The 60,759-nt window shown below is 34.6% G+C and overlaps 6 protein-coding genes across 6 annotated transcripts; 2 read left to right on the forward strand and 4 right to left on the reverse strand.

Moving 5' to 3' along the window:
• Nucleotides 1–5,342: 5,342 nt before the first annotated feature.
• Nucleotides 5,343–17,835, forward strand: LOC133200783 (dnaJ homolog subfamily C member 21-like). The gene is made up of 16 exons (XM_061336579.1): nucleotides 5,343–5,435; nucleotides 7,575–7,683; nucleotides 7,880–8,008; nucleotides 8,104–8,198; nucleotides 8,429–8,554; nucleotides 10,060–10,233; nucleotides 10,378–10,428; nucleotides 10,610–10,689; nucleotides 11,303–11,400; nucleotides 11,914–12,010; nucleotides 12,127–12,294; nucleotides 12,855–12,906; nucleotides 15,863–15,927; nucleotides 16,284–16,344; nucleotides 16,424–16,603; nucleotides 17,304–17,835. Exons 2-16 carry the CDS (start codon nucleotides 7,575–7,577, stop codon nucleotides 17,442–17,444), a joined length of 1,626 nt encoding a protein of 541 aa, XP_061192563.1. The 5' UTR covers nucleotides 5,343–5,435; the 3' UTR covers nucleotides 17,445–17,835.
• A 3,994-nt stretch (nucleotides 17,836–21,829) lies between these two features.
• On the reverse strand, nucleotides 21,830–29,493 carry LOC133200849 (uncharacterized). Its single transcript, XM_061336665.1, has 3 exons — nucleotides 29,304–29,493; nucleotides 28,002–28,266; nucleotides 21,830–23,891 (listed from the first exon to the last, which is right to left on the reverse strand). Exons 1-3 carry the CDS (start codon nucleotides 29,491–29,493, stop codon nucleotides 21,830–21,832), a joined length of 2,517 nt encoding a protein of 838 aa, XP_061192649.1.
• Nucleotides 29,494–32,520: 3,027 nt separating this feature from the next.
• Nucleotides 32,521–34,680, forward strand: LOC133200850 (uncharacterized). Its single transcript, XM_061336666.1, has 3 exons — nucleotides 32,521–32,535; nucleotides 33,028–33,160; nucleotides 33,356–34,680. Exons 1-3 carry the CDS (start codon nucleotides 32,521–32,523, stop codon nucleotides 34,678–34,680), a joined length of 1,473 nt encoding a protein of 490 aa, XP_061192650.1.
• Nucleotides 34,681–34,953: 273 nt separating this feature from the next.
• Nucleotides 34,954–37,782, reverse strand: LOC133200939 (uncharacterized). Its single transcript, XM_061336755.1, has 2 exons — nucleotides 37,535–37,782; nucleotides 34,954–36,291 (listed from the first exon to the last, which is right to left on the reverse strand). Exons 1-2 carry the CDS (start codon nucleotides 37,758–37,760, stop codon nucleotides 36,065–36,067), a joined length of 453 nt encoding a protein of 150 aa, XP_061192739.1. The 5' UTR covers nucleotides 37,761–37,782; the 3' UTR covers nucleotides 34,954–36,064.
• A 5,544-nt stretch (nucleotides 37,783–43,326) lies between these two features.
• On the reverse strand, nucleotides 43,327–44,785 carry LOC133200851 (uncharacterized). The gene is made up of 3 exons (XM_061336667.1): nucleotides 44,719–44,785; nucleotides 44,537–44,633; nucleotides 43,327–44,113 (listed from the first exon to the last, which is right to left on the reverse strand). The coding sequence occupies exons 1-3, from the start codon at nucleotides 44,783–44,785 to the stop codon at nucleotides 43,540–43,542; spliced, it is 738 nt and encodes a 245-aa protein (XP_061192651.1). The 3' UTR covers nucleotides 43,327–43,539.
• A 9,084-nt stretch (nucleotides 44,786–53,869) lies between these two features.
• On the reverse strand, nucleotides 53,870–57,997 carry LOC133200940 (protein SLC31A2-like). Its single transcript, XM_061336756.1, has 5 exons — nucleotides 57,885–57,997; nucleotides 57,225–57,299; nucleotides 55,194–55,266; nucleotides 54,714–54,816; nucleotides 53,870–54,410 (listed from the first exon to the last, which is right to left on the reverse strand). The coding sequence occupies exons 2-5, from the start codon at nucleotides 57,252–57,254 to the stop codon at nucleotides 54,101–54,103; spliced, it is 516 nt and encodes a 171-aa protein (XP_061192740.1). The 5' UTR covers nucleotides 57,255–57,299; nucleotides 57,885–57,997; the 3' UTR covers nucleotides 53,870–54,100.
• Between the last annotated feature and the right edge of the window lie 2,762 nt (nucleotides 57,998–60,759).

Genomic DNA, 60,759 nt, shown 5'->3' on the forward strand with positions numbered 1-60,759 from the left:
GCATCAGATTCAAATCAAAAATAGTATGAGGTAGGAAGCACTGTTTATTTCTTCAGAAATGATTTTTATGTCAGAAATATATGAAGAAATTTTAACACAGAGAATAGAAAGAGTAATAATTTATTATCACAACATAAAATTAAAAATATGAGGTGTAATATGAAAATAATATTTAGTGTCATGAAGCGTTGCTTCCTGATTGAGTCAGAAGTCAGGCATGGATCCAGGAATTTTTTCCAGAGGGGGTCCATCCCAGTCAAAAAAAATTCCAACCCAAAAATTTCTTGACAAGCAAAAAAAAAAAAAAAAAAAAAAAAAAACACAACAAAAATACCAAAAAAACACAAACAAACAAAAAACAAAACAACAACACCAACAACAAAAACACACTTGGATGGAAAATGTAGGCGGGAATCGAGAGTAAGCGTGCGTAGTTCTTACAATAATAACAAAATTTGGCGGATTTAGGAATTTTCAAACTGTAAAGACAAGGAAGGAGTAAATGGGAAGAAGGAGTTTTTCCTCTTAAAAACAAAACATTTAATTTCTGCATTTCCTTGCAGGCAAATAATTTGGTAGCTTTTTTGACGCGGGAAAAGGGGTGGTGGGTTCACATACAACAAAAGAACAAACTTTTAGAAGGGTCTTGAGTAACATTTTTTGATATATGTATTTATACTAGAAATATATTACTGAAAATTATAATAACATAATTTTTGCATATAGTGTAAAATATCTAGCAATATCTTTCGGTGTTTCTTTTTACCCTAGGAAAAGTACCTCTATTTGTGAATTTTTATATGTGTCTTATGTAAATCGTTTTAATGGCTAATGTTAGATCTGTAAAAACATTCGTGGTAGTGACATGGGGGGGGGGGGGGGTCGTACATACTAAATTTCCAACAATTCATATCCTATACAGTAGTGCTCTCTCAATAAAGACGCCTGTGACTTTTTTTTTATTTTTTGTCAAGGGAATTATGTTGGGCTCCCCCCTCCCCTTCCCCCGCACTGAAATTGCTTTTCCTTGACTGAGATCAACTGTTTTTACATAGGGTAAAAGACCTTTATGATTTTTATTAGTATTTCTGATATAAATGCATATACCAACAAATATTACCCAAGATCCTACTAAAAGTCTCCCCCCATTTTTCTGGGTATATATAAGCCTTTAATCCCCCCCCCCCATCAGAAAATCTATTGAATTATTTGCCTGCAAGGAAATGTGGGAATTAGATGTTTTGTATTTAAGAGGGAATACTCTTTCCTCCTATTATTCCTTCCTTGCCTTCACTGTTTAAAAATTAAAAAATTTTGTAATTAAGGTTAATAAATCCTCTGCTCACTCATATAAAATGTTTCTTAAACTCTTATTTTTAAGACTTTATTATTTTTTAAGTAAAATACAAACAATTATAGCATAGCTTGCGGGGCAAAATTGGACAAAAAAGACCCTTCAACTTGACAAGATTATAAAGGAATAGACATATATATCATTAAGAATTGTCTCTCTTATCAGAGTATCGATGAAGCTTAATATTATTGTTATCTATCATAGGGTTTATTCAATTAAGCATGCGTATTAAAGATAACAAAACAGGCAATATCATCTACGAACAGTGTGCAGTTGGCAGTAAGCTGTGAGCAGTTGGCAGTAAGCAGTGAGCAGTTGACAGTAAGCAGTTGGCTGTCGTATATGGAATTCCATACAAATTCCTTTCTTTCCCTATCCCATGGAATTCCATATATACGACAACCAACTGCTTACTGCCAACTGCCGCGCATATTTGAATAAATTTTCATATTTATATAGATATTTATGTGAATTTTCATAAAACATTACTCATTGGGAAAACAAAGAGATGTAAGTCTTTAATTTGGTAAAACTTTGTTTTTCACTATAGAAATTAATGGAAAACAATTCAGTTGTTATGAATTGTTATTCCACAAAATCATACCATGTAAAGGTTTTGTTGTTTCACGGGGGGGGGGGGGGGGGGATGTGTTTAAAGACTAAAAACAGGAAAATAATCATGTGTTTAAAGACTAAAAACAGGAAAATAATCATTTTATTACCAATTTCAAATGAGATAACAAATAAAAAAATGTACTTTATCAATCTTATATGTTGAATTTTACATTAGTTAAACATACGGTGAGATTTAAGAGTCATTTCTCCATTTCCATGAGTATTTGAAGATCTGGTGATGTGTTCAGTCTGATTTAAATTGATAAAATTTTCTACCCTCTTATGAAAGGAGTGGTAAATAAGAGCAATTTAACTTTTTGACACTGGTTCTTAAAATTATCAATCCAAATACTAATGAACTTTTCTTTGCATTCAAACAAATTTTAATTCAATGGCCAAATTGCCATTTGTATTGAAATAAATGGATGTAAAATGGCGGAAATCGAGAGTTAGCGTGCGTAGTACTTAATAATAACAAAAAAATTGGCGGATCGAGGAATTTTAACAGTAGAGACGAGGAAGGAGTAAATCGGAAGAAGGAATATTTCCGCTAAAAACCAAAAGATTTAATTTCCACATTTCCTGCAGGCAATAATTTGGTAGCTTTTTTGACGCTGGGTGGGTGGGTGGTGGTGGTGGGGGTCACATAAATGTGCGACAAAGGAACCAACTTTTAGTAGGGTCTTGAGTAACATTTGTTGGTATATGTATTTATACTAGAAATATTACTGAAAATTATAATAACATAACTTTTGTCTTGTGTAAAATATCTAGCGATATTTGTCGGTGTTTCTTTTTACCCTACGAAAAGTACCTGTATTTGGGAATTTTTATATATGTCTTATGTAAATCGTTTTAATGGCTAATGTTAGATCTGTAAAAACATTCGTGGTGGTGGTGGTGGGGGGGGGGGGCGGCGTCCCCACTAAATTTCCAACATATACTATACAGTAGTGCTCCCTCAATAAAGACGCCTGTGACCTTTTTATCCCTTGTCAAGGGATTTATGTTGGGTTGTGCCCCCCCCCCCTTTTCCTGCACTGAAATTGCTTCCTTGCCTAAGATCAACTCTTTTAACATAGAGTAAAATGCCTTGTATTATGATATTTTATTAGTATTTCTGATATAAATGCACATACTAGCAAATATTACCCAAGATCCTATTAAAATGTTGTCCTCCCCCATATTTTCTGACGTATATAAGCTTTTAAACCCCCCACCCTCCCACCCCAAAAAGCCATTGAATTATTTGCCTGCAAGGAAATGTGGGAATTAGATGTTTAATTTGCATTTAAAAGGAAATACTCTTTCCTCCTTTTTATTCCTTTCTCGCCTTCACCGTTTAAAAATTCCTGAATCCGCCAATTTTCGTTATTACTGTAATCTATCATAGGGTTTATTTACATTAAGCATGCGTATTCAAGATATCAAAGATAACAAAACAGGCAATCTTTGAGCAGTGGCAATTGGCAGTAGGCACTGAGCTGTTGGCAGTAAGCAGTGAGCAGTTGGCAGTAAGCAGTGAACAGCTGGCGGTAAGCAGTGGCAATTGGCAGTAAGCAGTGGCAATTGGCAGTAAGCAGTGGCAATTGGCAGTAAGCAGTGAGCAGTTGGCAATAAGCAGTGAGCAGTTGGCAGTATAAGCAGTGAGCAGCTGGCAGTAAAAAAAAAACAAAAAACAAAAAAACCAAAAAAAAAACCCGTATAATTCATTTCCAAAACGTAAAAAACTCCTATTTAGTGGTGGTGATGGTGGGGTCCACGTTTTCTAGGGGGAATGGTGGTCCAAAGTCATTTTTTATTTGCTTCAGTATACTTTTACTAACTCTGCAAATTCCGGGGGGGGGGGGTTCCGGACCCCCCTCTAGATCCGCGCATGTATACAATGTTATATATGGTTGTAAGAAAAGAATACATCTGTTTGCAAGAGTTATCTTTCTTATAAATATTTCTTCATTGGAAAAAATATGTAATATTAATTAAAAAAAATTTATATTTGGTAGTTGATACATGAAACCAAAGGAAATACAAGGCAATGTTTCCATCATATATGTTATATTTGATCGATAACTACTCAGTGATCTCGATAATTAAACTCTGATCAAGTAAATTATGAGTTAATGTTACCACGAGGGGTATTCTCTTTAGAGAAGTGGACAGGCTTTCGCCTACATCTCTAAAGAGAATACAGGAGATGTTCAAAGTTTTACATTGGGATATACAATGTATAGACGATTTTTTTTTTTTTAAAAATCTGATGAAGAACAGCAGGATGACTATGTTTCATATAATCAAGTAAGTGAAGCCATGCATGGCGAATCTTCTTTCATGAACACGATTACGCCGGTAAAGTGTGGTGTCCCATGGGCCTTTTGTTTTAAATTTTAACAACCTGTTCTAGAGTATATACTAATTTGAATGTTAAGCTTAAAAATATTTTTCCTGCATGTGGTTCATATAGCTAATAACTTTGGGAGTAGACCATATTTTGGGGAATTCTAAAATTCTCTTTACATGCGCGGATCTAGAATGCAGGGGGGGGGGGGGTGTCTGGACCCCTGGATTTTGCGAGTTATTTAATGTACATGGTAAACAACTAAAAAATGACCCCCCCCCTTAGAAATGCGGACCCTGTTAAGTTGATAGGAAGAGTCATACATAGGAAGGTTAAGAACTGAAGGAAAGCGTCTCTCTCTCTCTCTCTTACGAAATATGTTTTTGACGTTTGGGAAAGGAGTTTTTTTTTTTTTTGGAATGGGGTGTATTCCCCCCATCCTCTGGAAACAAATCCTGGATTCGCGTCTGCTGTATTTTTTCTGCAAAGTAATAAAACTTGTAACTTTTAATTTATAAAATGAAATACACAAAAAGAGAGAATATTCGCGACGGTGTATCATATAGGCCTGGTTGTTAAAAGGTCCTCAACTGTTCAATAAAATTTGTTCTAAGAATATACATATTGAATAATTAAATTGGCCGATTATATAAGAATTAAAAAAAATTATTTCATTTTATTCTTTTTTCTTTCTTTCTTTTTTAATTTTACTTTTTTCCCGCATCGCCCAGTATGCTGCGACTTTGAACAGTGTATTGGGTGATACAATATTCCTTAAAGTAATTTCACTATTTAACTTTCCCCACAGTCGATTGAATGGTATCTTACAAGTTAAGTATTGACTGATTTTAAATTGTAAACCATCTAGTCTAGCTGTTACCAAAAGGTAACCGACTTGCTTTGAACCATTTCCCAAATCCGAATATGATTGGAACGCATTAACTAAAACCATTAAACCGGATATAAAAGTTCTTGCACAGCTTTGAGAAATAGAACGGTTTTATTTTTTTGGAAAAGACATACTTTACGAAAAAATATATGTGAAAGTGTTGGGTCATCTTACGATTTCCTAATTACACAACAGCGAGGAACAAGGAAATCAGTTGGTTATATTTCATTCGGACAGGAAAAGTAAGAAAATATTTAAAAAAAAAAAATAATAATTCAGGTGGCCAAATAAAGCTACGGTATGTAGTAATTGAATCCACACTTCTCAAAAGTTATGTCCCTTGGCCGCCATCTTTGGGGAAAAACTCATAACAATATGCACCTTGTTATTTCATGAACTAAAGTATCGGTGTCCGATATGCATTGCAATAATTTTTTTCCTTGGGTAAAATTAGACCAATCCACAGAGTTTAAACATTTTTCCTTCTGCCATGTTATAACCATAAGTTCACGTCCCTGTAGGTATTCAGCTTACATAAAATCCTTTTCGCAAACAGGTGTGCATTGCCAACTCCCCGTAGATATGTTTTCATGAATACTTTTGTGTAATAGATACTAGGGCTGGGATGATATCATACATGTGATATGTACCGGCTGTACGCAAAATGTACAGTTTTTCGAGCCCATTCATCGTGTACCGGCGGGACACCAAAATTCACGGAATATGAAAATTTGTACAGTATTTTGAATTTCTCGCTAAATGCCGCTATTTTCCTCTCATTCTCGCTCGCGAGACACTGGAAACGTCACCTGTGTTTGACACTTGACCTTCTGATAATTGTGTAGTGTACACAAACCATCGCGTGCGAAGGTCTGAACTGCCAATTGGGATAATTATATTGCTATAAATCCGTATCAAATACCTCTTTATATAGCTTTAGCTTTATTTTTTAAGGGGTACTTAATTACTGTTAATGTTTCGTATACGTAACTTGATTGAAAAAAAATTAAGCCAACTTCTAAAGTTGATATACATGACTTAATATACGTGAATCTGACCCAGATCTTCGTAGGTATAAAATATACGATGTTTATTACAATGAATACTATGGAATTTCAGAAGAATTTAAGCGATATTTTATACCATTTTTTGTACCGTTTTTTGATAGGCAGTGTACAGTTTTTTCACCCAAATTCCAGTTTTTTTATGGCTCCTGTACAATTTTGTGGTCTTTGACTTATCACATGTATGCGATATATCAAGTTATCGATAATATCGATTCTGTGTGAGGATAGTATGCATATCGTTACCTATGAAGAAATATAGAAATATCGAAATATCGCCCAAAAAATTCTGACTTATGTTTTTCTTTGTTTACTTAACATTTTGGGTTTAACATATAAATATAAATGTAAAATACATAATAATTAACACCACTTGTGTAAAATAATTTTGTTTTACAACAGATATACAACTTCTTTGAATAGATTATTCTTATTTGTGAAGAATTGTTTTGTTCATTTCAATACAAAAAAAAAGATTTTATAACCAATTCAGCATATCATGATACATATTGTATCATGGCTCAGATATCATGATATGTATCAATATAGAAAAAGTTGTATCATCCCAGCCCAAATAGATACACATGAAGACTGTGTCACTGATGAAAATCATCGAGCTAAGCAAGAATTTTAAGATTTTATTTACCAACAGCAATGATAAATCTACCCAACATTCATCACTGAGAATATTATGATGTTTTTTTTCCTCTGTGAACAAAAGCAGCATTTTGTACTTTTCCCCCCTATTATTGAGGTTTATTCATGGTAAATCAGAGGTTTATTCATGGTAAATCAAATGTATAGGAGAATACCTATATAATTCTGTCTACTGTTCATCATACTTTTAAAGTTAATGAGTAAAAAGTCTTATTGAATGTATTCTCATGATTTCTTTTACATCTATTCAAATGTTTGAAAAAATGCTTTTTTCTGATATTCATTTACATTGTTTTTTAAGCAATTTTCAGTTAACATTCTTGATTTCCCTATATAGGGCAATTGTTCTATGACCAGTCTTAGAATAGTTGTTTAAGTATGATACTGTTCTGAGTGACAATCATGAAACTGTGACTTTTTGTATGCTCTGAATAAGAAAATAAATGTTTAAATATAAAGCTTAAACTAGCATTGCGACTTAGTGTGAAAAGTATATGATTTTGTTAGTTTTGATATTTTGTGACCTGAGATGGATCTCGCCACAGTATGAAGCTTGAGTCTCATGTACCAATAATGAAAACTGTTGTATATTTGAATTTATTCTAATCCATGCTTTTAAGAAATGCATTCTCTGTTGTAATAATATTTTGTATCATTTAGATGGCAGGAACAATGCGATGTCATTATGAAGTTCTTGGTGTGGAGAGAAATGCCACAAGTGATGAGATGAAGAAAGTGTACAGAAAACTAGCTCTTAAATGGCATCCAGGTAATGAATAGACAAAAACACACACACTCATTTACAGAGTGTTTAGAAAACTTGCACTTAAATGGCATTCAGTTAACAAACAAAAAAAAAAATAATACACAGTGAAATTGTAGCAATTTTTAGGACAAAATTTAAAGAAAAAGATTGTATTATATATATAGATGTATAAAGTTAAAAAGAATTGTTGTATCGTCAGATAAAAATCCAGATAATGTAGAAGAATGCACTAAACAGTTCCGAGCCATTCAGCAGTCGTACGAAGTTCTGAGTGATCCGCAGGAGAGGGCTTGGTACGATAAACACAGAGAGCAGATTCTACGAGGGGGTCAGTGTAATAGCTAGATACAACAGTTGTACAGTCATACACTGAGCAATATTGTAATGAATTCAGTAATCAACCGAGGAATTATTTTTTGACAGGAATGGGACATGGAGATAAATATGAGGACAACAGTTTGGATGTTTTCCAGTACTTTAACTCCTCCTGTTACAGTGGCTTCTCTGATGATGATAAGGTGTGTGTTCTGTACTTCTGTGTTATATGCTTACCTCTATCTCTACCTTTATGTTTTAAGTCCAGTATGGAATGTTAGGGCCCTTGGTCACTGTATTAAGCAAGGGATCATTGTAGGAGCTGGTTATATGTCCTAAAGGCTCAAAACTTTACAACAATCATCTTCTGACAGAAAGAAAATTAAACAGGGCTGTATAACTTGTATTTATAATCACTTGTCATCCATTACAGGGTTTCTATGCTGTGTACAGAGTGGTGTTTGAGCTGCTGGCAGAGGAAGACTATGAGTTTATGGATGATAAAGAGAGTGATCAGGAAATCCCGGGATTTGGAAAAAGTGACAGTCCATATGACACGGTATGATAAAATGTGATAGTTATTATGGCACGGTATGACAAAATGTGACAGTCCTTATGACATAATATGATAAAAAGTGACAGTCCTTATGACACAGTATGATAAAAAGTGACAGTCCTTATGACACAGTATGATAAAAAGTGACAGTCCTTATGACACGGTATGATAAAAAGTGACAGTCCTAATGACACGGTATGATAAAAAGAGACAGTCCTTATGACACAGTATGATAAAAAGTGACAGTCCTTATAACACGGTATGATAAAAATTGACAGTCCTTATGACACAGTATGATAAAAAGTGAAAGTCCTTATGACATGGTATGATAAAAAGTGACAGTCCTTATGACACAGGATGATAAAAAGTGACAGTCCTTATGACACAATATGAAAAGTGACAGTCCTTATGACACAGTATGATAAAAAGTTATAGTCCTTATGACACAGTATGATAAAATGTGACAGACCTTATGACACGGTATGATAAAAAGTGACAGACCTTATGACATAGTATGATAAAAAGTGACAGTCCTTATGATGCGGTAGATAAAAAGTGACAGTCCTTATGACACGGTATGATGAAAAGAGACAGTCCTTATGACACAGTATGATGAAGAGTGACAGTCCTTATGACACAGTATGATAAAAAGTGACAGTCCTTATGACACGGTATGATAAAAAATGACAGTCCTTATGACATGATATGATAAAAAGTGACAGTCCTTATGACATGGTATGATAAAATGTGAAAGTCCTTATGACACAGTATGATGAAGAGTGACAGTCCTTATGACACAGTATGATAAAAAGTGACAGTCCTTATGACACAGTATGATTAAATGTGACAGTCCTTATGACACAATATGATAAAAAGTGACAGTCCTTATGACACGGTATGATAAAAAATGACAGTCCTTATGACATAATATGATAAAAAGTGACAGTCCTTATGACATGGTATGATAAAATGTGACAGTCCTTATGACACAGTATGATAAAAAGTGACAGTCCTTATGACACAGTATGATAAAAAGTGACAGTCCTAATGACACGGTATGATAAAAAGAGACAGTCCTTATGACACAGTATGATAAAAAGTGACAGTCCTTATAACACGGTATGATGAAAAGTGACAGTCCTTATGACACAATATGATAAAAAGTTATAGTCCTTATGACACAGTATGATAAAATGTGACAGATCTTATGACACGGTATGACAAAATGTGACAGTCCTTATGACACAGTGTGATAAAAAGTGACAGTCCTTATGACATGGTATGATATTCTCTTCATTTTATAAGCAAGGAATAACTAAAGGAATTGAGTATCATCTAAATATAGTTACATGTATGGTGAACACTTTAAATTTACCTGGTCTTACTGTTCTCTTTAGAATATGCTTGACTGGTATAAATGATACCAGTTTAATATCCTTAGTTATTCATTTTGAATCAGAATTTTTGAGAGAGGATTAAACATGCATTGGGTATTTGGATTGTTGCAGGTGGTGAAGCCATTTTATGATTATTGGGAAAACTATTTCACTGCAAAGTCTTATGTATGGGCGGAAAAATATGACACAAGAGAGGCACCTGATCGTAGAGTGCGCAGGATCATGGAGGCTGAAAATAAAAAGTTACGAGATGCAGCTCGAAAAGAGAGAAACGAGGAAGTCAGGGTAGGAAGGGTCTTGTTTTTTGTTCCTCCTTCACTCAAAGTTCATCTGCAGATGTATTTTGAAAGAAAATTTCTTTGGAAAAGTGTTCTAGATGAATTGATGACTAATTATAAGTATGTGATGAAGTGACTTTTTCATTTTCAGGCCTTGGTTAGATTTGTGAAGAAGAGAGATCGCCGAGTGCAAGCTTACAGGGTAATAAATGTATTTTAATGGATTGTACGCAGAGTTACCCATTGTTTGATATCATTTTTCAGATAATGACATCATTTCAGTATCTATAAGATCAAATGAATATTTCAGATCAAAATATTTGAAGATAAATTTGAATTTATTTGGATATAAAAAAAAAAATTATTGAACTCTAAATGTATAGAAATTAATGGAGGAGAGAAATGAAGAGATTGCCCAGAAAGCAAAAGAAAAAAGAGAGCAGCATCTCAAAGAAAGACAGAGGTAAGTAACTATAGAGAGTCAGTTAATGAAGTAGATATGTAGAGGAAAAAAGTGATTTTCCTGTTAAAGCTCCTAAAGGGGAAGGAACTGAACAGACATCAGATTCCTCTTTTAAGTGGCAGCCATCTTTATTTTCTTGCTTACATTCTGATTTAAGGCTAAGATCACATCCAAAAAAAAACAAAAAAAACAAAACAAAAAACAAAAATGAGAGTATGTGTTGACCTCCACAGTCACCCTGGGATCTTTTACTTCACATAAATGTGAATTAAGAGAGTGTTATAAATATTACTGTAAAATCACTTATTTTCGTGGGGTCAAATTTTCGTGGTTTGAAGGAAAAAATATTCGTTCAAGGGGATTTGATTTCGTGGGTGGAGGATAGACATTATAGTGTTGTATAGCATTTTAACATTTCGTGGGGAACATGAAATTGTGGGTCTCTTCATACCACGAAATCAACGAAAATTAAACCCCCACGAAAATTAGTGATTTCACAGTATACAAGGTCAGTAGCAGAGAATGAGGGTCATTTATAGATGGAGCTCATAAACAGGCTATAAATTGAGGAAAAAAGAGGAAACTTAAAGCTAACATTTGTGTTTTTTTACAGACAGGTGGAGAATTATGAAGAAACAGGTTGGTCAGCCATGACAGAGTTAGAGGAAGATCTGAAGAGATTGGAAACAGAACTTGGGGACCACTTTGAAGGTTGTATGTCATAAAGGGAAATAAATAGACAAAGATTAAGATCAGGGTGAATTGTTAAGATCAAGGGTTCAGCTTTGGTACAGTTAGACCAAAGGAACAAACAGACAGACAAATAGACAAGACCTCATTTACAGTTGTAGTCAGATTTTGGAATAAACATCCAGATTAAGTGCAAATTGAAATTGTTCAAGTTGTTGCCTCAGAGTTTGAATATATTTTTTTGTTACAACTAAGTGAAATATCAAATGCAACATCTACAGAGTTCTTAACATTAGCTTCATTTGCTATGTTGTGGCCACAATAAGGGGACATAATTATACATAAAACTGACAGTACTTTATGAGAACAGAGTGGTCACAGTCAAATGAGCATGGAAACCTCTCGGATGGATTCATTATTAATTTTGCTTGGGGGTGAGGGGAGCAGAAGAGATATTGTTTAAATGGGATGTATATTTTTCTTTTGACAGCACTCCCAACTTGAATTCAAAACAGTCTTGTCTTGTTATTATAGATGACAGAGCTGTGAACACTGATGAAGAGGAAGATGATGATTACGTAGATGAACTGTTCTGTGTAGCGTGTAACAAAGCTTTTAAAAGTGAGAAGGCGTAAGTATGCAACTAACACGAATCTCTGGTCCTTGGTTTCTCTAGTTCTAATTATCCACATTTATAATATCATTGTTTATTTTCTCTCACTTTAACATAGCTTTATTTATTGGTAGTTTTGTAAACCATGAGAAATCAAAGAAACACAAGGAGAACGTAGCTGCTCTACAAGAGGACATGAGGAGAGAGGATGAAGATCTAGTGGGAGTGGATCCAGAAATTCCAGGAGTGGAGGCAGATCCAGACATTGAGAGTCCAGAGGAAGAATCTCCGTCCAAACAGAAGTGGGTGCTTGTATCAATGAATACTTGATATCTATTTATAGCTTCTGTAAAATGGAAATGTGTGGCTATGACAACTTGGTGTCATTTGAGCAAATTCAAGGCAAATGTTATTCTTGTCTCAGCCAATTTTTATAAAGTGAAGCATATTATTATGCAGTAAAGTGCACTTTTATTCAAAAGTGTAGAAAATGTGGAGTTATTCTGGGGAAAAAAAATTGGAATAAATTTTGATGGTGGTTATATGCATGAAGTAAATAGTATTCTGCAAGATAAGTTCTTTACATTGAGATTTTGTAACCGAAAAAAGATAATGTGAAAATAGATTGCAAAAATGATTGCAACTATTTTCCAGAATAAAACCATTACATTGATAAAAGTATTTCTGTGTTTTTGAAAGTAAATGCAAAATAAGTGATGGCTGGACTTCAAGGCCTGTCAAACTTGTATGATCAGAACTGAACTTCACAAATTTCACAAACAATAAATAGAATCAAAGGACATTGAAGCTATTTCTCAATCAAATTTTGTATTGGTAACATCTTTTTAATTATTTAATTTAGATTATCAAAGAAACAAAAGAAGAAGAAGAGACAACAAAACCTGATTCCGCAGGTGAGGACTTGGTTTATTTCAAGAAAAACAATAAAAACATTCCTGTAGTTTATAGTTAATTCACTTAATGATAGCTATAAATGTTTCAGTAGTCCTATTGAATGTCAGTGTTAATATCTTACTGATCTTGTAAATATTTTCTCATCCTGTCAACAAATTTGTTGAAATTTGCTTAAAAAAAATTTTTGCCACCTACCTACTGACCTAATTAGCTCACCTGAGCTGAAAGCTCAAGTGAGCTTTTCTGATCACCCGTTGTCCGTCGTCCGTCCGTCTGTCTGTCCGTCCGTCCGTCCGTCCGTCTGTCCGTCTGTAAACTTTTCACATTTTCAACTTCTTCTCAAGAACCACTGGGCCAATTTCAACCAAACTTGGTACAAAGTATCCTTAGGTGAAGGGGAGTTTAAATTGTTAAAATAAAGGGCCAAGTCTCCTTACACGGGGAGATAATCAAGAAAAGACAAAAATAGAGTGGGGTCATTAAAAAATCTTCTTCTCAAGAACCACTGGGCCAAAAAAGCTGAAACTTATGTGGAAGCAACCTGGGGTAGTGGAGATTCTAAATTGTTAAAATCATGACCCCCGGGGGAAGGGCGGGGCCACAATAGGGAATCCAAGTTTTACATTGAAATATGTAAGAAAAATCTTTAAAAATCTTCTTCTCAAGAATCACAAGGCCAGAAAAGCTGAAACTTATGTGGAAGCATTCTGGGGTAGTGGAGATTCTAAATTGTTAAAATCATGACCCCCAGGGGTAGGGCGGGGCCACAATAGGGAATCCAAGTTTTACATTGAAATATGTAAGAAAAATCTTTAAAAATCTTCTTCTCAAGAATCAGTAGGCCAGAAAAGCTGAAACTTATGTGGAAGCATCCTGGGGTAGTGGAGATTCTAAATTGTTAAAATCATGACCCCCAGGGGTAGGGCGGGGCCACAATAGGGAATCCAAGTTTTACATTGAAATATAAAGGAAAAATCTTTAAAAATCTTCTTCTCACAAACCATTAGGCCAGAAAAGCTGAAACTTATATGGAAGCATTCTGGGGTAGTGGAGATTCTAAATTGTAAAAATCATGATCCCCGAGGGAAGGGTGGGGCCACAATAGAGAATCCAAGTTTTACATTGAAATATAAAGGAAAAATCTTTAAAAAATCTTCTTCTCAAGAACCACTAGGCCAGAAAAGCTGAAACTTATGTGGAAGCATTCTGGGGTAGTGGAGATTCTAAGAGATAAAAATCATGACCCCCGGGAGTAGGGCGGGGCCACAATAGAGAATCCAAGTTTTACATTGAAATATGTAAGAAAAATCTTTAAAAATCTTCTTCTCAAGAACCACAAGGCCAGAAAAGTTGAAACTTATGTCGAAGCATTCTGGGGTAGTGGAGATTCTAGATAATAAAAATCATGACCCCCGGGAGTAGGGCGGGGCCACAATAGGGAATCCAAGTTTTACATTGAAATATAAAGGAAAAATCTTTGAAAATCTTCTTCTCAAGAATCACTAGGCCAGAAAAGCTGAAACTTATGTGGAAGCATCCTGGGGTAGTGGAGATTCTAAATTGTTAAAATCATGACCCCCGGGGGTAGGGCGGGGCCACAATAGGGAATCCAATTTTACATTGAAATATGTAAGAAAAATCTTTAAAAATCTTCTCCTCAAGAACAACTGGGCCAGAAAAGCTGAAACTTATATGGAAGCATCCTGGGGTAGTGGAGATTCTTAATTGTAAAAATCATGACCCCCGGGGGTAGGGCGGGCCCACAATAAGTATTACAAGAGGGGAAATCTGGTTAAGAACAGCATGGCTAAAGTTACTCAGGTGAGCGATGTGGCCCATGGGCCTCTTGTTTTTTATGCCCCCGCCATAAAATGGCCAGGGGCATATAGTGTTACCCTGTTCCATCCTTTCGTCATTCTGTCATTTCGTCATCATTCACTTTCTATTCATTATCTCAGCAACAGTTGCACACATTCAACTCAAATTTGACACATGCATACGTCATAGGCAGATCAAGTTGGAATTTGGTCAGGGTCTGATGATTTTTGACAGAGTTATCCCTCTTGAACTTAGGAAAAAAATAAGAAATTTTCAGTTTCCGCTCTCTTACTTTTGTAGGGATGTATGTTTAAGGTTGAAATTGCATATCAGGTATTTTACCAGAAAATACAGGTCGAGTTCAAATTTGGTCCTGCTACGATGATTTTTGACAGTTATTCCCCCTGCAGATTTGCCAACCCTTACGATTTTGGCAAAAGGCTTACGGTTTGAGCGTCTAAAATATGCCTTATGATTTATCTACAGTGTATTTATCCTTACGATCTCCGTTTCTCTCCATCAAATGTTTAAATTAACGGTATTTTCATAGCTGTCCACCTTCAGTTTTCACTATTATAATTCAAAAGTCATAATCCTTACAGTGCTTGCTTGTATTTTCATTGTCATTGTACATCGTCTCTGTGCTAACTTGCGATCTAAATCATTTTAAAGTAATCCAAATAACAAAATATCTTGCGGCCGAAGCGGCCTTTGGACTTCCTCCTTCAGATTTTGCATTTGATGATTTTGGCAGCTCTGCCCTTGAACTGGAAAAGATTTAAAAATTCACAATTTCTAGTCATTGTCTTGGCTACAGATGTGCAATTTACAATTTGCAGTTTCTATTTATTATCTTATGAATGCACGTTTTGTGCATGGCATTTGAAATTTTGGCTGCCTGTGGGGTCATTTGTGGTGTTTTGACTCATCTAGTTTTACCTGGAGTTCGGAAAGGGCAAACAAACATTATTTTAACTATTTCTCTTCTAGTAGGAAAATCAGAGTATTTTAAGAATATATAATGAGAGATATTTCCAGAATTAAATCTTAATGTTTATTTTCTTAATTATTTTTCCATCAGATTAGGTGTTTCAAATCATTCTAATGAGTAACACTGACTGTTTGTTTTTGTTTCAGGATGTAGAAGACCTAAATAACATTGTAGACAATCTAGAACTAAGTGATGCTCCAGCTAAACAAAGGTACATGTTTTACTTTGTCTTCATCTGACTGATAATCTAGAATTTAGAATTACAGCTTGTTAGTTTTTAAGGAAAACTAGTTTACGTTTGCCAGTAGGGGACTAGTATTGCTATGCAATATTCTCAAAATGCTTGTTGTTTTATGTTCTTTTGAACATCTCTCTCTCTCTCTTTTAGAAAATCATATTGAATGAAAAAACATGGATTATTTGTTCAAAATAGGAAAACTCATTGAACGTATTTGGTTGTTATCTGATAAAAAAAACTTTTGAATAAATGACTATCTTGTCAATAAATAATGGACTTTCAAGTTATCAGTAAGTGTCATTCTTTTAATGGGATTGAATTCTTTACAGCACAAAGTCAAAGAAAGAAAGAAGAAAAGAAAAAGAGGCAAGAATGAGAGAAGAGAAAGAGGTATGATAATTTTTAATTTCTTCCTACAGAAAAGCTTAAATTGAGAAAAAATAATAATTTTTATATTGTTTCGTTAAAGGCAGAGAAAGCTTTGAACCAAGACAGTCAGGAAGAGGACAGACTCCTAAACGAGGAACCCGATTCTGCTGCTGCTGATAGACTCGCAGGAACTGAACCAGAGGGCAGTTCTACCACAAAACCAGTCAGTAGTACCGAATCCACATACAGAAAGGGAAAAAATAAAACACAGGCGGATCAGGTATTTATTCATTTTAACTGGATCATGTATAATCCTCATGTTAACAATTATTTATTTAAATAAAAAGGAATGTATAACTCTCATTAAATGTATGTTAAATGATAAGGAGAAAATATATAAATGATAGGGATGGCATTGGTAAACCAAGTAATCAGTTGGGAAAATCATAAATGGTTACAATATTCAAAGCTGGTTCATTGTTATTTTTTTAGCAGAATACATACTTTTAAATTTTTTTTTATAAATATGAATTTTTAAATCTTGCTTAAATGCTGCATCTGAAAATTACAAAAGACAAGTCTTAACTGTTTGATTAATCAGTTACGTGTTCTAAAAAAACTTATGACTAGCCATTTACAAAAATTCATATGATTGCCATCCCTAATAATTGAGCGTTTAATAACCAAAGTATACTGTGAAAATCACAAATTTTCATAGGGAGTTAATTTTTTGAGGTACATGTATGAAGAGACCCATGAATTATTGTCCCCAAGGAAAGGTAAAATTTCAAATGAATAACACTTCTTCAACTGCAAAATCAAATCTCCATCATTTTTGGTCAATCCACAAAACTTTGACCCCACAAAATTCAGTGATTTTACAGGATATGGAGTTTGTAGTGAGTTTTGATTTTTTTTTTTTAAATATTGCTTTTCTGGAATGAGGAGTAGGAGTTTCTTGTAACATTTAAATATTTCAGGAGATGAAATGCAATGTGTGCCATGAAGTATTTCCTACACGGAACAAACTATTTACACACATAAAGGAACAAGGACATGCCCTCCGAGTGGAACAACCTCTGTCATCAAATCAGGGGAAGAAAAAGAAAAACAAGAAATAATAACGAAAAAAATTAGTCATTATTGGTAGAACTAAAAGAAATTGTGATTGATCTCAATTGTGATAATTAATGTCTCCAATAAATTCTAACACTGAGGAAAATCTGAATGGGCAAATCGGTCCATCTTTCTTTCCAATCTCATTTCCTTTGATAGAAAGGAGTTTAAAGTTTATCATATTGCTGTCCATGTCTTGAAGTTTTCATTGATCCAGTGTCTTGGAGTAACAGAGGTTGGGATCTAAGGAGGGAAAAGAAATAAAATCAGAATGGAAATATCTCAAAGCTACAAGAAGGGATTTTTTCTGGGTGAATGGTTGTTGCAAAATGGATTTTGCTATTCCGATATTTATGGATGTAAAATTGAAGTCAAAATAAAAACATGTTTTAATTATGGACAGTTTTATGTGATATATTGTATAAAAGGAGCCCATATTGTTCTTCTTTTGGACTGTTGCAGGTAGTGTGGGTGTCTCCCACAATAGGAAAGATTAAACTGATTCAATAATATTGAGCATGCTCCGAGTGTGATCAGTTATTTAAACAACGTCGGCTACTCACACATAAGTTGATGTTACAGAGATTTCAACAACCTCATTTAAAGTCAGCATTGCGTAAATTTTATGGCCATTACAATGACCTTTGAATCAAATATAACCTATCATCAGGTTGTATTTTGGTTGACTTGTTTCATACCAATTGTAAGGAATGTTCCATCCACCTGATAAATGTATTGGGCCTATTGCGGTTGTTACCGGTCAACAGGGGATGGTTACTCTTCATAGGCACCTGATCACCTCTCTGGAATATTGCCTAATTTGACCCATAACTCAAAAATTACATCACTGACTCAAACTTTTTATTACTTTTTTTACCGCCCAGCACTAAATTCATAAAAGTTTTTATTGCTATGATTACATCTAGTAATATAAATATGACTGAGGATAAAATAATCAAAACTATATGGTACCAGAACCCAATTTATTTGCACTCACACTGCACTACATTGCACCACCTCAAAGGGGACCTAATTTAACTATATAACTTGGAAATATGCTTTTACTATGGCATGGCTACTAATTGATTTTTAGCTCACCTCGATGAAAGGGTCTTTCCTCCTTAAGAGTTTCTTTATGTCCTAACTAACTACAGTCAGCAATGTGGACCATCTTTTTTTTTCATAATTTTCTAATTTTTGGCAGTTTAAATTTTGAAGTCCAACATTTTAATTTTATCAAGTAAATTGCTTAATGTTATAAGCTACACATTTCTTTCAAAATTTTAAGACTGAAAAAAAGGAATTTAAATCAATCCTATATTCACAGTTTCATGATTATTCATTTTTTTTTTAAATTTATTTTCTAAAATCTTACAAATATTCACTGATAGTTTAAAGAACCAAACTAGGCAGTTCAGAACACCTTTTCTACTATGTACCTATAACCGTTTTAATATTTATGATAAAAAAAGTACTAGTATATGAAATATAAAGATTACAAACATTAATCAAGCTCAAAAGTTCATTGAAACAAAACAAAGTTGGAGCAGAGCAAACACAGACCTTCAAAAACATCAAAATTGGAATCAGATGCCATGCAGGAGTAAGCATGCCCTAAGATCGGTCACATTTTGGACCTAGAGACATTAACTCCATACTCATATGATAATGGTATATTGTTGCATAAATACCTGTAAGGGAAGTTGGCAAAAGAAAAATTAAAGTCGTCACGTTTATCAGAAGTAAGTTACTAATATATCAAGTTATGAAGCATGTGCCAAACTCTTTGCAGTCATTCTACAAAAACATGCCCAATTAAGAATTTTTTATGTCGCTTGCAAATTTACCGTTGTAATATCTTAACTATAGTTTCAAAGATCGATTTCATCTCTAAGACTTACATTTACTGATATATAGGCTATGCATTTTAAGTTTTGATATGAACACAATATAATATTGAAAAATGTATTCCACTGCAAATCTTAATGTCGCTTCATTCATTTACAAATTCAAGATGAAATTTTCAGCCGTATAAGCGTTCCGAATAGATTACAATGAATGTTAAAAACAGTTTTTTTCCTATGTAAAAAGAATACAAACCACTTCTCGCAAAGAAATGCATGGATCTTCTTTCATACGAAATCATAGTATGTCGCTGAAAAAACAATTAACTTCCGTAACGATTTTGTTTTAAATTAAACGCCCAGAATGCAGATTTCAAAAAGAACTGGAAGTTATTTGATAGTGACCACGGAACCTTATATCATCGATTCTAATTGCGAGTCAGCTACTTTAGACCATTACATTTTCGACATAACAAAATGAATTAGACAAAAAACGGTCGTATCTCTTAAAAAATAAACTTCCGTAACGGTAATTCAGGAATGTGTTTGCATTAAAGGTATAAACATTTTTATTATTTTGGGAGAGAACTGATTTATACTTTTGTTTTAACATCTTAAAACAAACTTTAATTTTAACTATAACCGAGAATTTCAACCTTTATTGATGGAAATTAACTTCCTTAACGATTAATTAACTTCCGTAACGATATTTTTCCCGAAATTTCAACTTGATATCGGATTCATGCGAGACTTCAAGAATCATACTTCAGCGTTCTATAGTAAACATCAGAAAACGAAAAATTGGTCAAATTCAGCTTTATTTAAAAATAATAAGACATGATCAAGCATTAACTTCCGTAACATTACCTTAAAATCAATGGTATATTGAAATTGATGTAAAAAGTTAACGATACCAGATTTGTGGACAATTTTGTTTTTTTTTTCCAAGTTCACTGATATGTCCTTTATAGAATTATGATGTTCAATTTGCTATTTGAAACAATATTTTTTTTTTCATGTCTTATACGCTGAATTGGTCCTTTTATCGTAGAATGACTGCTTGGTGTCTTTTATTTATAGTGATCGGAACATCGAATCAACCTAAGACTGTAGAACTTCTATTATTCGTGTCATTTTTTATTCGCGATCCATCAGTTTGAAGTCAATCTGTGACAAGAAATTTTCGCGACCGAGGAAACATTTTACAGAAATACGCACTAGTGATAAATATTCCCAAGATAAAGATCGCGGAAATTTCTTGAACACAATTAAAAATTGTTATGATAAAAAGTCATCGATAGACTTTCCCGTTCATGACAAGGAACACATGGCAGGTTTGACCTGTCGTTAGGGGATGGTTACTCCTCTATAGCACCTGATCCCACCTCTGATTTTTTCTAGAGGTCCGTATTTTCTCTGCTTGCGATTTGCATTGTTTCAGTGGACTTTTGAGCTTGCATTACTGTTTGTTATCTCCATCTTTCAACTAAATATTGAATTGAAGGCCAAATCAAAAGTCTTCTCTTCATATAGAAGTTTTTATTGATCTCTACATCACATAAATACAAAAGTAGGTCTGTTAAGAACGGGGCACAATGAGTACCCATGGAAATTCTAAGATAAAATGTATTGTTGGAAGACGATCCTCAAAAACTACATAGATATTGTCAATAAGAAACTTAAGAATCTTTTTAATTCAACTTTGTGTAATTTTGTGGATAATCAGAATGTTTTTCACATTTTTTTTATTGCAAATGATCAATGACAATTTAAATACATGTAAATAATTTTTATATTCAATCTTTTAAAAGTACAATCAGAATGTTCTTGCAAATGATCAATAAAAGTGTAAGTAAATAATATTTGTAGTTAATCTTTTACAGGTTTTTTTAAAGTAACAAACAGGTTATGTCACTTCTAATTTCATACTTGTTAGTTTGAATACTGTGGAAACATCTTTGTTCGTTGGGGGGATCAATGTTAGCAGATTTCGTGGGTAGTCCTTGCCCTTGTCCACGAATTAACGTCCCCACGAACATTGAAACACACACATACATTTGCAAGTTACCCACGAAATTACCTCTCCACGAACCATAAAATTTTGGTTATGCACGAACATTGAGCTCCACGGACAATGATGATTTCACAGTATTACGCTTAATGGTAAGAGGGTTTTTTTTTTTTTTATCTGTATGGAGTAATTTAGGTAAAATATACAGGAATAAATGTTAATGCATTGTGGTTGTGAAAATGAAGGTAGATGGTATTTTACAAAAAAGATCTCCAATGTATTTAATAGTGATATTTTGACCACCATAATAATAATAAATAATGAAGGTTGAGTGAAATTAAATTGCAAAATGATTGCACTTATTAACTATTACAATAACAATAAAAAAAATTAGAAAACCCACTGTGCTTTCAAAATGAACAAAAAGGTCAATATCTGGACTTTTCAAACTAAATAAAAATAGTCAAAATACTAAAAATAATCTTAACCAGAAACGGAATCAAAGATATGATCTGTGAATAAGAGAATAAATGTTTTATGTTCCCAGATTGACCAGCAGTGGGTGGGTCATGTTTTTTATCATGATGCCTTGTATTCTTGTCAGTGTAGCAGTCTGTATTTTGCTGAATTCATATTGGAGTGATCGTTGGTAAGAGTACAAAGCAGCCTCGAGATTCGGAGGGTCTGACATCTGCTGACAAATCCCCAGGATCTGCCATGATATGTCTTTAAGATGTAGGGCTACGTACTTTCCCTCATCATAATGCACTAAGGTATATAGATCATCTAAAGCTGTGTGTGCTCTTGTCATGTCAACATGTCTACTGCACAAAAAATCCAACATGTGCAAGAGGACAAAGGGTGGTACCAATAGTCCATCCCTTTGTCCTGGTATAGTACACTGTAGTTCCATCATTAATTCATTGATGTAACAGATATCAGCCAGAAGCATAATGTCGTGAGCTACAGCCTTTCTCATCTTTGTAGACCAGGTCTGTCCTCTTAGCGCCTCTCTATACCTCTCTGCGTCCACGTGTACCCAATACATAACAAATGGTTTTGATAGTCTGGCCTTTGACATCTCTATCACAGTTAAGGCTTTCTGGTACCTAAATGTCTTGTAATAATACATAGCAATGTATAACATGTAAGAAATTAACCCAAACTTGGCTGTTACTTTCAACATATAACATGACATTTTGTCAGCGACGTACACCAGTTTATTAATACCAGTGTATGCGTACTTGGTATGCAACATAAATGCAGCTAAGTATAGTGTATAGGCTATCATATTTTGTAACATGACAATTTCATACGATGAAGCTGATGAAGCTATCAATTGTTCGATTTTTTGAAGATATTTCAAACATTGTTGAAAGTCTGCATTGCGTAGATCAAACTGTCTTAAATTACAGAATACATCAGTATCAAATTCGACTTCAGACGTCACGTAACGTTCATCTGTAAAAACGAAACCCCTAGGATTGTAGAGAACCTTTATGATATGTGATCTTATGGAAGGACTCTGTAACAGAGATGCCAACCCGGTCACGTATAATGAATGTAACCATAAAAATAACCTATTTTGTGCTTCCCCATATATCTTCACTAAAAACATATTGTTTTGAGGAATGAAAAAGTTTGGACAGATCCCATCGTACACCCACTGTAGGATGACTTTAAAACAGATCCAGAAACACTCCAAAAGATTCTGTGGACACCAGCAGGAAATGATGTTTTTCTGAATCACCCAAAACACTGCTGTTTTCATGTGATAGGAACAAAGCAGTTTGCTATTGTTTTCTGATCCTTCGTTATCTTCAAACTGGTGATTTAAGACCTCTTTCAGGAACAATTTTAACAATCCATAAACCAGGAACTGGCAGTGGTTCATCGAGTACACAAGTTTCTGTTCTGCCAGAGAAAAAGAAATTCTCCATTCTTTACTTTGATGGAGCCCTAGTGGATGTCCAATTGGTACCAAGTGGCATCCTCTCTTAACTATATCTCTTACAACTTGAGCTGGAGGCCACACGTGACATCTCTCTATCCATAACGAGGCAGCTGGAGGCCAAAAGTCAGAGGCAAGACAGTAAGCATTATCAAAATCTATTCCAATTACATTTCCACTTCCACAGGGTCCACTGAAAGTAGAAATTTGGAATTTAGAACACATAATTTCCTTGTATACTGAACTAGAAATATAAAATCTTCTATTTTTCATGAAACAGGCCAAGAAAATATCTCTGTTCCAAGGTGGTGTCAGTATCTGAAGCAGAGAAAATCCTGGTGGACTTTCAGAAGAATCAGAGATAATTATTGTTTTTCCATTTATATTTTGAAATTGACGCCGGTCCCAGATTACCCGATGATCAGTAGGCCAAAACATTCTGTCTACATCGGATCCTGTCAAATTGAACCCTTCTCGTCTACTTCCACTCAGCATATACCTCGTGTTGTTATTGGCTTTCCCTTGTCTTTTCACTGTCTCATTAATGTCCGCCATATTTCTCCTCATGGCAACTTGTTGTGAGGTTCCTATTTTGTGACACAATCCAACAAACACAGATTCCGAAATGTGCTGGATTCCTTCATATCTGAGAGAAAAAGTAAAATACATTTTTAGAATAAAAATTGAAAGGCAGTGAGGAGTATATGATATGAATATTGAAAATTGCTCTGTCGTATTTATATGTCCATTGCGACAAATGAATTTCCATTCTCAATTGTATGAACTCTAGTCCACTGTTGCTTCGAATTTTAAGAATCTCTCAGCATTTTTTTTATATGGGGACTCAGGTTTGACTGTACGTCGATCCACCTCCCCTAAAACCTTACGTATTGTAAAATCTTTAAATCACTTTGCAATGATGTAGTAATATATTTAATAAATTCAAACGGATATTTCAAACCAATTGTTAGGCCTTTGTTTTTATACTAAGTGTGACTACGGCTTATTCCATCTACTTGTTCAATACATAGGGTCATTTGACGTGTGCGACCAGTCAACAGGGGATGCTTACTCCTCCAATGCACCTGATCCCACATCTGGAAATTCCATGGGCCCCCGTTTTATGCGTGTTCACAGATTTGTATTGTTTGTCGGTTAAAGGTTATGCTACGATAAATCAGACAAAGGTCCTCAGATACATCTCACCAGTGGGAGAGTTCTCCATGACCAATTATGGGTTCGAACCAGGAACGCAAGAATATTTCTTAACATCGAGATTTTGAATAAAAGGTGAAATTGAACCTTACATTCCGGATTGTAAGTATGTTCACAGGAACTCTTTTCCGTATATTTTATACCCATAGATTACAAACTTGCCATGGCATGATGCCAATAAATGCTTAAAAGCAGACAGGAATAAATTTTTAGTACAGGAAACAAAACAGAAATAAGGTAATCAATCCTTTAAACAATTATATTCCCCATAGATAAGGACGAGGGATTCACCAAGTTGTATAGAATAGTGCACTTACAGAGTCGGTGGTAAAGAAGCCATTTTCTTCGATCAGAGAAAATTTTCAAAGCTAATATTGGCTCTGGGAAATTTATCCGGTAATTTAAACATTACACTTTCAGTTTGTATTTTCTATTGGAGCTTTAATAGATATGCACAAATGTCTATTACATTTACCCCAATTCATTGCTTGCCTTATTCACAAAATGACTTAATGGTCTATTGGTCTTTCAGTTGATCAGTCATAACCGTAGCGTACGAAGTGGAAGCTATAGTTAACGACATTAATCTATATGTAACATCTCTAAACCATGGTTTACGTCTAAATATTTACATTGCATTTGCATTTTTTCCCTTAATATTCTTTGCAAATTAGAAAAAGATCATTTTCTCATGAACTACCACGGACGAGCAAGAATATTTCCACTGTGAAGACGATGTCTTAACTATAGTGCAAACTGTTTTGTTTTAAAAATGATCATTGAATGACCTAAAATTGTGTCAAGTCATCAGGCAAATAATGTAAATATATAAGAATTTAATGTAATTTTTGAGAATTCATGAGGTCCATGAACTACAACGCTCGCATTTTCATCATGAAGTATTATACCGCTCTTCATGAAATGTACAGGCTTGAAGTGTCGCAGTTCATATATCCTCATGTGTTGACAATACTGTCGCTCTTTAGGATTCTAATGCAGGTTCGAAGCGTTTGGAGATTTCATATTTGGTCCAAGGTTCTGTTGGCCAGTTTTAACACGAAAATAATATGCTTTGGAATAAAAAAAATTCAGTAGAAGGTTTGGAAATTTTAATCAAAACATTCGATCGTCAAAGACGCAGTGAGAATAAATCAACTCTGTGATTTACTATGCCGTTGCAGAAAAAAATAACCCGCGTAATATTTCTTTGCAATAGCTGCGACGTTTATTTCCGTTTTTACAAATAAAGAAAGGCATTTTATTGTTTATATTTATGTCTGTGTTATAAAACAATGAAAGTTGAATATGTTAAATATTGTATCATAGATGTGTGTGTCAGTGTATGCATAATTGACTGAAGCGCCGTTGCTCAAGAAATCTTTTGCGGGTGTCTTTAAATTCTTAGCAGCGTTAACTGACTGATAAACGGCAATGGTTTTCAGAAGAAATAAAGGAAATAATATTTAGTGGATGTAAATATTTATGTATTACCTGTGATAAAGAAGAAATTTTAAATATATAGAAGTTGGCTCTGGGACGATTGAAATCCAAATCATATTTGCTTGTTTGCTTAACGGCCTTTTGATGATTTTTTCAACAAACTCGTTTAAAGTCGGCATTTCTATGGTCGCTATTATGACCTTGTTAGCAAATATAACCTATCATAGGGTGGTAATTTGGCTGACTTGTTTCATATCAAATGTTAGGCCTTTGTTTTTATGCCCCCGGATCGAAAGATCCCGGTGGTATATTGTTTTTGTCCTGTCTGTCTGTTTTTCTGTTTATCTGTTTGTCTGTTGTCAACTTTAACCTTGCCCATAACTTTTGATTGGTTGGAGCTATGACTTTCATATTTCACATGTGTATTCCTTGTGACTAGACCTTTCTTTGGGTACCATCATATTTACCTTTTGACCTTGCCCTTGGAGTTTGACCCACTTTTGCAAAATTTTATGAGACTTTAACCTTGGCCATAACTTCTGAACAATTGGTGCCTGGGGTTTCAAACTTCACGTGTGTATTGTTTGTGACAAGGCCTTCCTTTGGATACCAACAACTTTGACCCTTTGACCTTGATCTAGGAGTGTGACCTACTTTTGAAAAACTTTAACCTTGGCCATAACTTTTGAACAGTTGGAGCTTGGGGTTTCAAAATTCACATGTGTATTCCTTGTGACAGGACCTTCCTCTGGATATCAACCTCTTTGACCCTTTGACCTTGATCTAGGAGTGTGACCTACTTTTGAAAAACTTTAACCTTGGCCATAACTTTTGAACGGTTAGAGCTAGGGCTTTCATACTTCAAATATGTAATCCTTGTGACAAGACCTTCCTTTGGATACCAACCACTTTGACCTTTGACCTTGACCTAGGTGTTTGACCTACTTTTGAAAAACTTTAACCTTGGCCATAACTTTTGAATGGTTGTTGCTAGGGCTTTCATACTTCACATATGTAATCCTTGTGACATCACCTTCCTTTGGATACCAACCACTTTGACCCTTTGACCTTGACATAGGAGTTTGACCTACTTTTGAAAAACTTTAACCTTGGCCATAATTTTTGAATGGTTGGTGCTAGGGCTTTCATACTTCACATACGTAGTCCTTGTGACAAGACCTTCCTTTGCATACCAACCACTTTGACCCTTTGACATTGACATAGGAGTTTGACCTACTTTCGAAAAACTTTAATCTTGGCCATAACTTTTGAATGGTTGGTGCTAGGGCTTTCATACTTTACATATGTAATCCTTGTGACAAGACCTTCCTTTGGATATCAACAACTTTGACCTTGACCTTGATGTTTTACTTACTTTTAAAAAACTTTAACCTTCGCCATTACTCTTGAACAGTTGCAGCAAGGGCTTTCAAATTTAACATTTTTTATCTTTTGGCCTGGATTTTGACTTGCATTTGAGAAACTTTAACCTTCGCCATAAGCTGCCATACGGGGGCATCAGTGTTTCACCAACACATCTTGTTATTTCTGATTTTAGACTGAATTAGACACCGGAATATTCCGTCTGCCTGATCAATACATGGGGCTCACGGCGGGTGTGACCAGTCAACAGGGGATGCTAACTCCTCCAAGGCACCTGATCCCACCTCTGAAATTTCTAGGGGCCGTGTTTTACGCGCTCTCCACATTTTTTTTTATATAGATTTTTTGATATCGATCACTGTTCGTTATATTCACCCTTTTCACTCATTATTGATAAATTATTGTTATTTTAACTTGACAAAATAAAGGAACAATATGCATTTTCCTCTGAAGAAGTTGTCGCTCTTATCAGAGAATCAACGAACCTTAAAGAGCAAACATGAAACATCCGTTTTGCAAAACATCTACCATGCTATCAGGGGACTAATTTTCAATGAAGAACAACAAAACCAGAAAAAATGACCATACTATTACATTTGAAAAACAGAAAACATTTTGCTTAGAAAACTGGTAATGGGAATAAATCTATGTCTTTGTGTACATTAAATAAATGCACGGACTATAACTAAACAACTCATTCAGTACTAATACTCTTAACACGTTGTTGTTTATTTCTTCTCTGGGTTTTTCTACCTCCTTCGTCTCCTTGGATTCAGATGAACTCAGCATTTCTTCTTCCACCACTTCCGCCGGACTTGGAAAGTCCACGTATTCCTTTTCGATGTTGAGATCCGCCTCAGCCTCCAGGTCTCGGATTTTTTTCAGTTCATCTGAGAGCACCTGTTCCTCCACCTCGTCCTCTCTTACCTCCTCCTGTCTAAGTTCAATAACAAAAAAGACGTTACAGACGTCATCGGTGTAACCTGTCAGAAAAATAACATATCTACATCCAGTGCAGAAAAAAATGACAGACATCATTTGTAAACCTTCAGATAAATTAAAATTTAAAAAAAAAAATCGGTAATGCAATGCAGTCCAAGGGAATTTCCGGCAATCGCAAACACTGGCTTTGACGAGCACATATTTTAGGTGCGGATCAAAGAATTTTGTCGTTGACGGAATGCTTTTAAAGAGAGCAGCAAAACGGAAATATGAAGTGGGATATCTGCCGAAAATCTTGTCCGAAAATTTGTGTGCACCCATAACTGAAATAGAGAGGTCATTTTTTTTTATTCACGCGATAGGGCATCAATTTCGTTTCCATACCATGAAATTTCAAATAGGACAGGGGTCTAGTACAAAGGAAGAGATCACATGTTGAACCAGTGCTTGATTGTAAACTATTTGTTTGGTTTTTATTAATTTAGTTTGTACAATTAAAAGTAATTTATACATTTCTCTTTCATTTATCAGTATAAAGTAAACTTTTCAAAACTCCAAAAGATTTATTCCTGAGCGAAGCGAGTCTTCGGGTCAGAGATTTAACAAATTAATACACAGTACATGGTTTACACAACAAATTAAATCCTTTCTTTTCTATCCACTTCTTAAAGTTCTTTTATGCTTCTTATTATTTCGGCCACTGTACAAAATGGAGACCTTCCGAAATGTTATTTCTGCCTGTACAGGTAGGTAGGTTTAAAAAACAGAAATATTCAAACTAAGATCTGTACGATGTATACATCAAATCATTGTTCCTTTGGGACTTTGAAGCACTATTTGAAGTGGACATTAGTTACATATTAACAGGTTAAAAAGTGATAAATTGATATGGTAACGATGATTAGACAAACATAAAATTTTTCACAAAACGAAAAAATCTGGATGAGAAGATAGATGTCCATCCAAGGTACATGTATATGTATTTCAGACTGAATGTCTTTCTTTGTTGATTGGCCTTTCTTGTACATTAATAAGCGAAGCGAGAACTCAGGTAAATATCAGCATATGTAGGTTTTACCTGGTGCCTTCAAGTAATTATCTTTGTTTGAGGTGTGAACCACGTGTAAGTTGGTAAACCTCTTACGAACACCGAGTCCCTTACTTGGATTGGGGGCAATGGGCAAGTGAAAGATTAAACAGCCTACCTTTACAACCTCACAAAGCGTAGTTAATAGAGACGTGTTAAAGGGAAACTGGAGAAGTTGCATGAATAAGAGTACAAGACGATATCTCTGCAATCTCTTGATGTGAAGAAAAACAAACAAAAAAAAGGAATTTTGAAATGAAAATTTAAAAAAATTAGACCATTGCCTTTCGTTCTATTACATAAAATTAGATGTAGCTAATGAATAAATACCAGTGTAGTCTACAAATGGTCATTAGTCACGATTATACTGCCGGTGTAAAAGACTCAATTTTCTCGTTTAAAGTCATCATTTCGTAAGTTCTCTGGTCGATACAATGACCTTGTCAGCAAATACAATTTATCATTAAATCAAATGCTGACTGGCATTTTTCATACTAATTGTTAGGCCATTATTTACACACTAAATTGACGACGGATTTTTCCGTTATTTCCCGACCATGACAAGGAGCGGGTGTGACCGGTCGGCAGGGGATGCTCACTCCTCCATGGCACCTGATCCCACATCTGCTGTTTCAGATGTCCGTGTTTGCTCTGCTCCTGATTTATATTGTTTAAATGGACGTTTGAACTTGAATATTGTTCGTTTTCTTCAAATATTTTATTGTTTATGTAGTTGCTCACCAACGTGCAAATTACATAATAGAAATATTGATTTTAGTAGTCACTAGACTGCGGCTATATTTTATTTGATAATTTACTGCTTAAGGTAAGGATCCTTCTAGTAAAATATACAAGGAGAAAAACTTTCTGCCTTTTTTTGATACATTTAAATTGTCCTTTGTTCGCAAAGAAACTCTTAAATGTGGGAAAATGAAAACTCAAACTTTTGTCTCATAAGATTATATTGAAGGATGGGAAAGAAATGTTAATTGATCCTCTCTCTCTCTCTCTCTCTCTTTCTTATCAGTGATCATATTTCTTGGCCATAACGCAAGAACCTTTGATTACTAGAATGAAATACAGAGATAACGAACAGTATTCAAGCTCAAAGTCCATTAAAACAATATAAATCGGGAACAGAGCAAACACTGACCTCCAAAAACTATATAAGTTGCTACAGTCTTTGTCGGCCGGATTTATAAATAGTAAGTCATGTTATGAAATATATGGAGATAACGAACAGCATTCAAGCTCAAAAGTCCATCACACAATACAAAATAGGAGCAGAGCAAACACGGACCTCCAAACATCAGAGGTGGGATCAGGTGTCATGGAGGAGTGAACATAGACCGGTCACATCCGCCGTATGCTCCTTGTCATGATCGGAAAATAACGGAAAATCCATTGACAATTCAGTGTGGAATAATGACCCAACAATTAGTATGAAAAACGTCAGTCAGCATATGACTTAATGATAGATTGTATTTGTTGACAAGGTCATTGTATCGACCATAGAACTTACAAAATGATGGCTTTAAACGAGACTGTAGATATTCTTGTTTCATCAACTTGTTTGTCAATAACTTACCTAGTATTAGAAATTGTTCATACGTAGAGCTTACTCTTGCGTATCGAATCAACTACGAGGGGTTATCAAAAAGCGCCATAAAATTAAAACCGCTTTAGGTACATCAATAAATTTTAAGACATTTAGTTAGCATCATCTTTTCTATCTATAGAGTAAACCACAAATCAGTAGTTTTGTTTTTTGATAAATTGTTAATGTTTTTGTAAGCAATGGTATGTCCAGGCGGCGCAACCTCGAACTTAACGTTTTTTTCTACCTGAGTGTAACTTAGAAAAACTCTTTTAATATAAATATTTGTCATCCAAAAATCCCGTTAATTCAGGCATGTGATATGACACAACTGTTCCGTAAAATTTGTACCTCATTCTGTAAGTTCTATTAAATTTTATCGTAAACTTCATATGGAGTGTACAAACAATTAAGGGCTTGAAAATGACGTCAAAGAGGGGGAGGGGTTTCTTTTTCCAACATTTTATAAAGTAGCCGCTGGAAAAACTGCTATAGCCTTAGGGAATGTTTAAACGGACTACAGAGAAAGAAAATCCACCCAGAGTACTTTTTATAAACGCGGAAAAAGAATCACAGAGATGAGAGATGCACAGTTAATTTCAATTTGTAGTCGGGGCGTCAAAAGTCAGTCACGTCGAAAAGCGACGTTGATCATGTCTGGTAGATATTGAACTCCGACAAGCAAAATATGCTGGCATAATCAAGTGAGGATCTTTACATATGTATAGACCCATCTGCAATATTATATGCATTTAAAGCAGCTGTTCGTGACATTGTAAAGTCATATAAACAAGACAAGTTTAAGTCCTTACTTAACTCCAGGAAATCTCATCAAGATAAATGTATGAGGTAGAGGGAGCGGACATTGAGAAACTATGACGTCGTCGAACGTAATGAAACTAAACGGCGACAGCGCCGGTTGATCATTTAATGCCTTTTTTATTTTATAATAATTTGGCAAATTATCAACGTTACAAGCTAAAATTTTCAACATTTCTTAAACTTTTGTTGTTTTATGTACCTTATAAATTTTGTAAGCACAGACTTCATAGTATTAATTTTATTGCATCAGTCTACGAACTTTTTGATAACCCCTCGTATTGCTGCATAAGTAAGGGAAGTTGACGATTGAAAAGTTAAAGTCATCACGTTTATCATAAAGCTTGGTTGTTAGACTACCTTTAACGTCTTTTTCTAGTAAAATATCCAAATATGAAACAGATGTGTCAGACTCTGTGGTATCTTTTTTTCAAGCCCACTGGGATATATTGTGTCGACATATGGATGGAAATAACTATTGTTAATTGATAATACGTCGTCGATATATCTAAATGTTGAATTGAAGGCCATGGCAAGAGTTTTTTTAATGTATAAGATTTATAAGATTTTGTATAAAATTTTGAATAAATTCTGCTTCATATGAATACAAAAATAGGTCTACTAACAACGGGGCGCAAAAGGGACCCATTGGAATTCCAACAGATTGTTAGAAGACCTGTTCTCCAAACACCACGTAGATATTGTCAATCAGAAACTCAAGCATCTTTTAATATCAACTTCAGTGTACATATGTGTACAATCAGAATGTTTTTTGACAAAATAATTTTGCAAATGAGTAGTGACAAGGTAAGGAAATCTAACGGTGCTACCCAAGGTCACACATCAAAGTTTAAGGTCAATATGCATTCTTAAATCCTGCAACTTCGAACAGTCGATTATAATACATCGGTATTCAATCCCTTTGCTCATAAATGAGCTAACAGGGTTGAGCTAAAGGGGTTGTTTTATGCTGTAGGAAATATTTTTATAAGAGTCAGAAAAATGTTTCCTCTAAAGGATATATATATATATATATATATATATATATATATATATATATATATATATATATATATATATATATATATATATATATATATATATATATATATATATATATATATATGTATGTATGTATGTATGTATGTATGTATGAAAAATGAAACTTGACAAAATAATTTAACGGAGAACCTTATTCCACCTCCGAAATTCCAGTAATACTGGCCATTCTTATTAGTTAGTGTGGACTGATCTGATTATTTAATACAGGACTGTGATTTAATTCACTTCTATTTTCAGGGAGAAAAATGGAGGTATGAAGCATCCAATATGTTACATCTGACAACTCAATGTAAAATACGTCAGTGTTCTCGTTGTCATGAATGTGTCTCGTACTATTGTAATACGTGCACTGAAGATATGTGTATCAGATGTAAGAAAATACATGTTCTTGATATAGATACATGTAATCATGAGGTCTTTATCTATCGTGAAAGGTATGCATCGCAGGTAAAGTTTGAGGGTTGTCCCAGACACCCAAACTCTCACTTTTCTAGATGGTGTCACACATGTAAAATTCCCGTATGTTACACCTGTATCAAAATACATGAAAACCACGCAATTTCAGATATCAATCAAGAGTATCTAACAATCCGAGAAAAGTCTAGAGGAATTATTTCTAGAATTCGTGGTCAAAAAATTCCTAACAATATTGCTATAAAGAAAGAAATTGAGCTGGAAATAGAAGCAGTGCCAAAGGAAGTGGACGTCTTTGGTCAAGGGTTGTACAAATCAGGAAGACAAATGAAAGGCCATACCAAAAACATCGCAAGATCTTATAATTGTGAGGATGTCAAGAGAAGATTGGTGTCTTTGTTTTGGAAACAAAAGACAAAATTGATTTGGCAAAATAAATTGTTGCAAAAAACAGAGGACATTTCTGTTTCAGCAAAAAACCCTGTTGAATTTTTACGATTCACAAAACACTTGCAAAAACGCAGATTTAGAATTATGATTGAAGACATGCTCAAATTATCCTTTATATATGAGGAAAAAACCGTTACCAAAAATGATGTATGTCGGAAGCTAGATACCAAAGAAACAAACATCCCAAAGAAAAGACATCCCCAAACGAATCTCATGTTAGAGTCCATGTCAACTCTATGGCTAAAGAAATCTCAAAGCGTCCCCCGTGTAAATCGCAGTGTTCACATTTCTTGTAATCCAGTAGATGGCCATTTCTGGGTGAGTGACCACGAACATATCTGTAGATCAGACAAAGATCACACACTTGAGATCGGCAGACATGGATACGGGGAACACACGGTGACTGGTCAAGGAGAACTAATCTACATAGATCGTAATTATGATATAATTAAAGACTGTACCAAGAGAATTGTTCTGATCGATGCAAAGGGAGGATGGAAGCCTAAGTGTATCTATTGTTCCCCTTTGACTGGAGACTTACTGGTTGGCATGGCGACAATAAATCACACAGCGGCTAAGGTAGTGCGATATCTAAGTTCTGGGGTGGAAAAACAGTCCATCCAGTATGATGACAGACAACAGGCTTTGTACACCTACCCCGCCTATGTTACGGAAAATCGTAACGGTGACATAATTGTGTCCGATAATTATGTCGTTATGGTGACTGACTATAAAGGAGGCGTTAGGTTCACTTACAGAGGGTCGCCAGATCAAGGACTCGCCCCACGGGGGGTCTGTACTGATCCATTGTTAAATATACTTGTGTGTGATTGTAGATCCCATGGTGTTCACATGCTTGATAAAGATGGAAATCTCCTAACTGTTCTGTTACAATATGCAGAGAATTCGGCCGGTCCATGGGGTGTGAGTTATAATGAAATTGATCACGTGATATTAGTGAAAGGTGATACAAACAATAAAGTGGCGGTATATAGATATCTAAATCGAGCAAACTATTTACTTTGAAACTGAAAAAAAGTGTATATATATATATATATATATATATATATATATATATATATAGAATTCTGTGGATGCAAGATGCTTTCGAAACTTAAGTTATCAATAGGGGAACATTTCCAGTAAACTGAGCATTTCTTGAGGGGAGAAAACTAAAAGGGGGAAATATTTCCCTTGCTGAATATGTGATTAGAGGAAAGGAGACCATCACTAGAGGATTATCAAAGAAAGATCACATCATAAAAAAATACATTTGAAATACTAAGTAAATATCTGAAATACATGTATCTATTATAACTTTATTAATAATAATTCCACAAGATATGCAAAGTTTATAGTATGAAAAAGGTGAAAGAAATCTCGTTATTCCTGTAAACAGTACAAAACGCAAACAGGACAAAAACATGGACCTGATATCACAAACAAACTTATATTTTACGATATTGACTTGAGTTACTTAAAAAATAGAGGAAATCCAAAGATGTGTTTTAAATGGTGAAAAATCTGAAAATGTTCTGTTCCAAAGAAAACAATATAATAAAAGGGTTTTATTTATCGATACGTTCTACATGACTCAGGTTAGCTTTATGTCCAATGGGTCTCATATTTGAAGTATGTTTTAAGTACATACTGGCACTTGCTAGAAGACCTTCCAGGCTAAATCATTATTTTATTACCTTGTTATCTTTCCGTAAGGTTTTAGGAAGTATTGTTATTTCTCTCGTTTCAAACATTGTTTAGGCAGATCAAATATTTTGGAACCATTGTAGTTAATGCCACCTCTATTGGAGCCTGCCTGAATATGCAGGAAACAGTTGTTTGACAGTTAAATGATTGCGTTTAATATAATTTCCCCCCGTTTTAATTAAGTATATAACATTTTACAGCATATGATAAAGATAAATGATTACAATGACAAAATGAATTGAAGGTTCATCATCCCTCTGCTGACTCATATAAAATTTTGCTTTAACTCTCATGTTTTTCCAGATGAAATGTATTTATAAGTAAAATGCAAACATTATAGCTTGCAGAGCAGAATTGAACAAAAATACTGAACTTGCCAAATTTATAAAGGAATAATATGCAATTATCCCTTTAAGAGTTGTCTCTCTTATCAGAGAATCAACGAACCTTAGAGAGCAAAACATAAAACATCAGTTTTGCAAAATATCTATATCTACCATGCTATCGGGGGAATAATTTTCAAGTTAGAACAACAAAACCAGAAAAAATATGACCGGAGAATTATATTTTGAACAACAGATAACATTTTGTTTAGAAAACTGGTAATGGTAATAAATTCATGTCTTTGTGTAGAATAAATAAACTGCACTGACTTTAACTATATAAAACCCATTCAGTACTAATGTTCTCGACACTTCGTTGTTTATTTCTCCTCTGGGTTTTCTACCTCTTCTGTCTCCTCGGATTCAGACGAGCTCAGCATCTCTTCTTCCACCACTTCCGCCGGACTTGGAAAGTCCACGTATTCCTTTTCGATGTTAAGATTAGCCTCGTCCTTCAGGTCTCGGATTTTTTTCAGTTCATCTGAGAGCACCTGATCCTCCACCTCGTCCTCTCTTACCTCCTCCTGTCCTACGTCATCGGTGTAACCTGTCAGGTAATTTACATGTCTAAATTCAGTAACAAAAAAGACTTAAAACCGTGGTCATCGGTGTAACCTGTCGGAAAATTTACGTCTGAATTCAGTAAAATAAAAAAAACTTAACCAACGTCATCGGTGTGACTTGTCAGAAAATTTACATGTCTAAATTCAGTGAGAAAAAAAATATCTGACGTCATCGGTGTAATCTGTAAGAAATACATGTCTTGATTCAGTTAAAATGAAAAAAAAAAAAAAACCCCACAATCACAGTATCAAACACGAATCTGTTTATGATATACAAATATACTTATACGAGACTGGTGGTTTAATTAACCATATAAAAGAAAAAAAAATTCTATTACATTATTTTGAGTCAAAACTGTCAAATTGAAAATAAATTAAATCCATTTTCGTTTTATTTCATCAAAGGAGAATTTAAGCCACTAAATATGAGTATTTATTCTGTAAAACGCACCTATACCAATTATAGTCAGGAAATTCGGTTAGTCCTTAGTTAAGCGCAAGCCTCATTGAAAATAAGTCTCCTACAAACATCTAGGTCTCATGTCTCGATAAGTATTCTTAAGAGGGCTCACAAGTATTTTTTTTTTGTTCTAGTAATCACTTCGTCCACTTTGAAAAGAAGTACAGCAAAAAGGATTTGTTTGATTTCACAATCATATTTTTAAGAACGTAAATTCTCGTGTACTATGGCAATTGCTTAGAAAAACTGAAACAACATATGGAATTAATATAATTCTTTTCAGATTTGTAATCGAACATTCCACAAAATGTCACTTTTCCCTAATGCGTCTTATTGCTGTATTTTATCTCAATAATCAAACATAAACTCAATATTCAAATACAAAATCAAGTTACTTTAGTAAAACAACAAAACAGTTTCGCCGTAAGATCAATTTGTTCTCTATTTACCTGTTTAATTCGGTCTGTCTCTATATTTTATCTGTCTGACTGATTATATAATCGTCTTATTCCTGTTTTACCTGGGCTGTCTCTAGATTATACCCTTTCTGACATAATCTTACCTGGATCTTTTTTTCTCTTAAGTACTTGTTATATTCTAGATATATAGATAACATGTTATTTATGCCTTTTTACCTGTCTGACATCATATTTACCTGTCTGACATCATATTTTACCTGTCTGACATCATATTTACCTGTCTGACATCATATTTTACCTGTCTGACCTACCCGTTTAATTACAGATTTTACCTGTCTGACTCCTTACCTGGATCTTTTTTATCCTCCACGATCTCCTCCAAATGCTTGAGAAGGAAGGCTTGTTTCTCCAGAACATCCCCGATGTTGTACATTTCCTCTTGAAGATTCTTAATTTTCTTTTCGTGAGCCTCCATGGTTGTTAGTAGCACATCCACTGCCTCCTCAAGCTCTGAGACAGGGAGGGGACTAGCCCAGGCCAGGGGAAACAGTAAGCAAATCCACAGAAACAACATCTCTCTATCAGGTCTAGTTCATGTATGAATTTTGTGTTTGCAGCTTTGACTGAAAAGTGCTTGAGACTTGCACTTGACAAATCTTAATATAGGTGATAGCCGTGTTGGTAGAAAGGCCATTTCTCAGCAGACGTACATTTTGTCTTGTGTAAGTGAAACTAGATCTCCATATCATGTTACTGGTGGTGTGAGTTCTGAGTGTGGGTTTTCATATTTTATTTCAATGTAATGATAATTAAAAGACATGGCAATCCAAAGAAGAACTGTACACGTAATTAAGCCAAGACAGAATTTTTTCTGTGAAAGTCTGCACTCATAATAACAGTAATTAGCTATAGAGCAGGAAGTCAGTTCTTTGACGGACATGAAGTATTTAATTATCCTACTTTTGATGTTGGAAAACTTAAGCACTTGTTGATCCAGATTTGAATAAAGAACAAAAAAGGTACATGGCCACTTCTTGACAAGAAACACCGGTGGATACAAGTTTTGGTGTCAGGCGACATGAAACTTGATACTTGGGAGTGACACCTTCGGTGTACCTGAAATAAAATAGTCGGAAATTGGTCTGCTGCTGCAAAAAAACCTGTGTAATTATTCAGGCAGAAAACAGTAGGTATGTATATGTGATAGTTTAATGAAAATAAAGAATGAATGCACCTTAACAAAGTATATGACGTAATGCATTACGTAATCCCATCTGCTAAAAAAGAAAAACAAAACAAGATGTATTTGTGGAACACTGATGCCCCCATATTGCAACTTATAGCGAAGGTTAAACTTTCTCTAATGCAAATCAAATATGTTGGTACCCAAAGTAAGTTCTTGTCCCGAGGAATATACCTGTGAAATATGAAAGCCCTAGCAGCAACCATTTAAAAGATATGTAAAAGGTAAAAAAAATTCAAAGATAAATCAAACATCAAGGTCAAGGTCAAAATTAATGGTGCCCTAGGAAAGGCCTTCTCACAAGAAATACACATATGAAATATGAAAGCCCTAGCACCAACCGTTCAAAAGATATGGCCAAGTTTAAAGTTTATCAAAAGTAAGTCAAACTCCAAGGTCAAAGTCAAAAGGTCAAAGCTGTTGGTATCCAAAGTAAGGTCTTGTCACAAGGATTACACATGTGAAGTATGATAGCCCTAGCACCAACCGTTCAAAAGTTATGGCCAAGGTTAAAGTTTTTCAAATGTAGGTCAAACTCCTAGATCAAGGTCAAAGGGTCAAAGTAGTTAGTATCCAAAGGAAGGTCTTGTCACAAGGACTACACATGTGAAGTATCAAAGCCCTAGCACCAACTGTTCAAAAGTTATGGCCAAGGTTAAAGTTGGGTAAAATTTTGTAAAACTGGGTCAAACTCCAAGGTCAAGGTCAAAGGTCAAATATGATGGTACCCTAAGAAAGGTCTTGTCACAATAAATACACATGTGAAATATGAAAGCCATAGCTCCAACCAATCAAAAGTTATGGGCAATGTTAAAGTTTTTGCGGACAAACAGATAAACAGACAAACCGACAGACGGACGGACAGGGCAAAAACTATATACCCCCGAATCTTTGATACGCCCAGTTTAATTTTTCAGACAGAAAACAGTAGGTATGTATCAATGGTAGTTTAATGAAAATGAAGAATGACCTAAATGCACCTAAACAAAATATGACGTAACGCATTACGTAATCCGATCGGAAACTTCACAAGGTCCTAGTAAATAAATAGGATGAACTTCTCAGATATTGCGAGCTTGAGTTGATTGAATATCCTTATCAGATTGCTTTATATTTTATCATGAGCAATACTTGGGTTGTTTAATTTATCTCCCTCGTCTAACAATTATCCAAAATTTTCATGTATATCACGCAATTTTTTCAAGGTAATTTTTGAGAATTTCTGGCCATCATCCCTCTACTCAGTTATATAAAATCTTACCTTATTGCTTATGATTTTCCAAAATGAAATATTTTATCAAGCTCAAAAGTCCATTGAATCAATACAAATCAGGAGCAGAGCAAACACAGACCTCTAAAAGCATCACAGGTGGGAACAGGTGCCATGGAGGAGTAAGCAGTGTACTCCTTGTCATGATCAGGAAAACGGAAAATCCGTAGTCAATTCAGTGTGTAAATAATGGCATAACAGTATGAAAAACGTCAGTCAGCATTCGACTTAATGATACATTGTATTTGCCGACAAGGTCATCGTATCGAGAACAGAGGCTGCGAAATGTTGACTTCTAACGAGATTGTTGGTATTCTTGTTTCGTCAACTTGTTTGTAAATAGCTTGCCTCGTTTTAAAAATTTAAAAAACCTTTAAAAAAATATTCGTAAGTAGAGCATGCTTTTGCTATCGAATCAACTGGGAGACATAAACTACACATGCAGATGATAAGGGTATATTGCTTCATAAACAAGAAAAGTTGAAATCATCACGTTTATCATAAAGTTTTGTTGTTAGGTTACCATTAACGTCTTATTCTAGTAGAAACAGATGTGTCGGATTCTGTGGTGTTCTTTGGAGTTTTTAAATATCCACATCTGATTTACACCACTCCTCGAATATTTTGATGTGAAATACTCCTTAAGTTTCTCCGTCACTGCTGTTAATATTACTAGTGAAATCTAATTTATAATCAAAATTAACACAACCCTAGCATACCTTCCTGAGCTAAATTTGACAGGAATGGACAGTTAACTTGACAATTTGTAAAGGAATAATGGTCACTTACACAAGTATGAGTTATCTCTCTTATCAGAATATCGATAAACCTTAAAAACCCTTTATTAAATACTTCAACAGGATATCTTTCAATGCCCCATCCCTAAATAAAGATGTTAAGACTTTATATGATATACGAATAATGTTAACCATTCACAATGCTTTATGTAAATTTGTAGGATTGATACTCCAACTCTACAACTACCATTATTGCTCATACTAACTTCAGACTTTTTCACTATACCTATATTTATTGGTCTTGAAACCTTTTCAGCATTTAGTATACATATTCATTTTGGTCTAGAGTCTTTTTCAGTAAACCTTCTTGAGTCCTTTTCACTATACGTTTTTATCTCTGTCTTTGAGCTCTTTCCAGTATACGTTCTTGAGCCCATTTTAGTTTACGTTTTTGTTTTTTCTCAGGGCTTGAGACTTTTTCAGTTTATCAATTTTATTCTGGTCTTGAGCCCTTTTCAGTATACATAATTGAGCCCTTTTCAGTATACCTTCTTGAGCCCTTTTTAGTTTACGTTTTTGTTTCTTCTCAGGGCTTGAGACTTTTCAGTATTCTAATTTTATTCTTGTCTTGAGCCCTTTTCAGTTTTCGTTTTTATTTCAGTCTTTGAGCCATTTTCAGTGTACATATTTATTTCTGTCTTTGAGCCCTTTTCAGTATAACTATTCATTTTTGTCTTTGAGCCCTTTTTACTATACCTAATTATTTCTATCTTGAGCAATATCATACTTGAACCCTTTTCAGCATACGATTTTATTTTCTTTCTTTGAGTCCTTTTCAGTTTCTGTATTTATTTCTTCTTGAGACCTTTTCAGTATATCAATTTATTTCTGTCTTGAGCACTTTTTAGTATACATATTTTTTTGTCTTTGAGCCCTTTTCAGCATACCTGTTTATTTTTGTCTTTGGGCCCTTTTCAGTATACTTTTAATTTCTGTCTTGAACTCTTTTCAGTATACGTAGTTATTTTTGTCTTAAAGCCCTTTTTAGTATATGTATTTTTTCTTCTTTGAGCCAATTTCAGTATGCCTATTAATTAATGTCTGGAGCCCTTTTTCAGGATAACTATATATTTTTGTCTTTGTGCCCTTTTCAGTGTACCTATTTATTTCTATCTTGAGCACTTTTCAGTATATCGTACTTGAACCCTTTTCAGCATAGGATTTTATTTCTATTTTTGAGCCCTTTTCAGCATACCTGTTTATTTTTGTCTTTGAGCCCTTCTCAGTATACTTTTAATTTCTGACTTGAGCCCCTTCAGTTTACATATTTATTTCTGCCTTTGAGTCGTTTTCAATATAACTATTTTTTTTTTTTTGTCTTTGAGCCCTTTTTCAGTTTACTATTGATTTCGGTCATGAGCCCTTTTCAGCATCCAATTGCTCCCCATTGTTAGCAGACCTATTTTGTATTTATATGAAGCAGAATTTATTCAAAATCTTATACATGAGAAAAAGAAATATCTTGCTGTGGCCTTCAATTCGACATTTAGATATATCGACGACGTATTATCAATTAACAATAGTTACATGTATTTCCATTCATATGTCGACACGATATATCCCAGTGCGCTTTAAATAAAAGATTCCACAGAGTCTGACACATTTGTTTCATATTTGTATATTTTACTACAAAAAACGTCAATGGTAATCTAACAACAAAGCTTTATGATAAACGTGATGACTTTAACTTTTCAATCGTCAACTTCCCTATGCAGCAATATACCCTTATCACCTGCATATGGGTTGTATATCTCTCAGTTGATTCGATACGCAAGAGGATGCTCTGAGTACAAACAATTTCTAAAACGAGGTAAGTTATTGACAAACAAGTTGATAAAACAAAAATATCAATGTTCTCGTTTAACGTCATCATTTCGTAAGTTCTATGGTCGATACAATGACCTTGTCATCAAATACAATCTATCAATAATTAAGTCATATGCACTGACGTTTTCCATACTAAGTGTTAGGCAATTGTTTACACATTAAATTGTCGACGGATTTTTTCCGTTATTTCCCGACCATGACAAGGAGCACATGGCGGATGTGACCGGTCGGCAGGGGATGCTCACTCCTCCATGGCACCTGATCCCACCTCAGATGTTTTTGAGATCCGTGTTTGCCCTGTTCTCGATTTGTATTGTTTTAATGGACTTTGAGCTTGAATACTGTTCAATATCTCCATATTTCATTTGAGCCCTTTTTAGTAAATGTATTAATTTTGTCTTTGAGCGCTTTTCAGTATATGAATTTATTGCTATCCTTGAGTCGTTCTTAGTATACCTTATTCTGTCTTTGAGCCCTTTTAGTATACGTACTTGAGCCCTTTTCAGTATATGTATTTATTTTTGTTTTGAGCTCTTTTCAGTTTACTTTTTATTTCTATCTTTGACGTTTTTCAGTTTACGCGTACTTTTCAGTAGGCGTTTTCGTTTCTGTCTTTGATCCCTTTTCAGTAAGTTTTATTTGTTTTGAGCATTTTCAGTATACGTATTTACATGTATTTCTGTCTTTGGGCCCTTTCAATATACGTTTTTATTTTTGTCTTTGAGCCCTTTTCAGTACACATTTTTATTTCTGTCTGAAGCCCTATTCAGTATATTTATTTCTCAACCTCTGGAAGAAATATGTGGGGAACAAATATTATGTTTATGTCTCTCAATTAGAATATGTAGATTTTTAAGTAATTAACCAGGCAAGACTGTACATATTTATTTTATCTTGATGCACAAACCTTCTAAATAAAGAACATTTAAATAAACAAAAAAATTATTTATAAATAACAAAGGAATGTGGTGATGGTAGTTGATAATGATTTTAAACAAACGCATACTTTATAATTCACTTTCATTTAGTTACAAACTTTCATCCAGTTACATGGCAGTATTCTATAAAGGCTTTCAATATCATTGTTCAGCATTGCATTCTACAATGTTACAACAAAATTAATTCTTAGATCCTTAAGTCTTTTGTTCTCAGGTTTTCTACTTTGGCGGAGTCTGAGTCTATCGCTGCCTATCTATCACTGTTTCCTCACAGGTATTCACACGACAGACACATACATTGCAAACGAAACGGAATGTTCCAGGGAATCCCCGCCCACATACCCAGCATCCAACATTTCCAAAGATCCATCCCAGTTTGATTGGCGGATCCAGTTGTTAGGTTCCAGGTCTTCTGCCATATTGTCCGTGTAGTCCCACTGCAAAGCCAAGTCGGCGGATCCTAAAGTTCCACTTAGCACGTTTTTTGAGCTCCGCCTTTCACGCAGTGCCGCCATGAAGTCATGTGACAAGGTCAAGTGGGAAGCTGCCAACATTGATGTTTCAATATTCCTGTTAGGAGTACTGCAGAGAGGTTGGAATTTGGAGAATGTAGTGGGTATCTGACATGTGTTAAAAGAACGCTTCCTCCGTTTGTTTAGCAGATGTAAAATCAGTGAACGAATCAGAAGATATCCCACTCCGGACCCTAGTCCGATTGTCAGGAAGATCCACACATTATATGTCATCAGTGACATCACAAGTAAACAGCAGACGTAGACACGGAACACGTGCAGAAAAGCCATCAGGCAGTGCTGAAAAGTCACCGAGTAACTGCTCCCTTCCAGTGTGTACCTAAAACATTGTATAAAAATGACAAAAGTTGTCAAATATTCAACATTATTACATGCTTAAAGCTAGGACATAGATGGAAAGAAAATGTATTTTTGAGGGTAAATAATCTATATTCCCAAACATCAAACACTCAGGAATAAACATTTACTATACTGTGTAAAAAACGGAGATTGTCTCTTCATGACTATGCTTCTCATATAATTAATGTACCTGCTTATTTCAGTTTTTGTTAACTTTAAATTGTGTGGCGGACTAATAGGAAACCCAAAATATTTATACTGAAGGCCAGTGTAGGGATTTTTCTATTGAGTGAACAGAGTGAGAATTTAGGTTAAGACAGTATGGCTTCTTTTGTCGAAGTAAGAGATAACTATTAAACATAGATAAATTCCTAGACTCCATGACATCATGATCATGATTTACCTGTCGTCGTTGATCTTCTCGGTGAGGCTGATGAAGGCGCGCACAGTCTCGTGAATTAATGTGAGTACCAGCGTACAGAGAAGGGCACCAGTTAAGCCTACAACACAAAAGTCACATGTTAGTTACCTATACTGGATACTTAATCAATGACATAATATAATAATAATTCTATTTGTAAATACAGTGATTAAGCAACCCTCGATATACACTATATTCATGGGCCTCATCCTTTGGGCTTGGTGAATACATTATTCCTTAGGTAGCTAAATTTTCTTAACATACTGTCTTACTTTTTCACAGTTATCGTTGAAAAATTGAATGGAATAATTTTGCAATATTTTTGCGATGTCAATTTTCTGCGAGATTTTCCTGTGACCCATTTTAATACAAAGTCATGCCAAATCGTAATTTAGTGATAATAATTTTTCAATATTTTTGCGATGTCAATATCCTCCGAGATTTGCCTGAGACCCATTTTTACACTTCTTTTTGTGAGAAGGGCTACAGAACCCTAGTATTAAAGACTACCGTATGTAAAGCCCCCTGACCTAGCTATAGAAGTTATAGTGACTTCCTGTACAGATATAAGAACATTTCCCTTTTTTATTTTCTCTTTCATTAACAAGGATTACACCCCCCAACCCATACACACATAAATGAAAGTCAGGTGCTTTATTGTTAGGAGACATAACTATTTCCTTCTTTCTCTGTTTAAAATTCCTTAATTCACCCTGAATTATCGTACTATTAAATGTAAAGATAACGAACAGTGATCATTCTAAAAAGTCCAAATAAACAATATATAAACAATATATAAACAATACAATTTATGAGCAGAGCCAACATGGACTTCTGAAAACAGAGGAAAGATCAGATGCCACGGAGGAGCAAGCATCCCCTGCCAACCGGTCACGCCAGCCGTGAGCTCTTTGTCATGATTGGAAAAAGGTTAAATCCGTAGACAATTCAGTGTGAAATTAACAGCCTAACAATTTTTATGAAAAACCACTGTCAACATTGGACCTTACGAGGATTGTGTTTGCAAATCAGGTTCAGGTGTATCAGGTATCGAGCATAGAATTTGCAAAATATTGACTTTAATCGAGATTGTTGATATTCTTGTATCTTGAATTTATCATAAAGTTTAGTTGTCAGTTTGTCATCAATGTCTAACTTAAGTAAAATATCCAAGTATGAAACAGATGTGTAAGACTCTGTTGTGTCTTTATTTCGAGTTCAAAGGGATATATCGAATCAACGTAGGAACGAAAATGAATAGTGTTAATTGATAAAACGTCGACGATATATCTAAATGTTAAATTGAAGGCTACATCCATAGGCATCGGAACCGGGGGGGGGGGGGGGGGGTAGGGGGGCTAAGCCCCCCCACTTTTTTTTGCAAAGATAGACATAGTATAGGCATTGAAAATTGGGGCTTACCTTTTTTCGCTGGTTTAGACCCCCCCCACTTTCAATTAGCCCCCCCCCCACTTTCAATTTGCTTCCGACGCCTATGACATCAAGAGAGTTCTTCTAAAGTAGAAGTTTTTTTTTAAGATAGAGTCTACTTCATATGAATACAAAAATAGATCTGCTTATAATGATGGACAACTAGTACCCATGGAAATTCCAAAAAGTCTGTTGGAAGACCTGGACTCCAAAAACCACAGATAATCAAGCATCATTTTAATATCAACTACTTTGGAGAATCAGAATGTTTTCAAAATGACCTAAAACAATGTATGCAAATTAACGAGTTTCAATTTTGTTCAAGAAGCAGTTGTCTATGTTGTCAAAGAGTCTTGTCCTTGATTTATCGTGGGGAATGGTTTTATAAAGTGTTGAAAAGTGCATTTTGTTGCTATTGATTTTGATAATTTTTCAAATTTCAAATTTTCTAAAATTTCCTTAGAACTTTTAAGTATCCACATCTGATTTACACCACTTCTCTTATATATGTTGTTGTAATTACTTCTAAAGTTTTTCCTTCACTGCTAATATTTTCATGAGGAGTAAAGAAAGCGGTTTGGTAGAACGTTTACTAGAACCCGCAATGTAAAGAAAGCGGTTTGGTAGAACATTTACTAGAACCCGCAATGTAAAGAAAGCGGCTTGGTAGAACGTTTACTAGAACCAACAATGTAAAGAAAGCGGCTTGGTAGAACATTTACTAGAACCCGCAATGTAAAGAAAGGGGCTTGGTAGAACATTTACTAGAACCCGCAATGTAAAGAAAGCGGCTTAGTAGAACGTTTACTAGAACCCGCAATGTAAAGAAAGCGGCTTGGTAGAACGTTTACTAGAACCCGCAATGTAAAGAAAGCGGCTTGGTAGAACGTTTACTAGAACCCGCAATGTAAAGAAAGCGGCTTGGTAGAACGTTTACTAGAACCCGCAATGTAAAGAAAGCGGCTTGGTAGAACGTTTACTAGAACCCGCAATGTAAAGAAAGCGGCTTGGTAGAACGTTTACTAGAACCCGCAATGTAAAGAAAGCGGCTTGGTAGAACGTTTACTAGAACCCGCAATGTAAAGAAAGCGGCTTGGTAGAACGTTTACTAGAACCCGCAATGTAAAGAAAGCGGCTTGGTAGAACGTTTACTAGAACCCGCAATGTAAAGAAAGCGGCTTGGTAGAACGTTTACTAGAACCCGCAATGTAAAGAAAGCGGCTTGGTAGAACGTTTACTAGAACCCGCAATGTAAAGAAAGCGGTTTGGTAGAACGTTTACTAGAACCCGCAATGTAAATAAAGCGGCTTGGTAGAACGTTTACTAGAACCCGCAATGTAAAGAAAGCGGCTTGGTAGAACGTTTACTAGAACCCGCAATGTAAAGAAAGCGGTTTGGTAGAACATTTACTAGAACCCGCAATGTAAAGAAAGCGGCTTGGTAGAACGTTTACTAGAACCAACAATGTAAAGAAAGCGGCTTGGTAGAACATTTACTAGAACCCGCAATGTAAAGAAAGCGGCTTGGTAGAACATTTACTAGAACCCGCAATGTAAAGAAAGGGGCTTGGTAGAACATTTACTAGAACCCGCAATGTAAAGAAAGGGGCTTAGTAGAACGTTTACTAGAACCCGCAATGTAAATAAAGCGGCTTAGTAGAACGTTTACTAGAACCCGCAATGTAAAGAAAGCGGCTTGGTAGAACGTTTACTAGAACCCGCAATGTAAAGAAAGCGGCTTGGTAGAACGTTTACTAGAACCCGCAATGTAAAGAAAGCGGCTTGGTAGAACGTTTACTAGAACCCGCAATGTAAAGAAAGCGGCTTGGTAGAACATTTACTAGAACCCGCAATGTAAAGAAAGCGGCTTGGTAGAACATTTACTAGAACCCGCAATGTAAAGAAAGCGGCTTGGTAGAACGTTTACTAGAACCCGCAATGTAAAGAAAGCGGCTTGGTAGAACGTTTACTAGAACCCGCAATGTAAAGAAAGCGGCTTGGTAGAACATTTACTAGAACCCGCAATGTAAATAAAGCGGCTTAGTAGAACGTTTACTAGAACCCGCAATGTAAAGAAAGCGGCTTAGTAGAACATTTACTAGAACCCGCAATGTATCTCTGTAAAGATTTTTCGTGAAGTTTAGGGACCCAGTATACAATAGGTAAATCATATAGGCAGTTGGCTGTCCTTTTCTCTCTCTTAATTGTATGAATAAAAAGAGTATGGAAAAGCTTGAGTAAAAGCGTTTGAATTGACGAAAAGCACTAGTAAAAGTTATCTTTCTTATCAACCAGCTTTAAAAAATATTCTTCCCTTTTTTCAGCAATTACACTGTATTTCGAATTTCGTTCTTGCGTTGGTGTTTTATCATGATATATAAGCGAATTTACTCGAAAGTTTTCCTGTGTTGACAAAAAATGTAATATGAAATGCAATACTTTTTTAAGACCTTAAAATGATATTTAAAAGTTATCAATATGTATGTATGGTGGTGTTGGGCGGGGAGGGGATGTATATATGGTGGTGTTGGGCGGGTGGGTGATTTTGAACTAATATGCAATCCAATCACAGTGTTGGTGATAACCAGCTGAAAATTACGAAAGTCCAGAAGGCTCATTCGAAATTCAAATTTCGAGATTAGCCAAAAGGGCAGTAATCAAATTTTGAATCCGAATTTTGATTGGCTAATTTAGTTCTTGAATCGCGAAATTCGAATTTCGTATTTTGAATCTCGAATGAGCCTTCTGGGATTTCGTAGAAAATACCTTCATTGTTTGTCAAGTCCCATCCTTGAAGAAGGTAGAAAGACTGAGCATGTGATAATGTCATCATCTGAAAGGAAAAGAGAATTTTTTTTTTCAACTTGAAAATTGTTCTTTTTGCCAGACCATAATGGATTATTGAACATAGTGAGCATATTTCAACATTATATCATACATGCGTGAATACAAAATGAAATGTGAAGATAACGAACTGTGATCTTGCTCATTTATACAATTGTGAGCAGAGCAAACATGGACTTCTAAAAACATAGGTGTTATTAGGTACCACGGAGGAGTAAGCATCCCCTGTCGACCGGTCACACATTCTGTGTGTTCCTTATCATGATCGGGTAAACGAGAAAATCCTTAGACATATTCAGTGTGAAAATAATGGTCTAAAAATTGGTTTGAAAGATGTCAGTCAATATTCGACTTTACGACAGATTGTATTTGCAAACAAGGTAATAGCATCGACCATGGAATTTGCAAAATGTTGACTTTAAAACAAGATTGTTGATATCCGTGTATTATCAACTTATTTATCAATAACCTGCCTCATTTTAGAAATTGTACGTACGTAGAACTTTTGTATCAAATCAACTGGGACTTGTAGTTGGCAAAAAAAAATTTAATTTTTTTTTTATACAATTGCTGTGTCTTTGTTCTGAAATGAAAAACTATTATCACAATGTGAAGGGATTGAAGTGTAGAATTTTTCTCTTATATATTATGTAACATTTAACAAGCTCTGAACACACCTTCACCACCACCCCCCCCCCCCCCCCACACACACACACACACACACAGAGAGAGAGAGAGAGAGAGCATATGGAAATAAAGAAGTTATGATGAATTAAAACGAAATAGCATAAATTGCTTAAAATGTTATATATCGTGATACACAGTGTTTGTACAGCGATACAGTATATTTTTTGTGTATTGCGTTATATCGGTATATCGATAAGACCCTAGACTAATTTGCACCATTGGTATTTCCCGACCAACCCTGAACTAATAGGTATTTGTGAAAAGAACCTTGGCTAAAACTATTTTTCATATCATAATGCAGTTTGTCGAGACGAATTATTTTCAATTTCATATCAATTTTTTTTTTTGTTTTTCTATTCCATGTGAGGTCACACAATAATAAAAAAAATCTACAATTGCATAAATGTCAAAATTCAAACTTTGATAGTTATTTCATGATGATCATTTAAAAAAATCAACCAAAAAAGTAATCTGATGCAGGGCAGACACACAGACCGAAAATTTAAGGAAAGTTGGAAGGGTATAAAAATACGTTAAAAAAAACAATGGAAATTCTAAGAACCTCATACGTCATTTAAACCATCTACGAGATACTTCCGCGAGACATTTCAATGTGTTTGTATTTTTTATGCCCCCGTATCGAAGATTCGGGGGTATATAGTTTTTGCTCTGTCCGTCCGTCTGTCTGTCTGTTTGTCCGCAAAAACTTTAACATTGCCCATTACTTTTGATTGGTTGGAGCTATGGCTTTTATATTTCACATGTGTATTCCTTGCGACAAGACCTTTCTTTGGGTACCATCATATTTGACCCTGACCATGGAGTTCGACCCAGTTTTGCAAAATTTTACCAATTTTTACCTTGGTCATAACTTTTGAACAGTTAGTGCTAGGGGAATCATACTTCAAATATGTAATCCTTGTAACAATACCAACAACTTTGACCCTTTGACCTTGACCTTGGAGTTTGACCTACTTTTGGAAAACTTTAACGTTGGCCATAACTTTTGAACAGTTGGTGCTAGGCTTTCATACTTCACATATGTAATCCTTGTGAAAAGACCTTCCTTTGGATACCAACAACTTTTACCCATTGACCTTGGACTTTGACCTACTTTTGAAAAACTTTAACCTTGGCCATAACATTTGAACGGTTGATGCTAGGGCTTTCATACTTCACATATGTAATCCTTGTGACAAGACCTTTCTTTGGATACCAACAACTTTGACCTTGACCTTGGAGTTTGACCTACTTTTGGAAAACTTTAACCTTGGCCATAACTTTTGAACGATTTGTGCTATGGCTTTCATATTTCACATGTGTATTTATTGTAAGAAGGCCTTTCCTTGGGCACCATTAATTTTGACCATTTGACCTAGACCGTGATGTTTGACTTACTTTTGAAAAACTTTTTCCATATCTATTCAATGGTTGCTGCTAGGGCTTTCATATTTCACAGGTATATTTCTCGAGACGAGACCTTATTTTTGATAGCGACACATTTGATTTGCATTTGAGAAAGTTTAACCTTTGCTGTGAGTTGCCATACGGGAGTGTTTCATCTACTTTATTTCATAAATGAAAATATTCGATGACACCACATGTACCGATAGTAATTTTCGAGTAGTGATACAAATTTTAACTAATTTTGCAACTTGAATTCGGAATACAAACATGCTTTTAACTAATATGTAATCGACATGATGTTACTTAAGCACCGGGACATGTTTGCAGGTCACGAAAGAGGTTTGATAAGACACTTTAAAAGATGGAAAAACTTCATTATCTTTCAGAAATAAGTAAATGTTCAGAATTACTCAGTGTATGTCAAATCCAGTTTGAATATTTATTGACAAAGTTTTCATTTTATCTTATTGAATTAGTGGTAAATTAAATATTCATTGAGTGGGGCATCCTAACAGGTCTTAGTTTCAATGGATGTCCTTATCGACTCTTTGAACGAAGGTTTTCATCAAAACTGTTACATCTTAAAGTGAGTCATAGAACGATCCTGTGAAATTCCATAGAGCTCGAGAAAATACCTCTTGCTATTGAATGTGTTTCTTTGTTACAAAGCAGAAAACGACGTTATTCCCGAAAATTATGGTCTTTCAATGTGGGAAATAGTAGGTTTAAACCTTTGGAAGAATATTTATTTCTGTTATAATATTATCGATAAGAAATGACCCTTTATTTTCATATACAACATTGCATGTTTATCAACAGAACTTTGCTAGAAATTTTAGCTGAACATGGATTAAAAGTACATTTACTTGATGTCGGATTAACATCCAAAGATATTGCTAGAACACTAAGCATTTCATCGCCATAACATTTTATAAAATTCTGACAACAGAAATGAATATAATAATATTTCTATCAGATAGGTGCCTTATTTTCTTAAAATTGCCTAAGAGAAAAATACGCATTAAATATGCCAACGGTCTATTTCATAACAAATATTTTAACAAAATAGAAGATTTGTTAAATTTTCGTGATGGATGACGAAATATGGGTGTACTTTTTGTAGCCAATATGGGTGTACTTTTTGTAGCCAAAAAGGAAGATGAATAATAAAATGTGGAATCAAAGAAAAAGCTAACGTTCTTATTATTGTAAAGAGAAACAATGACTCCAAGCATGTTTTATTTGTTTTCATTTTTTTCAAGTTGTCCAGTAAAACATGTACATACACCCAAACTTCCCAAAGGAAGGACCATCAATGGTAACTTTTATGTTCAAATTGCACTGAGGAAAAATAAACGGATTTCCTGCGAAGGAAGTTTAAATACCGGCCCCCAGGGTAATTTTCTTGCACCTGACAACGCTGCGGCAAATAAGCACACAGAAATAAATGAAATTATGAAGAAAAGAAAGTTTACAGAGCTTTTGTCATCCCCCATGTTAGCTAAATCTCTATGGAAAGCCATAGGGGACCCCCATGTCATGTTCTATATATTTCATTGTAAATCAATCCTACCCGGTCAGGATGGTAATCATGACCATGTCAAGATTTCAAACATGACCAAGCCATGATTTTCATCATCTTGACCAAGTCAGGATTGATAACATGACCAACCTATCTTGGCCAAGTCAAGATTTATAACATGGCCATGCTATCTTGGCCAAGTCAGGATTGACATGGCCATCCTATCTTGGCCGGTCATCATATAACATGGCCATCCTATCTTGGCCAAGTCAAGATTTAAAACATGGCCATGCTATCTTGACCAAGTCATATGGAAAGCCATAGGGGACCCCCATGTCATGTTCTATATATTCCATTGTAAATCAATCCTGGTCATGATTACCATCCTGACCGGCCAGGATTGATTTACAATGGAATATATAGAACATGACATGGGGGTCCCCTATGGCTTTCCATAAAGAAAAGGTCGTATGGATGAACAGAACACCATTAGGCTACGCCAATTGGTATACTAAGTGCGCTATACCTCTTTCTACATTTCTTAGTATTTAGTATTAAGGATAAAGTTTACTTTGTGAAAGTGCAAGGATGTGTCAATCAAACGCAACCCGAAATTCGTAGTTTCAATAAATTCCAGATAAAAGAAGATTCTGAACACGCTTATTTTATATTTCCGTGTGAAATGCTATAGCAACATGTAATTCATATCATACAGAAAATAAAAAATATTAACTTCAAATCTGTGTCCAGGCCCCTTTAAATACATCTCCGATATTTCTTTTAACAATAAAAAGAAAATACTTACCCGTTAAATCAGCAAATCTCGACAACTGTCGATGTACCAATAAGTATAAAGAAAGAGGAAAATTAAACCTTTTGGATTCTTGATTTTAATTAGGAGTGGTTAATTAGAAATGTTTATCTAAACAGAGTAGGCCGACTTGCTCAATAATTACTAATGGGACTATGATAATTGCTTGTTTGTTTTAATAAATTGTCGGGACGGTTTGATAAAAGTAAATATATCTATTTTCTGCCTCAATATAATCAGTTTGACCTCTTGTGAATAACGTAGTACTACATTTATAAATCAAAGATCTACTTTAGTTACCAAACATTTAACTTTATTAAAATTTCACAGTTTAATTTTATCAGGATGAATTTAAAACTGCAACATGTGGGGATCAAAGGATAGCAATATTGAAGGAAATGATAGCATCTTTGACCTTAAAAGTTTTCGAACTAAAAATTACGTTAAGATAGGATAGCGTGTTCTTTAATGTGAAAATCGACATATAAGAGATTGCGTCTGGTAATTGTAATTGCAGATAATATGCTAACCAAAACTACATGAATGCTTAGATTAGTCTCTATAGTCCATCTTTTCCCACCATCTACCACATCACAAGTATCTATCTTAAAGAATTTAAAATTGCATCGTACAAAAACTTTATTTTTATGTCAAAAAATGTAAACCAATAAACAAAACAATGTAAATAAAAGTACACAGTTCATGCTACCCTTATAAACACTAAAGCACCATAAACAATAATTTAGAAATCAGATCTTGATATGTAACTATACACGTGTACATGTAATAATGTAAAAAAAAAATTGCTGTTCCCATCTTTTGCTTATGTCCTGTTTGTGATGACGTCACAATGAGCAATCCTCGCAGTCTGCAGCGGACGGACTCTGTAACAACTTCAATTCTTGCTCCATGTCCTCGTTACCATGGCGATGGGATTTATCATTGCTGCATGTGACCGGACATGACGTAATTTTTTCTTCTATTATTGGATATGCCCATCCACACAGGAAATAGCCCAGTCCCAGTCCAGCAATGGTGGACAGAAATACCCAGACATTAAATGTCATTATAATTAACATAAGTATATAGCTATTGATCATTTGTATAAAATACAGCAACGTCTGTAAACCATGCTCCCGGCTCTTAATAGTTCCCCTACAACAAAATACAGAATGATTAATACAAGTCTGTAATCTAAATGGTACCCCTACAACAAAATACAGAATGATTAATACAAGTCTGTAAACCATGCTTTCAGCTCTAAATGGTACCCCTACAACAAAATAAGCAAAACTCCTAAATCAACATCTGTAGATCATGCTCACGGTTAGTAATGGTGCCCAAAATACGGCACGATTAATAAGTCAACGTTTATAGACCTTGTAATGGTACTATCATGTTTGAATTTTGAATTTACTAGGTGGAGGTTAAATTCAAATCACAACATGTGCTTCCTACCTGTCTTTGATGCGGTATCGCCTGTGTGCGTACTGTCGGAGACATTTCACGATCTGGTACAATATACCCAACAGAATGCTTCCTATACAGGTCAGAAAAAGGCCTGTCAATAGAGATAAAAACAAAGGTTATATATATATATATATATATATATATATATATATATATATATATATATATATATATATATATATATATATATATATATATATATATATATATGTATGTATGTATGTATCAAGATATAAAGCTTAATCAGGAAAACTTTAAATGTAAGTTGTCTCTTTTAGAGCGTAGGCACATATGCAAAAATTTCATTGTAGCCGCCCATTCAGCCTGATCTGTTACAATTATAAGAAACGTTTCGCACCATCATTTTGAAATGGTGTTTTAACGGTAGCCCCCCCCCCCCCTCCCCCTTGGTCAATGAGTTTGACATCCGCAGCTTTATGAAAAAGAATTTGGCGCCAAATGTCCTACCTATTTTCGTGTTGAGGTTCCATTCCTTGAACAAAATCGGAACATTCACACCAATCGAGAAAAACTGCATATGCTGCAAACAGAAAAAACGAAAGGTGCTAAAATTAGAAATACATAAGTTGATAAACTTACTCTAACCCCTAACAGTTAAATGAGGCGACTTGGGGTTCACACACCGTATAATTCATAATGTTCAGAATGTCGCTCGCCTCCGGGGAATGAAACTTTCCGATGTAGTAGATAGCCCTGTAAAATTCGTCAATAATTACATACAGAGTAGTCTAAGGTAGCTCAACTTCACTAAATCACACCTGGATATTTATATGAAAAAATAATATAAAAAGAACATGGTTGACGATACGATAGCGAATCTTGCATTTATAATTCCTTTACCAGGATCAAAGAATCGACACATCATTGGTTCAGCTTACTATTCTATCAAAAGTGTGTAGGATGGTTTCATACGCGTTGTCTCCACCTCGCACGGGGATGAACTAGTGTCACCCTCGAGATCCCTACCTTAGTTTTATTGTCTTGGATGTCATAACAACGGACTTTTTCCACTCAATTTATTTAAATTTTAATTTGTTATACTTTTATTTTAAAGTTTGTTTTACTTTTTAGTATGGTTTGGCAAGAAATAATTTATTTGAAAGATAGTTCAGGACTTCAATGCAGTCTTAACATTTACAAGTGTCTATAATTGAGACATCTGAAAGGCTACGTATGAACAGTAGGCAGTATTTTTGGATATTATACTTTCATGTAAATTACTTGAATATGATTCGCCGAGAAACATTTGTTACCCCTAACTACATGCAATATGTTGTACATGGATGTCCTTATCTATCAACTCTCTCTCTTCTCCCATTTCTCTCCCCCCCCCCCCTCCAGCTACAACCCCCCTCCCGTAATCTGATACAGAGGTCTGCAGTCCATACAGCATCAAAATGATACATATTACTTTCACAAATATAAATCTATCTTAAAATCATCATACAAATCAATTGTGACACATATGGCAATATTCTATAGTTACCAGACACCTTTGTTATTTACGAACAGAACAGAACAGAACATTTATTTTCTAATTTAGAGCCCATAACAGACAAGTATGAAATTATTACAATAATAAAGAAAAGATATGCCAATGGATAGTACAACAATTTGTAAATGACATTGCTCATTTCAACAATAATATTGTACTATTTCAGTTAAAGGGAATACTATATATAAAAAACTGTATGGCTACTACAACATGTTATCATTTATGAATTTGTAATTTACGATGCTGAAGTTAAACGCCAAAATTCTCACAAGCATCGGGCCATCGCCAAATGCTGCCTTTCTTCTGCAGCTCGGACCCATTGACGGTAATGTTTTAATTTAGAGAAACAGTACTAAGTTTCAAAGAAATGCACACGTTTGCTTAGGTATGCAATGAAGAGTCATTATAGAACATACACATGTATCTAAAAATTAAAAAGAAATCAATATATTTTGGGATTTTTTTGAAACCACATGAATATTGAAGTAGTAAGAATTTACTGAGAAGGCAGTAATTAATCCAATAATCGAATAAATACATGTAAACCGTCTTAGGGATTAATGCAGTAAGTCTACATATATTTAGCATAATCACATTACATGTATAAGTACTCTCTTATGTACATTTATACCCGTAGAATGCGGGGGAGGGGGGCAGTCCCCCTTTTTTCTGGGTATAGTATTTTGCTATAATAAATTTACCATTAGATGATGGTTGCCCCCCCCCCCCCCCAATTTTTAGTGCTGTAAAGTCGAGCACTGGCAAATTCCAGGACATGGACAGTTAAGGAGGGGTTTTTTTTTTGCTTGTCAGATTATTTTGGGAAGTTGGCGCCCCTTCCCAATATTGTTTCCTATGGAGAAGTTTTTTTTTTTTTTTTTAATTTTATTTTTTTACATAAATCTGTTTGTTCAATTGACATATTTCAGATTTTTAATTAATAAAATCCAATAACACTCAGACAGCCATTTACATATACTCACGTTTGAGTGATGGTTCGCATGTGAAGACATTTTGGTCCCACTAATAGCATCAAACTTTCATGATTTTAGCTCCATCTACAATCAAACACATAGACTGTTTAGCTTAATTTTGATGGGTTGAAATTGTTACGAAATCTCTGTCACGCAATATTCCACGAAATATATATAATTAATTACTTTCTTTCTTTTAACTTTAACATTAGACAACACAGGTATATAGACTTGAAAATAGCTTTATATTCCACATTAATTATACAAAAAATCCTCAGGTAAATAACCTTTTATCTGACTGACAATGTCAACTGTTCATTAACAAGTTTGTGTGACAGTTCTCTATAATTTATGACAGTATACTTAAGGAGTCCGAGATTATTCTCTACATTGATTGAACATGCAAACATGTCATAAAAACACATTATTATAATACACATACTTTTCACCGTTACTCACTAGTGACCCCCCCCCCCTTTTTTAAAACTGTAATATATTTCTGTTCTTGCCTGGGGTATTATTTTACTTCACATTTCCGCGTTAATCATCGCTGAAAATTGAACATGCGTTTCAGCGTGTTTTAGTGTGTCCCAGGTGTGACGTCTCTATGTACATTAATCAAAAATAAAACATTATTGATTACACTCGTTATTCTGTTTGTATACTCACATTAAACTGAGGATTCTTGTTAGTACAAATCCATTCATGAATCTTTATGTCGGTGCATTCCTCTTTACCGAATGACCTTGCGCTGTAACGTGGCACAAGAGGAAAAGTTTAGCGATGACGTCAGAGGGACTTCCTCTACTCTGGGGTTCACCACAGGATAAAGGTTATCGTAAAAACGGGCAATGTTTGAGATTTTTTTTTTCAATATCCGAACGTTAAATTAAAACAATTCTTTTGTTTACAAGTAATACATGACATATATCTAATTTTGCCAATTTCTCAGAAAAAAAGAAATAAATAAATGTAGCCCAAATGTTAATGGTTCACTTAAATCTTAATTAATTAAGATAGCCCACAGGTACTTGTGGACAGGACCCCCCCCCCCTCCAATATGCCCCACAGGTCAAAAAATATTTTTATGTATTTTTTTCATAAATTATTCTTCTAGTACACATTTACAATGTATTCCATAAGAAAAATCCAAAAAATAACGCAGAATTAACGTTTTACTAAAAAATCATACCCGCGGTATTATAAAATTTTTTTGACCTGTGAGGCATATTGGAGGGGTGGGGGGGGGGGGGGGTCCTGTCCACAAGTACCTGTGGTATACCTTAACAAAGGATCAAATCCTGCAGTTCAACTTAGATTCGTTGTAAATAACATATATTCCCACGTGATCATATCTTCTGTTTAACACTGAAACACATATTTTTTTAAATTGAAAAAAAAAAGGTTATCAGACGTAAGGACACAAGAAAAAGAAACCCGACACTTTTGAAAGAAGTTTTGTATGTCATTATTAATAATTAAGACAGCCCGATCCCCAGGTTATGAAAATCAGCAGTTGAGTAATTGAAAATGCTCACAAAAATCTTTGAATTCACGAAGTAATGTGTATTTACCCCATAGTATTTCTTCAAAGTTCATCATTATAGTTAATCATATAATGCATGTATAAGGAACATTATCAAATCTCAAATATATTAATTTTCAGGAAACGCGAATAAAATCACCAGCTATGCATTTTCTTATTGAAAATTGATCAACAAATATATTTGAGGAAAAAATTATAGGTATCCAGGCATTCGGAGAAAATTGCATTCTAAAGTTTAGTTTTTCTAGTTCACGAGTATATAGTGTAAAAAGCGTGTATATCACAGATCACTCTTAATTTCTCATAACATGCTATAATAAGCATTGGTGTCTAAGGCTAGATTAGAGGAAATTTAATCTCTCTAAAAGTGTATTTATTTTTGTACTTTTATGGGAGTATAAAAATCAACTTTTTACAAGACTGTTTCTAAGACTTCGAAAAACCTCGAATCATATTGAGATGCAAGGAATTAAATTATTGCACGAAAATATTTCAATCTTCATTTTAAGCTTTTTTTTTAAAAAAAAATTAAATAATAGATTTAAGAGATATCGTTCCTGGCTGAGGAGCGAATAGCCTTAATTTCATACCTTCAATAATAAGAACTTTAATACTCTAGATACTAAATTCACAAGTTGAATATGACTTTTAATAAATTTGAAACTACATGCATAACATTTTGCATGCCGTTCTCCTATCTTTCGGTTCTCATTACAAGTAGGTTTAAAGAGGCCTGGACACAGTTGCATTGTTTACATTTTAATTTTCAATGCTTTTTCAAAAAATAAAACCAGTTAAATGAATTAAAATTACATGAATTTTATTAGAATTTAATGACAACGACATTCTTCTTTACATCACGTCAAACATCTGTTTTTGTAAACAGGACACGAGCTCTGTTATAGTTAAAGTTTAACTTTCACCGGGTGTGTTCAATTTGTTAAACTCTGCACACATCATTGAGCACGGACTGACGACAATGGTGAGTTGGTTTTGCTCTCTCATATTTTTACTCTGAATTTACTAGATTATAGTTTTAATATTTTTCATTAATACACAACACAATTTCTACTTTTCTTAAGTATAAAGTTTACTTTGTGAAAATGCAAGAATGTGTCAATCAAACGCGTCCCAAAATTCGAAGTTTCAATAAATTCGAGATAAAAGAAGATTCTGAACACGCTTTTATTTTATTTCAATGTGAAATGCTATAGCAACATATAAGTCATGACATTATAGAGAAAATTTGATAAAATATCAACTTCAGATCTGTGTCCAGGCTCTTTTAAGGACCCTCTATACACAAAATTAAAAATGTTTTTCTGGATATGAAGAAAATTATATTGTACACATGTATAAGTAATAAGCTAATCTATTTTATTTTCAACACAGGTACCTGGCATGCATTTACCCCCAGGAAAAATATTCAAAGACAATGAAGTATTGACTAACAGAAATCACTATTGTTTACTAAAATGGGGAAAATGCATGCAAATGCAGAGTTTAGTTTATTTATCTTGGACTATTCAGATGTTAAGAATGATTGCATTAACTACAAACTGAGTAATAGACTGTGGATTTCAATTTATAAATTTTTAGATCTAAGGGCAGATTACTCTAACTCCATAAAAATACCAAAGAATAGGAGCTGTTTGATGTGCATTGTATAGAAGGTTCTTCAAGACTGTTCACAGTAATATTTCGGGTTGTTCAAGTCCATGGAAGGCGAGGCAAATACACAGAAATATTACGGGTTGTTCAAGTCCATGGATGGCGAGGCGAATTAAGCCTTCCATGGACTTGAACAACTAATATTTCTGTGGACAGCCAGTGGTGTTTTTTTTTTTTTTGTCGAGGACCAAGAGTAATGACAGTTAAAGGCGCTTGGCCACAGATTTGAAGTTAATATTTTCTCAAGTTTTCGGTATAATATCATGACTTATATGTTGCTATAGCATTTCAAACGGAAATAAAATAAAAAACTTTTTTCATCTGGAA

Source organism: Saccostrea echinata, unplaced genomic scaffold (genome assembly GCF_033153115.1).
Source record: "Saccostrea echinata isolate AGI-Se365-2 ecotype Australia unplaced genomic scaffold, CSIRO_AGI_Sech_v1 ptg000041l, whole genome shotgun sequence".
NCBI classification, from domain to species: domain Eukaryota; kingdom Metazoa; phylum Mollusca; class Bivalvia; order Ostreida; family Ostreidae; genus Saccostrea; species Saccostrea echinata.

Excerpts from the sequence above, each read along its gene's own strand:
- LOC133200783 (XM_061336579.1), top strand. The coding sequence starts at position 7,575 with ATGGCAGGAACAATGCGATGTCATTATGAAGTTCTTGGTGTGGAGAGA. Across the intron at positions 10,429-10,609 it reads GCCGAGTGCAAGCTTACAGG|AAATTAATGGAGGAGAGAAA; the intron begins GTAATAAATGTA and ends CTAAATGTATAG. Across the intron at positions 11,401-11,913 it reads ACTTGGGGACCACTTTGAAG|ATGACAGAGCTGTGAACACT; the intron begins GTTGTATGTCAT and ends TTGTTATTATAG.
- LOC133200849 (XM_061336665.1), bottom strand. The coding sequence starts at position 29,493 with ATGCAACTTCTCCAGTTTCCCTTTAACACGTCTCTATTAACTACGCTT. Across the intron at positions 28,267-29,303 it reads TAATTACTTGAAGGCACCAG|GTTACACCGATGACGTCTGT; the intron begins GTAAAACCTACA and ends TTTTTCTGACAG. Across the intron at positions 23,892-28,001 it reads GAAGAAATAAACAACAACGT|ATATGAAGGAATCCAGCACA; the intron begins GTTAAGAGTATT and ends TTTTTCTCTCAG.
- LOC133200850 (XM_061336666.1), top strand. Across the intron at positions 33,161-33,355 it reads TGAAGATATGTGTATCAGAT|ATATCAATCAAGAGTATCTA; the intron begins GTAAGAAAATAC and ends ACGCAATTTCAG.
- LOC133200939 (XM_061336755.1), bottom strand. The coding sequence starts at position 37,760 with ATGTTGTTTCTGTGGATTTGCTTACTGTTTCCCCTGGCCTGGGCTAGT. Across the intron at positions 36,292-37,534 it reads GGAGGATAAAAAAGATCCAG|GTTACACCGATGACGTAGGA; the intron begins GTAAGGAGTCAG and ends ATTACCTGACAG.
- LOC133200851 (XM_061336667.1), bottom strand. The coding sequence starts at position 44,785 with ATGTATTCACCAAGCCCAAAGGATGAGGCCCATGAATATAGTGTATAT. Across the intron at positions 44,634-44,718 it reads TCGAGGGTTGCTTAATCACT|GCTTAACTGGTGCCCTTCTC; the intron begins GTATTTACAAAT and ends TTTGTGTTGTAG. Across the intron at positions 44,114-44,536 it reads GAGAAGATCAACGACGACAG|GTACACACTGGAAGGGAGCA; the intron begins GTAAATCATGAT and ends ACAATGTTTTAG.
- LOC133200940 (XM_061336756.1), bottom strand. The coding sequence starts at position 57,254 with ATGTCTTCACATGCGAACCATCACTCAAAC. Across the intron at positions 55,267-57,224 it reads ATGCGAACCATCACTCAAAC|CATATGCAGTTTTTCTCGAT; the intron begins GTGAGTATATGT and ends TTCTGTTTGCAG. Across the intron at positions 54,817-55,193 it reads GAACCTCAACACGAAAATAG|GCCTTTTTCTGACCTGTATA; the intron begins GTAGGACATTTG and ends CTCTATTGACAG.